Source organism: Monodelphis domestica, chromosome 3 (assembly GCF_027887165.1).
Source record: "Monodelphis domestica isolate mMonDom1 chromosome 3, mMonDom1.pri, whole genome shotgun sequence".
In the NCBI taxonomy this organism is placed as follows: Eukaryota; Metazoa; Chordata; class Mammalia; order Didelphimorphia; family Didelphidae; genus Monodelphis; species Monodelphis domestica.
This window is the reverse complement of record NC_077229.1, coordinates 463,347,554-463,419,642: the sequence shown is the minus strand read 5'-3', so window position 1 is coordinate 463,419,642 and position 72,089 is coordinate 463,347,554.

Genomic DNA, 72,089 nt, shown 5'->3' with positions numbered 1-72,089 from the left:
GCCTCAGATACTTTCCAGCTGTGTGACCCTGGGCAAGTCACTTAACCCCCATTGCCTAGCCCTTACCAATCTTCTGCCTTGGAACCAATACACAGTATTGATTCTAAGATGGAAGGTAAGGGTTTTTAAAAAAAGAAAAGAAAAGGGAGGAAAAACCAGTTTCGTTTTGGCAAACAATGCCCAGAAAATACAACTTCCAATACTAAGAAGATAAAGAAGAAGACTTTGACCCTTGATAAATTTTATGGAGAAAAAATCCAGACTACAGAGGAAACAGCAGAGGACAACAAACAATTAAATGCATTCAAACCTCCCCCCCCCCCAAAATGGAAAATGGCCACAAACTCTTGAAGAATTTAAGTCTGAGATTTAGAGATAAATGGAGGAGTTTTGGCAAGAAAAGTTGGAAATAGCTCAAAAAGAAAATAACAGTCTAAAAGACAGGAACTGCCAAAGGGAAAAAGAAGCCCAGAAACCAAATTAAATGATAAATAAATTGGAGAACAGAATTAAACAGCTGGAAGACATGAAAAGCAGGATACACCAAGCCAAAAAGGAAAATCAAAAGATTATAGTAGAAAAACCAAAAGCATTTAGTGGAAAACCATCTTTAAAGAACAGAATTGGGTAATTGGAAGTCAATGATATTTCAAAACAGCAAGAATTAATAAAGCAAAGTCAAAAGACTGACAAAAATAGAAGGAATCATTTAATATCTCACTGAAAAGATAATTGATCATGAAAAATGATCATGATCATTTTGAGAATCATTGGTCTACCTGAAAACCCAGAAATAAACAGAAATCTTGACACATTACAAGACATTATCCAAGAAAATTGCCCTGATATTCTTGAACAAGAGGGCAAAATAGACATTGAAAGAGTTCATAAAATGCCCTCTACAATAAATCCTCAAAAGACAACCTCCAGCAATGTAATAGTCAAATTGAAGAACTTTAAGCTAAGGATAAAATTTTACAAGAAGCCAGAAAGAGACAATTTATATATCAAGGAGCACCGATCAGGATTACACAAGATCTGGCAGCTTCCACACTAAAAGACCACAAGGCTTGGAATATGATGTTCAGAAAGGCAAAACAATTGGGTCTTCAACTAAGGATCATCTGATACTAATCAAAACTGACTATATACTTCTAGGGGAACTTATAGGCATTCAACAAAATAGAAAATTTCCAAGTATTTGTAAAGAAAGACCAGAACAAAGTGGAAAGTTGGATATCCAAATACAAAAATCAAGAGAAACATGAAAAGGTAAATAACAAAGAGAGAGGAAATAAAAAAAATTGTTTTATTTAAATATTCTTCTTTATGGGGTTTAATAAGATCAAATTGCTTATAAAATATATGGAAAATACTATATATAACTCTCAAAAATTATATTCATTATTATAGTAATTAAAAGAATTATTAATAGATAGAGATCTGAGTAATAAGTGGTGTAAGATGATATGTAAAAAAAAGAAAAAGGAGAGGAGGGGAATAGAAGAAGGCACCAAGAGAAACTTGAAGGGATAAGATAAATAGGACAATATATATCACAAAAAGAAGTGCATGAGAAGGGGAGGGGAAGAATACTATTATAAGAAAGAAAGGAAGAAAGAGTTAATATTAAATACTTAAACCTTAATCTCAGTGGAATCAATTCTGAGAGGGAAAGCATCTAGATGTCTTGGGGTATTCAATTTTATATTACCCTACAGGGAAAGTCTAGAGGAAAACTCAGGAGGAGGGAGTGGGACAGGGAGTACAAAAAGGGAAAGAAAGAGAAGGGGGTAAGGAATTTAATAGACCCTTAAAATAATAAGAAGCAAAGAAAAAGGGATAGGGAAGAAAGGGAAGTAAAATAAGGGTGGGGATTAGGGGTACTGGTTAAAAGCAAACCACTGATTTAAAAGGAAATAGTGAAAGAAGAAAGGACAGAACTAAGAGACGATATCAAAATATTGGGGAATAAAAAGGTGGCAATCATCATTCTGAATGTGAATAAACTCATTCAATGTTAGTAAACTCACCCCTAAAATGCAAGCAAATAGCAGAGTGCATTAGAAACCAAAAACCTATCATATGTTGCCTACAAGAAACACACATGAGGCAGGTAGACTCACACAGAGTGAATGTCAACGGCTGAAGCAAAATCTGTTGGGCTTCAAATGAGAAAAAGAAGGCAGGAGTTGCAATCATGATACCTGACAAAGCCAAACTAAAAATAGATCTAGTTAAAAGAGATAGGAAAGATAATTAAATTCTGATAAAAGGCAGTATAGACAATGAGTACAAGACAATGAGTATAGACAATATCAGTACTCATCATGTATGCACCAAATGGTATAGCATCTAAATTTCTAAAGGAGAAACTAGTGGAATTGAAGAAGTAAATAAATAGGAAAACTATACTAGTGGGAGACCTGAACTTTCCTATATCAGTTCTAGATAAATCAAACCAAAAAATAAATAAGAAAGAGGTAAGAGAAGTGAATGAAATCTTAGAAAAATTAGAGTTAGTAGATATGTGGAGAAAAATAAACAGGGACAAAAAGGAATACACCTCAGCAGCACATGCTACATTCACAAAGATTGACCATGTTCTAGGGCATAAAAACATTGCAAACAAGTGCAAAAGAGCAGAAATAATAAATGTAAACTTTTCAGATCCTAATGTAATAAAATAATAATTAGTAAGGGTACATGGAAAGCCAAATAAAAAATTAATTGGAAATTAATTAATAGGATTCTCCAAAATTGCTTAGTTAAAGAACAAATCATAGAAACAATTAATAATTTCATTGAAGAAAATGACAATGATGAGACATCTTTTCAAATTTATGGGATGCAGCCAAAGTGTACTCAGGGGGAAATTTACATCCTTGAGTTCATATATCAACAAATTAGGGAGGGTATAGATCAATTAATTGGTCATGCAAATTAAAAAAAAAAAACTTGAAAGTGAACAAATTAAAAATCGCCAGATAAAAACTCAATTAGAGATCCTAAAAATTAAAGGAGATATTAATGAAATAAAATCTAAAAGAACTATTGAATAATAAATAAGACTAGAAGCTGATTCTTTGAATAAAAAAATAAAAAGACAAAGTACTGGTCAATCTAATTAAAAACAGGAAAGAAGAAAATCAAATTAAAAGTATCCAAGATAAAAAGGGAGACCTCGCCATTAATGAAGGGGAAATTAAGGAAATCATTAACAACTATTTTGCCCAATTATATGGCAATAAATACAACAATCTAGGTGATATTGCTGAATATTTACAAAATATAAATTCTCTAGATTAACAGAGGAAGAAATAGAATACTTAAAAATATTCCCATATCAGAAAAAGGAATTGAATCAACGAACTTCCTAAGTAAAATTCCCCAGCACCTGAAAGATTCACAAGTGAATTCTATCAAACATTCAAAGAACAACTAATCCCAATACTATGCAAACAATTTGACATAAAAAGCAAGGAAGAAGTTCTAGCAAATTCCTTTTATGACCCAAATATGGTACTGATTCCAAAGCCAGGAAGGTCAAAAACAGAGAAAGAAAACTACAGACCAATCTCCTTAATGAACAAAGATGCAAAAATCTTAAATAGAATACTAGCAAAAAGACCACAGCTGGGAAAATTGGAAGACAGTATGGGAGAGATTAGGTTTGGATTAACATCTCACACCCTACACCAAGATAAATTCAGAATGGATGAATGACTTGAATATAAAGAAGGAAAGAGTAAAAAAAATAGGTGAACACAGAATAGTATACATGTCAGATTTTGGGGAAAGAAAAGACTTTAAAACCAAGCAAGAGCTAGAAAAAAATCACAAAATATAAATTAAATAATTTTGATTACATCAAATTAAAAAAGTTTCGTACAAACAAAACCAATGCAAACAAAATTAGAAGGAAGGCAACAAATTGAGAAACAATCTTCATAACAAAAACCTCTGACAAAGGTCTAATTACTCAAATTTATAAAGAATTAAATGAATTGTACAAAAAAAAACAAGCCATTTTCCAATTGATAATTGGGCAAGGGAAATGAATAGACAATTTTCAATTAAAGAAATCATAACTATTAATAAGCACATGAAAAAGTGTTCTAAATCTCTTATAATTAGAGAGATGCAAATCAAAACTACTCTGTGGTATCACCTCACACCTAGCTGATTGGCTAACATGACAGTAAAGAAAAGTAATGAATGCTGGAGGGGATGTGGCAAAATCAGGACATTAATGCATTGCTAGTAGAGTTGTGAATTGATCCAACCATTCTGGAGGGCAATTTGGAACTATGCCCAAAGGGCACTAAAAGACTGTATGCCCTTTTCTTTAGTTTATTTTTTTAAAGGAAAGTTTACTCTCTCAAATTCCATTCTTTCTTTTATTCCTTGCAATGTTGCTTCTACTCTAAAACTCTTCCCATAAAATATTTTCTCACAAATTTCCCATCACCCAATAATTCTCACATCCTATGATCTTTTTTCACTTCTTGTCCTCCTTGATTTCTTTGCCAAAAAATAATATAGTTTGCCCATTTGAACTTCCTTAAACTTTCTTTGCCTTTCAAGGCATTTCACTCACCTCCTAGCTCTCTAACACATCCTGTCAAGTAAAAGCAAGCATTGCCCAAGTGGGAAGAAGAAGAAAACCTTTCCTCAGTACACTTTCCACCAGGATTTTGTTTTTTAATTTGTCTCCTAGAAAAAAATACATATTTGTAAGTATATAAAATATCTCTCTTTCATATGCTTGAATCCTCCCTGTTCTTGGCTAAACTCCTTCAAAGCAATGGAAGGAGGAAGGCAGGGAGAAGGGAGAGAAAAGAAGGAAGAAAGGAAAGAATGAAAGAAAGAAGGAATGAGGAAAGAGAATCCTAATTAGAAAAAAGTATAAGAAGAAATGTATATGAGAGAGTGGATAAATTTTGAGTTTAAGTGGGAAGCAAGGGCTTCACCAAACATCTTATGGTCATTGTAAACTAAAATGGTATGCTTAGTGAGAATACTAGATATAGGATACAGTGGCAAGATTAGAGTAGCCAGTGTTTTTGTTGGTGGGTTTTTTTTTTTTTAGTTTTTAAAAAATTATTTTATTTGTTCATTTTCATACATTATTCATTGGAAACAGATCATTTTCTTTTATTTGTCTGGGTATCACATGTGTCCTTGCTCTGAACCCATTTCCTTGTTGTTGGTATTTGCATTAGGGTGCTCATTTAGCGTCTCTCCTTGATCATGTCCCCTCAACCTCTGTAGTCAAGCAGTTGCTTTCCCTCGGTGTTTTGGTGTTTTTACTCCCTCAGTTTGTCCTCTGCTTGAGGATAGTGTTTTTTTTTTTCCTTTCTCTTAGATCCCTGCAGATTGTTCAGGGACATTGTAAAGCCATTAATGGAGAAGTCCATTACGTTCTCTTGTACCACAGTGTGTCAGTCTCTATGTACAATGTTCTCCTGGTTCTGCTCCTCTCACTCTGCATCACTTCCTGGAGGTTGTTTAAGTCTCCATGGAATTCCTCCACTTCATTATTCCTTTTAGCACAATAGTATTCCATCACCAACATATACCACAATTTGTTCAGTCATTCTCCAATTGAAGGGCATCCCCTCATTTTCCAATTTTTGGCCACCACAAAGAGCACAGCTATGAATATTCTTGTACAAGTCTTTTTCCTTATTATATCTTTGGGGTACAAACCCAGCAGTGCTATGGCTGGATCAAAGGGCAGACAGTCTTTTATCGCCCTTTGGGCATAGTTCCAAATTGCCCTCCAGAATGGTTGGATCAATTCACATCTCCACCAGCAATGCATTAATGTCCCTACTTTGCCACATCCCCTCCAGCATTCATTACTTTCCTTTGCTGTCATGTTGACCAATCTGCTAGGTGTGAGGTGATACCTCAGAGTTGTTTTGATTTGCATCTCTCTGATTATAAGAGATATAGAACATTTTTTCATGTGCTTATTAATAGTTTTGATTTCTTTAACTGAAAATTGCCTATTCATGTCCCTTGCCCATTTTTCAATTAGAGAATGGCTTGATTTTTTGTACAACTGGTTTAGCTCTTTATAAATTTGAGTAATTAGACCTTTGTCAGAGGTTTTTGTTATGAAGATTGTTTCCCAATTTGTTGCTTTCCTTCTAATTTTAGTTACGTTGGTTTTGTTTGTACAAAACAGAGACTTGCCTAGAGAATAATTTCAGTATGAGTCTGGATTTTTTGCCAAGAGAATCAGGAAAATGTCTACAGCTTTCTAAAGAAGGAGGTATTGAGAAAAATATCTTTAAAATGAAGCTAATAACAATTTCAGTACCTATCCCACATTGTTACTCTGAGGATCAAATGAAATATCATATAATACAGCATTTTTCAAAATTTATAGTATTATATTAGCTATAGGAATATTAATTTTATTTGTAATATTATTCAGTTTTTCTTACTTTTTCTAACTTCTTATAATTTGCTTATTATTTATAATTGTAGTACTAGTACTAGTAGTTGTAGTTGTAGTCATAGTAGTAGACTTCATTTTTTTCATGAAGAAAAAAACTGCAAAATACAGCTATCCCTTCCACATAGAGACTTTCCCTATCACAGTTTCCATATATTGTAGGCCAGTATAAGAAATAAAAGGGAATCTTTGGGGAGTTTTGTAAAAGGTGCAGATGACACATGAAAGCTAGAAATGTTAACACTGATCTACGTATAGCCAAAGATCAAATACAAGCCATTTTTAAAAATCATAAAGTACTATAAACATCCCATAAAAGAAAAACAAAAAAAAGTCAGACTTTTCTCATTTGAAGGAATAACCAAAAAATTTTACACAGATTTTCCAGATTGCTAGGGTGCTACATAGTTAACTCCCATGATCTGGAAAGAATGCATGTATTGTTGTGCAACAAACAAGTTTTCTATAAATAGTGTTACATTGAGGAATGCCACTGTCATCTGAAATACATTATCTGTAAAAATTATACTTTATTAAGACAAGATAAGAAGGATGAATTGAATTTATTTGCTTTTATGGATAGAGAACTAGCAAAACAAACAAAATGAGTTCAAGTTCCACCTGGGACATGCTATTGATTGTATGATGACTGGACAAATCATTTCTCTACCTACTTTCCCCCAAATAAATCATTGAAATGATAATTTGGAAAGCAAATGGCAATCTTTAATATTTTTTATTCATACTATTTTCCATGGTTACATGATTCATGAATTTTCCCACCCCTCTCGTCTCCCCCATTGTGGAGTTCACAAATAATTCCACTGGGTTATCCTGTTCATCAATATTTTGTTTGTTTGTCACCCTCCACTTCACCCTTCCCTTAGTTGCTTCCCTCTTCCCTTGTCTTATTCCTCTTCTACTTCTCTGTGGGGGAACGCAATCTTTAAGGGCAAAGGAAGTTTCCTCAAATAGAGTGCCCAATATAAATAACATTAACAGGTCACTACACCAAATTAGGAAGTGCTGCAGAAGAGGTACTTATTCACACTTCCATCTATCTCAAGGTTCCTGAGAGGTACCAAATAGAACTCTTGGTTAATTAGACTATTATTATGCTATAGCAGATTTTCTCTGCCCTGGGTCCCTCTGATCCCAGTGAACCACACTTTACAACTTTCTTTGCATCTTCCTGCTGTCTATATACAACCAAGAAAAGAGAGAAGTCCATTCAGGCAAAATCTTTAGGTTACTTTGTCAAGGTTACAGATTTTATACCTTCAGGAAAAAAGGCAATAAAATAAAGAAAATCAGCACTCTTTACCACTTTCTCAGCATGAAACATTTCTACCAGTAGACAAATGACTTTTGGCAAGACTGATGCTAAGTCTGTCTAGATAAAAGGTTTCCCAAAAGACTGGAAGTATATTCTGCCACAAGGTTTCAGGTTTCTTATCAGAGAGTCCAGGTTCGAAGCAAAAAGTGGTTTAAGGAAGTGACAACTATTCTGTCACTTGTGAAGCAAGCAATGAACAAATAAAGCTGCTATATTGTGAACATAGCTCAGTTTACTGTTGTAGAAGTCAAACATTTATTAAGCACTTTTCATGTGCTAGACACTATGTTAAGTAAGCATTGGTGATATAAATGGAACCGATAAGAAATGTAGTCCTTGCCCTAGAGGAGCTTATATTATATATTATATATTATATATATATATTATATATATATATTATATATATAATTATATATTATATTAATGGAAGAAAACAGAACTGAAAGTTTGGGAAGTGAAAAGAGAATCCTGATATGGATGTGGGACAAGGTACTACTTGGAGTCCAAAGGGCCAGGAGCAGGGCCCAGAGATGAGTAAAGATATGGTTTACCTACTCATTTTTATTAAAATGGAGGCTCCAAGAAAGAAGCAACCATTCATAGGAAGGAACCATGGAATGGAGGCCTACTCCAAGAAAAGGCTTCAGGAACAGAGGGATCTTCTTTGATGAGAAACCTTCTGGGAAAATTCTTGGTGGCAGACAGCTTCTAAGGTTAAAAGATTCCTGCAATATGATGGCAAAATGAACTTTCAGGAAGAGAAAGATACTGGAGAAGGGTGATGAAAGTAACTTCAGGGGTGCTGGGAAATGTTGGAGAAAAAAGGCCAAGAATCAAATTAGGGGTGTAAAGGAGAATTAATGAGAAAAATAAAAATATTTAAAATATTTTGAAAATTAAAATATATTTTGAATGTTAGAGATTTTAGAAATCTATTGTTTTAATTGTCATTAAATCATAGAACTACCAAGAGGATCTTCAATTTAGATGTGCCTTAGAGTTGGAGGTGGGATTAAAGATCTAGATTCTAGCTATATCCTATGAGAATGCTAAATACTTAAATTAATAAAGTAGAGTGTTTTGTAGAGTGTTTCACATTCATAAATTTACACTCCTTCAAAAGGGAAGCTATTACATTATAATACATCTCTCAGTGTGAAGCTGGAAAATTAAAATTTCACAATATTCACTTCTTTCTTTCCCTCTTTTTTCTTTTTCCTTCTTTCCTTCTTTCTTTCTTCTTTATCCTTTCATTTTCTCCTCCTCCCTCTTCTGTTTTTCTACATTCTCTAATTAATTGCAGTTACATTCTTTTCCCAAAATTTGCTTAGTCTTTCTTCAATCTATGTATAATTTCTTTGGTACTATGCAAAAAGTACTATGTACTTCATCTATTACTAGTCAGGCAGATTTGTTCAAGTCTTTGGGAATCTAAGGAAGAAGTTATGTAGTGTGCAGCAAGCTAACAGTTGCCCCTAAGGCTGCCTCAGTGTGGCTCAATTCCTCCTAGGTTTTAGAAGCAAAGGTCAATGATTTTCCTTATATATCCACATCATTCTTTTTAGATTAGGTAAGTTCACCTTTTCTATCTTGTCAGAATAACTTGTCAAAATATGATGAATTGTCATAGTTAGAAGGAACATTAGAGACTGCCTAGTCCAAATATTAACTGAATAAGATTGCCCTCTAAACATCTCCTATAGGTGATCATAAGGGAGTTGAGGGATGAGGATCATTTCTGTATGTCTAAAGTGAGCTACACAATGATCCTCTTCCACCCTCTTTATACATGATAAATCTCACACCAATAAGAGGTGCAACATATTGCTGGGCTGAAATAAAAGTTTCTCTTTAATATAAGTCCTTAAAATTAAAAACCCTTTAAAATTATTAAAAGGTCATGATCCGCATATTGAGTTTTGGAAAAACTCTAACTATTCTTTTCTAGTCTTGTCTAGTTTTGATTCTAATAAAGTCACACTATGTGGGGGATAAAGTTGAGTTATTAATATTTTTTGAATTTTTTGTTAGTTGTTACTGCTATTGTTCGCAATGTTGTCATTGTGCATTATATCTGTGATAACTTTTCTTCCCCCAGGGAATTAGAAAATAAGTATGCCAAGTTAGATGGATAGAATAATGGATTTTGTTTTTTCATTTTCACTATATCCCAATGGGTCACTTCTATACAAGAATGGATTATGTATATTTCAATTACTTCCTGACATATGCTACTGAAATTTTAAAACAAACTATTCAGCTCCAACTATTAATGACTTTAAATTAGTTTCTTCTTTCTATTATAAATATGTGTCTATCTATTGCTCTATCTATCTATCTATCTATCTATCTATCTATCTAACTAACTATCTCAAAATCTGGCCCTTCATTATAGTTTAAGCACAAAGCCATATACACATAGATTCTAAGAATTGAAAGGACCTTAAGGGAGTATATCAAAACATTTAAAACACATTTTCTTCTTTTCTTTAGAATAATCCTATTCTAACATAATCATTTCCTTTAATATCAAATTAATTAATTAATTGATAAAATCAAAATAATATCAAATTATTTCAATTCAAGGATAAATTGAAGCAAATATGACTGTTCCAATCCCATTTGCTATATTATATTCATTAAGCCTATAAAATTAAAATTAATATACACTAGTTTCAATATTATATTTCATAAGATTTATTCATAATCACTAAAAGTAACAAAATAAAAAGGTATAAAAATAAAACCACATGCCCGTGGCTAATTTACCTGCTCAAACAGCCCACTCCACAACTGTCTTGATCCAGGAAGGAAAAAGGGCTAGACAGGGAACACCATCCTATTTATCCCATCTAAATCAGCACATAAGGACAGGAAGTCAGTGGACTCCTGGGAAATGTAGTTCAAAAGCACATGATTTACAATTACACAAGCCTAACCCTTACCACCTCAAGATATCAAGAAATGAACCAACTTAAGTATTTAGCAAAGTTAAAAAAAAAAAGAAAATATTTTTGGAGGTAGAACCCAAGATGGAGAAAAAATGCTCACCTGAGAACTCCTGACAACTTTTAAAAAATAGGTCAAATCAAATTCTGAAGTGACAGAACTTTAAAAAGGCCAGAATGAATAGGAGATTAGAAAGAAAGATCTGTGACACAAGGGCAGAGGGTAGCCCAGAGCCCAGGGCAGAGAAACACCACTCATGGGACTAGGTGCTGGTAACAAAAGCAGTAGGAGCTTCAGGAACTCATAATCCAGAGACAGTAAGAAGTCTGGCAAATAGTCACAAAGAGATTAAAAGGAACAACCATGGATGAAGGGCCAGACTTGGCTCAACAATTCCAGAATTTAGAGTTCAAAAGAAGAAAGGAGTATTTTCAGGCTAGAGAGAGTAGAATCCCAGAGGGACAGGACCACACTCAAGCCCAAGAGATCAGAGAGCCTGAGGAACAGTACAAATTGCTATCCCAAAGGATCAGGAGTTCGTCCTGAGTAAGGACTATAATGTAGATTAAGAAAGAAGTAATCATACTTCTCAAATCACATCCCATCAGAAGCACTGAAAACTTCCAAACCCCCAGAATCAGCTCTGAAAAAGGCAGTGTGAAAATGTTTGAAGCTCACCCCTCATGCCAGTAACAGAGACTGACATTGATAAAAAGTTCCAAAGCAAGAAATAAAATAGAGAAACGAGTTAACAACAAAATCAAAAATAATCTGAGCATCAAAAGTTTATGTGGTGACAGAGAAAATCAAGACATAAATGCAGAAGACAATAAAGTCAAAATACATACAAGCAAAAAGCCTCTAGGCAAAAATGAGAATTGGATACATGCTCAACACAAATTCATGTAAAGCCTAAAAAATGATTTTTAAAATCAAAATAGTAAAGCAGAAATTAGGCCAATCATTAATTAGGCAAATAATTGTTCACTGAATCTTTTCTTATAGTCTTCCACTGAATGGAAAACATTTGAGTCAGTGGGAACCTCCTGAGGCAATCTATTACAAGTTTGGATACTTCCAGTGATTAAAAAGGTTTTCCAAATTGTAAGACTTAAAAATTTTTGAGACTGGCTATAGAGTAATAATTTTATTAAATCTAAAGTAGGAGGAGGAAGAAGATGGAAAAATAGGAGAAAAGTATTTAGTTTCTAATCTGTGGCTGCCAGTTTTGACTCCCAACCACATAGACATTGAGGTAAGTAGTCACCAGGAAACAAGGAAGTCCAGAGGCCCTGAGTTCTCCACCTGTCTCAGTTTATCCAGTTTACTCTCCACCCACTAACACGTGATGTCCTAGGAGCCAATCATGGTTTTATTTTGCCTGGGACACCCAGGGGCCAGTCCAGGGAGTGTTGCAGGGAAGATCATTCTGCCCTCCAGGTCTTCCAATATTCTTGACTCCATTTTTTTTTAGCTACAATGTTCTGAAGAATTGATATATTCTGCCTAATTCTCTAACCATAGTTTTAGATTAGAATGGGTTAAAGAAACTCTTCACAGTTTTAAAAGTAGGGGTTTGACAATTCTTCATGATTAGAAAACCCTATGCCTGATTTATTCTTACTTATATTAAGTTGATGAAGACATTAAATTTACTGGCAAGACTTTATTTCATATGTTTATTTAAAGGTTAAAATTTTACAATAGAAAATTGAGGGAATGTCTCATAGGTAATTATCATCTTGTTATATGCTATACAGGCAGTGACTTAACACTTTTGTGGAAATGTCATGAACCAGAACACTTTACAAACTATATTTCTTTTTAATTGCTTTTGTTATAGAAACAAAAACTTTCTATTATGATCATTTTGTTATAAGTTCAAAGACATATGAGAACTAGAATATTTCAGGTAGAAATGATGCAAATGATTATGTAGGCCATACCTGACATTTTGCAGCAGAAAAATCAGGCCTATGAGATTCATACTTACTAAAAACTTGCATGGTTGATCCTTGGGAAAGCTAGGAAAATACATATTTTCATAGGCAATTCAAGATATATATATATATTTATATATATATATATATATATATATATATATATATATGTGTGTGTGTGTGTGTGTGTGTGTATGTATATATGTATGTATTCATGTATCCCTTCCATATCATGACACTCCCCATCATGGTTTTGATATATTAGTGGTCAACAAAAGAGATAAAATTGGAATTTTGAGAGCAATTTTTAAAATATTATTTTATTTGATCATTTCCAAGCATTATTCATTAAAGACATAGATCATTTTCCTTTCCTCCCCCCCAACCCCATAGCCAACGCGTGATTCCACTGGGTATCACAAGTGTTCTTGATTCGAACCCATTGCCATGTTGTTAGTATTTACATTAGAGTGTTCATTTAGAGTCTCTCCTCTGACATGTCCCCTCAACAGCTGTAGTCAGGCAGTTGCTTTTCCTCGGTGTTTCTACTCCCACAGTTTGTCCTCTGCTTATGGATAGTGTTTTTCTCCTAGATCGCTGCAGATTGTTCAGGGACATTACACCGCCCCTAATGGAGAGGTCCATTACATTCGATTGTACCACAGTGTATCAGTCTCTGTGTACAATGTTCTCCTGGTTCTGCTCCTCTCGCTCTGCATCACCTCCTGGAGGTTGTTCCAGTCTCCGTGGAATTCCTCCACTTTATTATTCCTTTGAGCACAATAGTATTCCATCACCAACATATACCACAGTTTGTTCAGCCATTCCCCAATTGATGGGCATCCCCTCGTTTTCCAGTTTTTGGATCAGTTCACAACTCCACCAGCAATGAATTAATGTCCCTACTTTGCCACATCCCCTCCAGCATTCATTACTTTCCTTTGCTTTTATGTTAGCCAATCTGCTAGTGTGAGGTGATACCTCAGAGTTGTTTTTATTTGCATCTCTCTGATTATAAGAGATTTAGAACACCTCTTCATGTGCTTGTGAATAGTTTTGATTTCTTTATCTGAGAACTGCCTATCCATGTCCCTTGCCCATTTATCAATTGGAGAATGGCTTGATTTTTTGTACAATTGATTTAGCTCTTTATAAATATGAGTAATTAAACCTTTGTCAGAGGTTTCTATGAAGATTTTTTCCCAATTTGTTGTTTTCCTTCTGATTTTGGTTACAATGGTTTTGTTTGTACAAAAGCTTTTTAATTTGATGTAGTCAAGATACTTATTTTACAATTTGTGATTCTTTCTATGTCTTGTTTGGTTTTAAAGTCTTTCCCCTCCCAAAGGTCTGACATATATACTATTCTGTGATTACCCAATTTACTTATGGTTTCCTTCTTTATGTTTAAGTCATTCACCCATTTTGAATTTATCTTGGTATAGGGTGTGAGGTGTTGATCTATTCCTAGTCTCTCCCACACTGTCTTCCAATTTTCCCAGCAGTTTTTATCGAATAGTAGATTTTTGTCCCCAAACCTGGGATCTTTGGGTTTATCGTATACTGTCTTGCTGAGGTTGCTTGCCCCCAGTCTATTCCACTGATCCTCCTTTCTGTCTCTTAGCCAGTAACAAATTGTTTTGATGACTGCTGCTTTATAATATAGTTTGAGGTCTGGGACTACAAGGCCCCCCTCATTTGTGTTTTTTCTTTCATTATTTCCCTGGATATCCTTGATCTTTTGTTCTTCCAAATGAACTTTGTTATGTTTTTTTCTAAATCAGTAAAGAAAATTTTGGGGAGTTCCATGGGTATGACACTAAATAGATAAATAAGTTTGGGTAGGATGGTCATTTTTATTATACTGGCTAGTCCAATCCATGAGCAGTTAATGTTTTTTTCCAATTGCTCAATTCTAGTTTTAGTTGTGTGGAGAGTGTTTTGTAGTTGTGTTCATATAGTTCCTGTGTTTGTCTCGGGAGATAGATTCCTAGGGATTTTATTTTGTCTAAGGTAATTTTAATGGGATTTCTCTTTCTAGTTTTTGCTGCTGAGCTGTGTTGGAGATGTATAGTAATGCTGATGACTTATGTGGGTTTATTTTGTATCCTGCAACTTTGCTAAAAATGTTGTTTATTTCAATTAGCTTTTTGGTTGAATCTCTAGGATCCTTTAAGTAGACCATCATGTCATCTGCAAAGAGTGATAACTTGTTCTCCTCCTTGCCTATTTTAATGTCTTCAATTTCTTTTTCTTCTCTAATTGCTACTGCTAGTGTTTCTAGTACAATGTCGAATAGTAGAGGTGATAATGGGCATCCTTGTTTCACTCCTGATCTTATTGGGAATGCACCTAGTTTATCCCCATTGCAGATGATAGTAGTTTATGGTTTTAGATATATACTGTTTATTATTTTTAGGAACAACCCTTCTATTCCTATGCTTTCTAGTGTTTTTAATAGGAATGGGTGTTACATTTTATCAAAGGCTTTTTCTGAGTCTATTGAGATAATCATGTGATTCTTGTTGGTTTGCTTGTTGATATGGTCGATTATGTGGATGGTTTTCCTAATATTGAACCAGCCCTGCAGACCTGGTATAAATCCTACTTGATCACGGTGGATGAACCTTCTGATCACTTGCTGGAGTCTTTTTGCTAGAATCCTATTTAAGATTTTTGCATCTATATTCATTAGGGAGATTGGTCTATAGTTTTCTTTCTCTGTTTTTGACCTGCCTGGTTTTGGAATCAGTACCATATTTGTGTCATACAAGGAGTTTGGTAGAACTCCCTCTTTGCTTATTATGTCAAATAGTTTGTATAGTATTGGGATTAACTCTTCTCTGAATGTTTGATAGAATTCACTTGTGAATCCATTGGGCCCTGGGGATTTTTTCTTAAGGAGTTCTTTGATGGCCTGTTGGATTTCATTTTCTGATATGGGATTATTTAAGAAATCTATTTCTTCTTCTGATAGTCTAGGCAGTTTGTATTTTTGTATATATTCATCCATATCGCCTAGATTGCTATATTTATTGCCATATAATTGAGCAAAGTAATTTTTAATGATTGCCTCAATTCCTCTTCATCAGAGGTGATGTCCCCCTTTTCATCTTTGATGCTGTTAATTTGATTTTCTTCTTTCCTTTTTTTAAGTTATTTTTTTAAGTTTGACCATTATTTGTCTATTTTGTTTGTTTTTTCAAAGTACCAGCTTCTAGTCTTATTTATTAAATCAATAGTTCTATCACTTTCTATTTTATTGATTTCTCCCTTAATTTTTATGATCTCTAGTTTGGTTTTCTGCTGGGGGTTTTTAATTTGGTTGCTTTCGAGTTTTTTTATTTGCATTTCCAATTGATTGATCTCTGCTCTCCCTAGTTTGTTAATATATGCACTCAGGGATATGAATTTACCTCTGATTACTGCTTTGGCTGCATCCCAAAATGTTTGAAAGGATGTCTCGCCATTTTCATTTTTCTTGATGAAATTATTAATTGTTTCTGTGATTTCTTTTCAAACTAAACAATTTTGGAGTATCATATTGTTTACTTTCCAATTAATTTTTAATTTGGTTTTCCACATACCATTACTGATCATTATTTTTATTGCCTTGTGATCTGAAAAGGCTGCATTTATTATTTCTGCTTTTCTGCATTTGTATGCCATGTTTCTGTGACCTAGTGTATGGTCAATCTTTGTGAATATGTCATGTGGTGCTGAGAAGAAGGTGTATTCCTTTTTGTCCCTATTTATTTTTCTCCATATGCCTATTAATTCTAATTTTTCTAAGATTTCATTCACTTCTTTTACCTCTTATTTATTTTTTTATTTGATTTATCTAAATTTCATAATGGTTGGTTCAAGTCTCCCATTAATATGGTTTTACTGTCTATTTCTTCCTTCAATTCTCCTAGTTTCTCCATTAGAAATTTGGGTGCTATTAGTTGGTGCATACATGTTGAGTAGTGATATTTCCTCATTATCTAAAGTCCCTTTTAACAAAATATAATTAACTCCCCTATCCCTTTTAATCAGGTCTATTTTTGCTTTGGCTTTATCAGATATCATGATTGCAACTCCTGCCTTCTTTCTATCAATTGAGGCCCAGAAGGTCTTACTCCATCCTTTAATTCTAACCTTGTGCATATCAACCCTCCTCATGTGTGTTTCTTGAAGACAATATATGGTAGGGTCTGGGATTCTAACCCATTCTGGTATTCATCTACGTTTTATGGGTGAGTTCATCCCATTCACATTTAAAGTTATAATTGTCACTTGTGGATTCCCTGGCATTTTGATATCCTTCCCTAATTCTAACCTTTCTTCTTTAGCTCTAACCTTTTAATCCAGTGATTTACTTATATCAGTCCCCCTTGTCCCCTCCCTTGATATGTTTCCCTTTTTAGTCCCTCCCTTTTACATTCCCTCCCCCTCTCCCCTCTCCATCCCTCCCTTTTTGTGTTCCCTCACTCCCCTAACCCCCTTGGTTTTCCCTACTCCCTATCCTTGTTGGGTAAGATAGAATTCAAGATCCCAATGGATCTGGATGTTTTTCCCTCTCAGAGTTGATTTCCCTGAGGGTAAGGTTTAAGCAAAACTTATTTTCCTCTCCTTCTTATAGGAGTTTTTTCCCCTCCCCTTCCCATGTGAATCTTTGTTTGAGAATGGTTATTCTATTTTGTCTTTCTTTTCCCCCTATTTACACATTACATTTCCCCCACATATTAATATACATAGATTGATATAAATGTAGTCCTTTTAGAAGAGAGTTTGAATAAAATAAAAGATAACAATTTTCTCCTTTTCCCTTTCCTTCATATTTCCCTTCTTAGGTATTCCATGCTCTTTGTTTTTCGATATTGAACTTTCCACAGAGCTCTGGTCTTTTCTTTGCCAAAACTTGGAAATCTTTTATTTTGTTGAATGCCCATACTTTCCTTTGGAAGTATATTGTCAGTTTTGCTGAATAGCTGATTCTTGGTTGAAGACCCAGCTCTCTTGCCTTTCTGAAAATCATGTTCCATGCCTTACGATCATTCAGAGTGGAACTTGCAAGGTCTTGTGTGACCCTGATTGGTATTCCTTTATATCTAAATTGTCTTTTTCTGGCTTTTTGTAGGATTTTTTCTTTTGTTTGAAAGCTTTGGAATTTGGCAATTACATTCCTGGGAGTTGTCTTTTGGGGATTTAGTGTAGAGGGTGTTCTGTGAGCTCTGTAAGTGGCTGTATTTCCCCCTTGTTCTAGAATCTCTGGGCAGTTTTCTTTGATTATATCTTGTATCATCATGTCGAGTTTGGTGTTTATTTCTGGCTTTTCTGGAAGTCCAATTATTCTTAAATTATCTCTTCTTCCTCTATTTTCCAAGTCTGTCACCTTGTCAGTGAGATATTTTATGTTCTCTTCTAATTTTTTGATCTTTTGGCTTTGCTTTATTGATTCTTGCTCTTTTCCCTGCTTATTGCCTTCCAGTTGCCTAATTCTGACCTTTAAAGCCTGGTTTTCCTTTTCAGTTTGGTCAAACCTGTTTTGTAGTTGTGTGAAATTCTTTTGCATTAATTTCCACTTTTCATGCCAGAAGGCTTCCATCTTTTTTATCATTCCTGATTCAAATTCTTCCTGATTTTGTGGAGTGTTTCCATTTCCTTTGGAAGGTGTCAGAGGATTTGCTTGTGTTTCCTCTTCTATCTCCTCTGTATTTTGTATTTTTGGTCCATAAAATGTGTCCAACGTTGCTGCCTTCTTCTTGTTTTTCTTTTTGTTTTGAGGCTTTTCTGTGCTGTTTTCCATCTATATCTGATTGAGGGGGCACTGACTCTTCTTTAATCTGTCTGGTGTTCAGTGGCTTTAGCCCCAGGCAAATTATCTGTCTTCCCCAGGAATCCAGGAATTGCTGGTGTTTAGCTGTTTTGGTATTACTGCCCTCCTCCGTTCCCTCCCGATGCTTCTCCCTTGCCTTACTTCTACACTCGGAGCCTGGCTTGGCACTCTCCACGAGGTGTTTCACTGTCTTTGTTGGTCAGCTGAGGCTGCACCCTGAGGGGGAGGGGCCATAGCTTCCAGGAGCTCTGAGGGCTGGTGATAGGATTAACTTCAACTTTTTTGGATTGAGTGTGCCCTGAGGCAGTGACCTTCCTTGAGAGTCAGATGAAAGGATCCAGCCAGGGGCTACTCCTATCTCTCTCTGTTTCACTGTTGTCTGTGTTGGGTGCCCCTGTGTCTGGGTCAGGTTGTTTTCAGGGTGTGGCCTTCAGAATAGCTGGCCCTTTTGCCAGCTCTGATGTTCCCCTTGCGGCCTTGGATTCAGCCCTCTGGGTTGGGTATGAAGGGTCCTGGGACCTTCCTTCTGCCTACCCCGAATGATCTCAGGTTCTGGCTTTTGGGAGGCCATACCTTTTGATCCAGGTCCAGGTCCAGGAGGAGGAGGGTTCCCGGGGTCTATTCTGTTGTTTGTTTTGAATTTCGGTGCCCTAGGAGCATTCAATTTGAGATCCGTTTTGAAGGGTTTCTGGAGGTCTGAACTTTAGCTTTCTCTAAGCCACCATCTTGACCAGAAGTCCTTTGAGGGTATTTTTGCAGAAGCCACAAATAACAAGTGAAGACCAATAATTGATGCCTAAAAAGTTTAAAAATTCAGAAATATATAAATTATGTGCATAATATTATATAATATCAACATATTTTGTCTAATAATACTATAAATATACATGAATTCTTTTTTAAATTTAAAAATAAATGAAAAGTTAAAGTTTAGGAAAGCCAGCAGACAGCACAGACAGACAAGAAATGTAGGGATATCTTAAGAAGTTTAGTAACTCATAAATGCATGGAAAATACCATAAAGATTCCAAAAGCAAAAAATTCAGACCTCTTGTAGGAAGAAAGGGCAAGAAATTTTATAGGCTTTCTAGATTATAGGGTCACTGAGCCCCTAATACCCATGATATGGAAGTGGAAGTCATAACTCTAGATAGACAGACAGACAGACAGACAGACATATATATATATAATATATATATATATATATATATATATAGAGAGAGAGAGAGAGAGAGAGAGAGAGACAGACAGACAGACAGACAGACAGACAGGCAAAAAGATATAGAGAGAAATGTATGTATATATATATATTTTCCCTTATCATACTGATTCCTTATAAAAGACCTTTTCATACATTGCACCCCCCAAATAGCTAATTCAAGTTCAAGGTAATCTTCAGTCTTAAATCAACTTATAACCTTAACTCATTAACTCCCATCAATGTGTCTAGTTTTTTTCTTTATTCACTTTGAGAACTTAATTTGTTCAAAACAAAAGCATTTAGTGATGAAGCATAAAAAGCAAAGTAGTAATTAAATATTCTCCTCCCTTAACCCTAGATCACCCATAAGCAATAGGATGAGTGAACACATTACCTTCATGGATGAGGGACCTACACTGATGGATAATGTCCAGTCAGGGCACGTATATTTAAGAGTAATTCAGACCACCAACTCGGTAGAACCATTGATGTATTTAGATGTTGCCATTATAATATTTATAGTAAGTTCTCTAATGTAAATGGTGAATTTTCTGGGCATATTGCTTGTCTGTTTTTATTTGCCCTTCAGGATATGGTTTTCAAAGTTGTCTTGTCTTAACATTCCTTCTCTGATCTAGTGAAGTCTCTTTTGGCACATTACTCTGCTAGTTCCAGCTGGTTTCAACATTAGCTGAGTGGTGTTGTAGCAGGTGCAGGGAATTTATTTGCTGCTGTGTTTTAGTCCTTAAAATTATACAGACGTATCTTTTCAGGGTCATACAAGTCCAATCAGCTTCGAGTTCCTATAACATAGTGGCTAGAACCTTTCTCTTTTAAGAAAGAATGATAGCTCTTTGGTTTTAGGCATCAGAACCATCTAACATAAGTAAGACAGGGTACCTTTTCTTTGTCTGGGCAGTTGAGGAGATTCAAAGCTATTCCTAAAATCCTTTCTATTTCAATATTCATATCAGAGCCAGGAAAAAAGATGGGGCAAGCTTAGGTCACAGCTCTCTACCAAAATAACATTCTTTTCTTTCTAAGTAAATTATTATTTCCAGTAATTTCTTTACTTCCTTCCTTTATTATGTATATCTATCAGATGCAAAGTCTGGATGTTTTGATATAGCCAGGGAAAATCCCCAGTCTCATTATAACTTTTAAGTATATATCCAACTTATCTATTGAATAAATCCAGTTATTCAAGAAAATGAGGATATCAAATTTCATTATCCAACACATCTAATTTGAAGATATGGGATTTTTTTTCAATTATACCTCTTCGATACTACAATTTTTAAACAGTTTTAGAGAAAAAAGAAATATGTCTTTCTTAACAGAAAATTTACTATTAATAATAAACTGATCAAATCGAAAGTCAATCTATTTATAAAGAAATATTTTGTTATCCAAATGATATTATTTCAGTGTTATCTTTGCTAGGATAACATGGATAAACTGTCCAGAAACTAATACTAAATGTAGGATCCATTCACAATAAAGTTCAAGTTAAGACTGACTATCAAGAAGGTTTTGAATCAGTTCCTATCACAGGAATGTGTTTCAGGGTATAGATATCTAACTGCCAGTAAATGGCTTGAGATAATCGATTTCTTTCAGTTAGACCACTATATAGATGTCAGATGACCAGTTTAGAACATGTAAAAAAAGAAAAGAGAAAAAAAAGGAAGATTTGTCCTTGAATGAAAAGAGAGAGAGAGAGAAAGGGAGATTCTATAGCTCTATATGACTATTCCCCAAGTATAACCTCCATTATATTTTGCTGATAGACTCTCTTACAGATTTTTCCCTCAAGACTGATTGCCCACATCATCTATAGTAACTGTCAAGATAAATTGAAAATTCTAGAACATATGACATCTAAATACAATGGAAGCTATATTTATGCCAGCTATTTCAGCATGTCAGATTATAAATTTCTTCTCTGAAAAAAAATTGGGGTTCTTTGTTAGTAAAAAACAGATAAATGTCAGCATCATGCTGTGAGGAAATCTTTAAGACTGGACCTTATTTTAATCATTAATTTAGAAAATTGGGAATAATAGTAAGTACATAAGTTCTGGGTATTAGAGCTAAGGATATGATGTTTTTTTTTTTAAACTATAAGAATTAAATTTAACTAAATCATATATCTGCATAATTGGATGTTTGAAAGGAAGGAAATGTTTGTACTAATTTGTCTTGGGAGCATTTATTTATTCTTTGCTTAAGATGTCCTTTTAATAGTTTACAAAAACTGCATATTCCAATAATACAAATTTGACTCAGACATTTGACATCAAATATAAAATTACCTTAAATATGGCTAATTTAAGTCTTGCTAACTGCTACAGAGCTAACTTAGTAGGGGCTCTTCCCCTAAGAGAATTGTTAAATGGATTAAATGTGAAAAATTTTCTCATATTATGCAACCTATAATATATTATTTAATGATTAGAGAACTTACGTTCAGAGGAATTAAATCAAATATATATTTATTTATTCATTCATAATTCAGTCAATATTTATGAGATATGTACAAAGCTCTAGGTTAGGTGTAATGTCAGAGTCTAAAGTTCATATCTAGCTAAAGTGAAAAAAGAGGATAAAACAAACCAATCCTAGAAAAGAAGTTATTTTACCATGAATGAGGCTGTGAAAATCCAAGGTATATTCAAAGACCAAAACTGAAGGGCAGACTGATACATGAAGGAGACAAGATAAATTAGAAAGAATCTGCATGTTTTAAAAAGGTAATCTATCTGATTCATACATAGAATATGAATTGAGAATGATTCTTTAAATACATTCATAAATGTTATATATCTAGATGTGGGAGGATTTATAGGAAATTAAAGGCTTTAAAAAAAAACACACCTCTTTCCCCCCCTTCTAAAACTCTTTTATTCTCACAATTCTTTAGAAATAATTGTATCTAGAATTTCTTTCTTTCCACATCCTCAAGTTTGTGTTTAGAGTTAGGACTAGGTAGAAAAGAGAGAAGAAGCATCTGAATTATGATAATTATTTCATCATACATAACAAGTATTTCCTGAAAGAATCCAGGTAGTGAAATTATATTTTTACTATAGGGTTAAGTGGCTTATGTTTTTCAGGTGCATGCAATAGTTGAATTTCTGTTTTACACAGGCCTTTAAGGATGGATTTTGGACAAAAAAAATGGAAGAGTTTATTATAGATTTTTTAAAATATTGAGCCAGAGGTTCTTGAGATTCATGACAATTGACAGCTATCTTTGATTGGGAGAAATCAAACCTTCAGGTTGAGGTTTAGCTTTCTGTAAGATTCAAACCAACAGCATATCTTTACAAAGACTCAAATTTTGTCAGAACATTTTGCACACTTGCATGTATGATATTGAAGAGGTGCAATTTTTTCCAAATAAATACCCCTCTGTTTCATGGTAGGTATATACATATACACATATATATATATTATATATATATATATATATGTTTATTATATATGCATTTGCAAGTGTCCTAGGGTACTTTATGCATTGAAAGAGTATAAACCCTCCCTCCATTCATCCAAAGATTGTTCAATGCACTACAATGGAGATTAGTTTCATAAAAAAAAATTATGTGATATTTCATGGTAAAAAGTGGTCCCATGTTGAAAGCATTGCGTTGGCAACAACACCACACCATATTGCAGAGTGTGTCACATGAGAAGCACTGAAATTTCCCATTGCCAGCAAGCTGACATCTGGTTCATAACTTTGAGCATGGTTAGTGTGTCTCTTGGTAAAGCATAAATACATTAAATCAAGTAGCAGGGAAGCCCATACTTGGAAATCCAAGAAGGAAGCACTCAAATGTCAAATCTATTTTCTGTGTCATTAATTTCTAATTGTGTATTTAAAATATATATATATATATATATATATATATATATATATATATATATATGTTTTTACAACAGGAGCCAAATTCAAATGGAGAAGAGAGGTAAAGAGTAAAACTTTTAAGCAGTAAAAATATTATTCCCAAGTGGGCTATTTATTTGTTGAGTTGTTGCCTTTTTTTTCCTTTCCCTTAAGATCATGTATAGATATTTGGGTATTTCCAGAATGCTAAGAACCAGGGCAAATTTCATAAACCTATACAGGATGTGAGCTGAATCTTAATTAAAGCAAATCCTGCCTCTCTGCGACAGTATGCAAACTTACTGGGTGAAATGGTGCTTGAAAATGCCCAGCAGGTATTTATGTTCTACATAGTATTAGCCTGACAGACTAATGCTTACCTATCACAATGTATCCTGGATCTTTCTAGTCAATGGTCAGGAGCATGCTGATACTAAAGGTAGAATACCACATGGGCCTGGAACCACATAGCCATAAAACTAATTGCATTGCACTGCGATGGATGGTTTGTTACTGTCTTGCCAGGACACCATAGACATCTAGTAAGGCTAGAAGGTCAGAATATTAAATATAAAAAGCAACGGAATTTTTTGACTACAACTTAGTCTTATCTAAATTGATTCTGGTGTTCAAAAACATATGGGGGAAAAGGATTTGACTTGTTTCCAGTTTTTAAGTCCTCTGAGTTCCCTGATGTCAGTACTGAGATATGGAAAAGAAAACTTTTCTTTTTGATTCTAGCTCAACTTGAATAATGAGATAAAATATAATAGAACTACAGAAACATAGAATGTGAGAGCTAGACATACCAAATTCAGTCAGGTTAATTTTATTTCAGTTGAATAATCTGAGGCCAAAGTTATGAAATTAATTGCTCTATGTCATACATGGTAGGGAGAAATATAAGAAAGATCTTACTTTAGTAGACATTAGTAGCTGAAGTGCTAAACTCAAAGGTTTTTAATAATGAAAGTAATGACATATAGACAAAACAGTGTGGAAACTTTATTATGAAATATTCATTAGAATTCTCTAAGCATGCGGCATGAGTGCCTTTAATGTCTATATGAAAAAAGAATCACTGGGACTTTGAAAATTATTTACAGAGGAAGCTAGGAGGTACAGTAGTAGAGAGCCAGACCTAGAGTTGGGAGGACCTGGATGCAAATCTGGCCTTAGACATTTCCTAGCTATGTCCTTAAGCCCAGGAAGTCACTTAACTTTGTTTGTCTAGCCCTTGTCCTTTTGCCTAAGAGTTATTACTAGGGCAAAGGTAAAAGTTACAAAGATAGGAAGGAAGGAAGGAAGGAAGGAAGGAAGGAAGGAAGGAAGGAAGGAAGGGAGGGAGGGAGGGAGGGAGGGAGGGAGGGAGAGAGAGAGAGAGAGAGAGAGAGAGAGAGAGAGAAAGAAAGAAAGAAAGAAAGAAAGAAAGAAAGAAAGAAAGAAAGAAAGAAAGAAAGAAAGAAAGAAAGAAAGAAAGAAAGAAAAGAAGGAAGGAAGGAAGGAAGGAAGGAAGGAAGAAAAATAGAAAGAGAGAGAGAAAGTAAAAAAAAATGATAGCTGACCTACTTATCATCAAAAAATTAACAAGCAGATAATAAGAAAAAGAACATCCTACTCTATTCATTTTTGTTGTTTTTGTATCTGTAGAATAGAACATATGTGGAAGCCAAACACAAACTAGATTCACTATAAATACTTAGGCTTTCCAGATACTGTTCTATGAAACTGATATTAGAATTTAAGCTCCATGAAGGTAGAGACTACCTAATCAACCTAAATTTTATTTTTTCAAACATAGCACAGTGGTTAGCACACAGTAAGTATGGAATAATTGCTCTCTGTATTAATTATCATCTCTTTACTGAACTAGCTACACTCTGCTCAACCTCTTGAATGTTTTAAGAGCTATATCATTTTGCCACAAAGGAGATTATTATCAATTCTTACAAGAAAAATCATATGGTTAAAGAATATCTATTATCTAAATGACAACAAAGTTGAATTAATTTAGTCTATCAGTACAGATATTGTAGACAAGATTCAAATGTAAATAATTATCTGAGCCAATAATGGAATTAGAGGAAGAAAGTGGACTGAAATGAATTTGGAAAATTATGTAACACTTAATAATGCTAAGTTGTTCCTCAACAGAAAGAACCTCTCACCTCTCACTACCCAGTACACATATCACTCTTACTTATTTTCAGTGTGGCCAAAAAGCATGGCATTCATTAGTCTTTGATGAATAAAAGTAATGCATGTTAATCAACAATGGAAAGATGTATGTAGGAATTAGTAGATTTTAGTATAGTGCTAACAAATGTTTCTGTGTAATAAGTGGCATTGAAAATATACATGAAATGTGTGACTGGTGAAGAAATTGGATTGCTCATGCATAGAGAACAAAGAATAATGACTGGATTGATGGTGTTAGTACTTATGTAATGTAATTGTTATTGTTGTTTACTTCTACACTCTTTTTCTCTATTCCCATAGTTTTGATGATCACTTCTACATGTGTGTGTGTGTGTGTGTGTGTGTGTATATATATATATATATATATATATATATATATATATATGTACACATATATATACACACACAAAATTCCACCCTACTCAGACCTTACTTTAGAAGATCTGATTTAGCTATTTCCTGATTAGTAACAATGGAGATACTTGGTCTAACAGAGTCAATTCTTGGAAACTCTACATTTCTCCTCCCTACTTAATTTAACAAGATCGGGAATGTCTGCACCATACTCAAGGATTAAGTATCTGAGAAAATGGCCTTCAACAGACATGTGCAGAAACGGCGGACAGACCCCTGGGCTGTCCTAATTCAAGCTAAGCTATCATTGGTACAGATGAGATGCAGGAAAGTGACGTAAAACCTTCTATATAAAGCACGTGACTTCCTCTCTTCACCCTCTTTTCCCCGAGAGGCGTCTCTGGCTGGGAAGCGTGCTAAGCATTCTGACATCTTGGCGTGGTGGCAGCTATTTGTCTTGGGTTTTGGCGGTGAGTGTGACCTTGAGCTAATTCAGGTTCAGGCGTCTTGGCTGAGCCCTCTTGGTGTTCAGGCTGATTCCTTCCTCTTTTACTCTCCAAACCTTACCTTCTAGAGACTCTAATCTTCCTGCCAGGCACAAGTCAAGTGAGAGAAATCCTATACCCTTTCCTTCTCCCTTCTTCTTAAATGTCTTTCCACTATATTAATTAAATCACCATAAATTTCCAGACTGACTTGGTTAAATTTTTTTGTTATTTGGGATATCAATGGGGACCAATAATTAATATAGTTTAGGCCACCGCTAAAATTATCCTTTATATCCTCTATCTTAATCTTCTGAGTAGACTTGATCTTTTAATATGACATTTTCATCAGAGTCTTTCTGAATCAACATTTTGTGGTCTAAGGGGTAGGGAGATGGGGGGATGGGGAGTAGATTTGTGATTTCATTGATATTGGGAACTCAGTAGAAAATTCCTTTAACTAATTTAGAAACATTTCTTCTGTAACTTAAACTGCCTAGAACATTGATAAATTAAGTGATTTGCTTGTAATCATGGAGCTAATAAATATTTGAAGGAGTACTGAATTCAAATCTTCTTGAATCCACAAGCAGGCCTCTCTATGATAAACATTTTTCATATTTCCATATTATGCATTTTTGTAAGCAAAGAATCACAGAGAACCAAAACACCAAAATATATACAAAAATAAACAAATGATAAATCATATGATTTCATCTGCATTTCTACTCCAATAATTCTTTCTCTGCTGGTGGATGGCATTCTTTAATAAGTCCTCAGAATTGTCCCAGATCATTATATTGCAATTAGTAGCAACAGCTATCACATTTAATAGTTACACAGAATTTCAGTAGCTATGTATAATGATGTCCTGGTTCTGCTTACTTCACTCTGCATCAGTTCATGTAGATCTTTCCAGGTCTTTCTGAAATCATCCTGTTCATCATTCCTTATAGCAAAATATTATTCCATCACCATCATATACTACAATTTGTTCAGCCATTACAAATTACTTTAGTTTCTAATTACTTTAGTTTCTAATTCTTTGCCACCACAAAAAGAATAGCTATAAATATTTTTGTGCAAATAGGTCCTTTCCCACTTTTTTGTTTTGGGGATACAGAAGCAATAGTGTTATTACTGTATTAAAAAGTATACATTCCTTTATAAGTCCTTAAAGTATAATTTCAAATGTCCTCCAGAATGGTTGAATCAGTTTACAACTCTACAAGAAATGATTGGTGTCCCAATTTTGCCATATTTCCTCCATTTATCTTTTTCCTCTATTGTCTTATTGGCTAATCTAATATGTGTAAGGTGATATCTCTAATTTGCTTTAATTTACATTTCTATAATCAAAGGGGATTTAGAACATTTTCACATTATTACTGATAGCTTTGATTTCTTCATCTGAAAACTGCCTATTCAAATCCTTTGACCATTTATCAAATGCAGAATAACTTGTATTCTTACAAATTTAACCAAGTTTTATGTATATATATGTATATATATATATATGTATATGAGAAATTAGACTTTTATCTGAGAAATCTATTGTAAAAAAATTCCCCGCATTTATTGTTTCCCTTCTAATATTGGTTGCACTGGTTTCATTAGTACAAACCCTTTTTAATTTAAAATAATTTAAATTATTCATTTTACATCTTTTAATGTTCTCTATCTCTTGTGTGGTCAATAATTCTTCTCCATAGATCTGATAGGCAAACTATTCTGTTTTCCCGTAATTTATTTATAATACCACTTTTTATGTTTAGATCAAATACCCATTTTTAGCTTATCTTGGTATAGGGTATAATTTAAAAATGATCTAAACCTAATTTTTGCCACGCTATTTTCTAATTTTCCCAGCAGTTTTTGTCAAATAGTGAGTTATGATCCCAAAAGCTGAGATATTTGAATTTATCAAATACTAGCCTGTTGAGGTCATTTATACCTAATCTTCTCCATTGATCCACTCTTCTTTTTCTTAGCCAGTACCAGATTGTTTTGATGCTTTACTGCTTTACAATACTGATCTGATACTTCTAGGCCATATTTTTTAGTTCCTTTGATATTGTTGACCTTTTGTTCTTCCAGATGAATTTTGTTATTATTTTTTCAAATTATATAAAATTATATAAAATAGTTTTTTGGTCATTTGATTTGTATGGCATTGAACAAGTGAATTAATTTAAGTAGGATTGTCATTTTTATTATATTAGCTTGTCTTACCCATAAGAAAGTAATTTTTATTCCAGTGGTTCAAATCTAATTTAAATGTGTGAAAAAGTGTTTGGTGATTGTGTTCATATGAGTCCTATGTTTGTTTTTGTCAAAAAGATTCTCAAGTATTTTATATTGCCTAGACTAATTTTAATGGAGTTACTCTTTCTAACTCTTGCTGCTGAGTTTTGTTGGAAATACATAGACATGCTGATGATTTTTATGTGTTTATTTTGTGTCCTGCCATTTTGCTAAATGTATTCACTATTTCAAATAGTTTTTTTTTTTCTAGGATTCTGTAAGTATACCAACATATTATCCACAAAGAGTGAAAATTTAGTTTCCTTCTGGTCAACTTTAATTCCTTCAATAACTTTTTCTTCTGTAATTGCTATAGCTAGCATTTCTAGTACAATAATAAATATTAGTGTTGATTACGGACATCCTTGCTTTACTTCTGGTATTATTGGGAAGGCATGTAACTTAACCCCATTGTAGATGATACTTGCTGATGGTTTTAAATAAATGCTAATCATTTTAAGGAAAGATCCTTATTCCAGGAGGCCAAAATTTTTTGAAAGCTCTTTTCTTCATTGTTTTTTGTGACTTTTACCAAATGGTCAATTTTGTTTTTTAAGCTATTTTTTTGCATGACTTTTATTTTTTCTCATTTTCTTCCTATTTTTCTTCAACCTGTATTATTTGATTTTTTATTTCTTTTTTACTCCTTCTAATGCTTGAGGCTTAATTCCATTTTTCTTTGATGTGTTTATTGCATGTGCATCTCACAGGCCCCTATTGACTCTCTGTTTCACTCTATTTCTACAGAGAAATGTTCTAGATTTTCATGTTTCTTTTGCTGTCTGCTCATTTCCACAGTCTTTTTTTTGCCTGTGGACATTTGCCTGAGAATTCAGAAAGCTAATGATTCTGTCTCCTCTGCTGCTGGTTTGCAAAGCTGAATTCTGTTAGCTATATTTTCTTGGGGCTCAATCTTTCCCTCAGTGCAGGCTTGAAAGGGCCAAGAGCTATGGATTTTGCATATCCCTGTTGACTGGTGCCAGGGCCTGGGACCTCAAGGGTTGAGTCTGGGATGCTCTATTTTTGGTGTAGCTTGGGTCCTAGAATCCTGAAGTTCCTGTCATTTTGAGGTGCTATTTAAAGATTAGTTTGGAAGGATTGTCAGAGTGGTTTCAGCTTTCCAGGCTGCTAAGTCACCCTCATGGCTCCTGCTATTTCCCTTTAAATCTAGATTAACATCTTTCAAAGCAAATTCATTACCTTTTTCCCTTTTACTCCATAGGTTGTCCTACTGGTTCTTCTTAGAATTTCTCACATCTGTTCCCTCCTTATCATGCTTCCAATCAACACCCTAATTAAGAGCCTTATCATCTTTCTTTTGCATACATGCAACCTCCAAATACCAAACAGTACCTATATCAGTATTCTCATTCTCTCTAGAATCCATCATTCATAACACTTTTAGATTAAAGCTACTTAAACCCAATTCTAATCATTTTCTTTCATTCATCAAAAAATCCAGTGGCTTCTCCATGTTTTTTTTCTCTAGTATCTATTAAATAAATATTACACTATTGACAAGTTCATATTCCTTAATGTGGTATTGATGACTCTCTCCACAATCACAGTCAATCATCAGATTTATAACATACTACTCCATCTTACAGTTTCTTTATTTGTGACTTTATCTATGCAAGGATATAACCAGTGAGGAAACTCTCTGTGAACACATATTGAATTCAGCTCTCTACCTTATTTCATTAAAAATTTACTGTTAAATGGGTAAGTGGTCAGCCCAGAGTCACATAGCCTCTATATGTCAGAAATGTAATTGAATACAGATCTTGACTCCAGGTGTGTGTGTGTGTATGTGTGTGAACATATGCACACACTCTTTTATTGTGGGCATATCAGAGCTCTGAGAATCTATATTCTCATCTGTAAAGCAGTTCTTGAAGTCCATACATCATACTAATGCTGTGAGGCTCAAGTGAAATCTTTCATGCAAAAAACTGCATCCCTAAAGAGCTATTTGAATAGCAGTTAGGATTAGGATTCATACTAGGAATGCAAGGATGGTCAAATATTAGGAAAACCATCCACTTAATTGATCATATTAACAAGCATACTGACAAAAATCTCATGATTATTTCAATAGATGCAGAAAAAGCTCTGGACAAAATACAACACTTATTCCTATCAAAAACACTAGAAAGCATAGGAATAGAAAGGCCTTTCCTAAAAATAATAAACAGTATATATCTAAAACCATCAGCAAACATTATCTGCAATGGGGATAAAGTAGAAGCCTTCCCAATAAGATCAGGAGTGAAAAAAGGATGCCCATTTTCACTTCTATTATTTAATATTGTAGTAGAAACACTAGTTGTAGCAATTAGAGAAGAAAAAGAAATTGAAGGTATTAAAATAGGCAATGAGGAGACCAAGCTATCACTCTTTGCAGATGATATGTAGGTCTACTTAAAGAATACTAGCAAATCAAACAAAAAGCTATTCGACATAATCAACAACTTTAGCAAAGTTGCAGGAAACAAAATAAACCCACATAAGTCATCAGCATTTCTATATATTTCCAACACATCTCAGCAGCAAAAATTAGAAAGAGAAATTCCATTTAAAATCACTCTAGACACTATAAAATACCTACTCATCTATCTGGCGAGACAAACACAGGAACTATATAAACACAACTACAAAACACTCTCCACACAATAAAATTAGATTTAAACAATTGGAAAAACATTGATTGCTCATGGGTAGGATGTGCTAACATAATAAAAATGACCATCCTACCCATATTAATTAACTTATTTAGTGTCATACTCACTGAGCTACAAAAAAAATTTTACAGAATTAGAAAAAAAAATCATAAAAAAGTTCATTTGGAAGAAAAAAAGATCTAGGATATCCATGAAAATCAAGAAAAAAAATGGGAAGGAAGGAGGCCTTATAGTCCCAGATCTCAAACTATTCTATAAAGCAGTAGACATCAAAACAATATGGTTCTGGCTAAGAGACAGAAACAAGGATCTGTGGAAAAGACTTGGGGTAAGTGATCTCAGCAAGACAGTGTATGATAAGTCCAAAGTTCCCAGCATTTGGGGCCAAAATCCACTATTTGATAAAAACTGCTGGGAAAATTGGAAGACAGTGTGGGAGAGATTAGGTGTAGATCAACATCTTATACCCTACACCAAGATAAACTCAGAATGGGTGAATGACTTAAATATAAAGAAGGAAACTATAAGTAAATTCAGTGAACACAGAATAGTATACATGTCAGATCTTTGGGAAGCAAAAGATTGTAAAATCAAGCAAGCACTAGAAAAAATTTTATAAAATATAAAATAATTATGATTACATCAAATTAAAAAGTTTTTGTACAAACACAAAGAATGTAACCAAAATATGAAGATAAATGTTAAATTGGGAAACAATCCTCATAACAAAAACCTTTGACAAAGGTCTAATTACTCAAATTTATAAAGAGCTAAATCAATTATACAAAAAAATCAAGCCATTCGCCAATTGATAAATGGGCAAGGGACATGAATAGGAAATCAAAACTATTAATAAGCACATGAAAAGTGTTCTAAATCTCTTATAATCAGAAAGATGCAAAATAAAAATAACTCTGACGTATCTCCTCAAACTACCTAGCAGATTGGCTAACATGACAGCAAAGGAAAGTAATGAATGTTGGAGGGGATGTGGCAAAGTCAGGACATTAATGCATTGCTGGTAGAGTTGTGAATTGATCCAACCATTCTGGAGGGCAATTTGGAACTATGCCCAAAGGGCACTAAAAGACTGTTTGCCCTTTGATCCAGCCATAACACTCCTGGGTTTGTACCCCAAAGAGATAATAAGGGAAAAGACTTGTACAAGAATATTCATAGCTGCACTCTTTGTGGCGGCAAAAAATTGGAAAATGAGAGGATGCCCTTCAATTGGGGAATGGCTGAACAAATTGAGGTATATGTTGGTGATGGAATACTATTGTGCTAAAAGGAATAATAAAGTGGAGGAATTCCATGGGAACTGGAATGATCTCCAGGAACTGATGCAGAGCGAAAGGAGTAGAACCAAGAGAATATTGTAAACAGAGACAAATACACTTTGGTACAACTAAATTTAATGGACTTCTCCATTAGTGGGAATGCAATGATCCTGAACAACTTGGAGGGATTTTTGAGAAAAAAAAATACTATCCACATTTAGAGGGAAAATTCTGAGAGTAGAAACATCGAAGAAAAACAACTGCTTGATTACATGGATTGAGGGGTGATGTGGTTGGGTATGTAGACTCTAAATGAATATCCTAATTCAAACACGAACAACATGGAAATAGGCATTGATCAAGGTCGCATGTGAAATTGCACATCAGGTATGGGAAGGGTGGAGGAACGGGAGGGAAGGAAATAATATGCTTCTCATAACCAAGGAATAATGTTCTAAATTGACTAAATAAATTAATTAAAAAAAAAGAAATGAAAATCTGTTACCCTAAATAATAACCACATTTCCCAGGAGCCCACTGACTTTTTGTCGTTATATACTTCCTATAGACATAGGATATTAGCAAATGGGCAATCCTCTTGGGGGTCTTCTTGGGCTTGCAGTCAGCATGATGGCGGTGGTGTAAAGACTAAAATTTAGGGGAAACGGGGAGACTGAGGCAGGTAGAAATTAGTTTCTCTCTGCAAGGAGTATTATATTTTTTAGAGGTTTATTAAAGGCTAAAGATTAAAGAATATACAAGTAAGAAACATGTGCCTAGGCCAGAGGCCTAGACAAAATAACCTCACATCACGCAAGAGACGCGACTGCTCCAAAACGGAAGTCCAAAAAGAGCCAAGAGAGCGAGAGAGACTCAAAAGCCTTTGAATCAGATTAAATACCTTCTCGATCTTGGCCCAGGTGAGATTACAAGGCATTCTGGGGAAGTGGAGCAAAGGCTTGTGGGGATTGTAGTCCTGTATTCGAGTCTATTTTTTACATTCCCTCGTGTGATCATTTGTGGAAAAATTAATTTTTCCCCAAAAGGATCATAAAAACATAATAAACTTAAAAGATTACAATAGTGTGAGGATAAGAGAAAAAAGAATAAAACCAATAATTGCTGAACACATTGATAAAAAGCCGTTAGGGGGCAGTCCCCTTTGGCATAAAAGTATACATACAAATAAATGTTCAATCAACCACACCCAAAGTTCAATTTTGTGCAACTTGTGGACTGGAGGCTTCTTCATGGTGGCTTCTCCAACAGTTCAGTTCTGGATTCAGAGAGGTAGCATCTTCTTTACCTAAAATTCTTCTCAAAAGGAATTTAAACTTTGCAATTTAAATAATGATTTTTTTTTTATATTTCCCCATGTTGTGGGTGATTGAAAGATTCAGAATCAGTTAGGGATGCATGGCTGAGTTATGAGGTATATGAATCAATTGGCAAGAGATATTAAAAAGACATCAGAAAATCCAAAAGAAAAATTTCTGGATGAAAATATAGACTATCAAAGTCTTATGTGTAAAAATTCCAAGTAGAGAAAAATAAATCTATAACAGGTCCTTCAATTGGGGCCCAATCAAAATGATCTAAGTAATGATGCATTTACCCAATCAGTGCCAGGACTACAGAAAGGTACCACACTATGAGAGGCAGAAAAGGGGACCAGATTATAGGAGCCAAGGTTTTGGGGATACTCGTCTGTGAGTATCTTCAGGGTGAGTGTGGATACAAGGAAAGCCTATGTCTTAACACATGTTAAACATAGTAACCTCGAGTCTTCACACTAGGTTCAAGACCTTTGTATTGGCCTAGAAGTGCATCAATCCATCCTAGATTGGCCTTTCTTTGGCCCTATGAAATGGCTCTTGTGTGTATCTCTTGTCCTGGAATCAGACAGAATCATTAAGCAAAGTCCCATAATTTATTTAAATAATTAGTGGCATCATTTTTATAGTCACAAGCCTTTTAGGGCATGTATTAGCAAATGTATCTTAAACTTAAAAATCAAAAGGTTAAAGAAAATCTTAATACTGGTGACATGTGCTTCAAATATAAAAAGGAGAGAAAAAATAATAATAAAAAACCTGAAAAAGTGTATTGCACATGCAAGAAAAATATAATAATAAAAGAGCTTTAAAAAATTCAAAAATATAGCTTATAACCATTGACACTCTGTGTCAGTTAAGAAAATATAAAATACAAGGCTTTCTCACCAAAAAATGAGATCCATTTCCTCTTTGTATCTGGCCATGCTCCACTGTGAGGAGAAGGCAAATGAATTGAACAAGGTTAACAATTTTTTCATCTTTAAAAATACAGTAGTACAAATATGTAGATATCAAAATCCCCAAAATTCTCAATAGCCCAATTAATTACAATAGCAAACAAACACACTTTCATATTTCACATAAGTTGCTGTATGACATTTTTAAAACCTATGAATTGATGGACATTTGTCACAATTTTTACAAACATATCAATCCTTCAACCTTGGTATTTAAACATAATTATTAAAACAAAGTAAAACTCATCATGGGTTTAGAACATAATCAAAAAATCTATATATCATTCTGGTAGAAGTAAAATAGTGAGCTGAAGAGCATAAATAAAGGGGTGCTCCTTTTTCTTGGAGGCTTATAGGGATACAAGTGCCCTGAGATTAACTGCCCAACTTCCATTCACATGTGGGAAGGTTGGGGGTTTATAAAATGTATTTCACTTCAGCTAATGGGCCTTACCTCGTGGTAGAGGCAGGCAAAAATAACCAGATTGTTAAAAAAAATTCCAAAAATCATATTTAAAAAACCCTTAAAATCAAATCATTTGAGGTATTTAGCACATTAAATTTTCCAAGGTTGTTAATACAATTATAACCAGTTCTGAAGTCCATCTATCCTCGGCAAAATAGAAAAAAGCTGTTTTTTCATATATGGGCTTATTCACAATAATATTTGTTCAACACAGTTATAGGGGAAAAACAACAGAATTTTAAAACTCAGTACATTCAAAATAAATTCAATCAACCTTCAGTTCACAGAATAATATTCAATCCAGTAATATAAGAACTTAAAATCACAAAGTTATATCTTAAACAAAACAATGCAATAGAATACAGAGATTTTTATATAAACCATTGGAGTCTGAAATGCCTTAGAATATAGCCTTTAGTCTCTTCAAAGTTCCTTGTGTTTTTTTGTTTGTTTGTTTGTTTGTTTGTTTCTTTTTAATTATCCATTTAAATGTCTATTGTCTGAAGGTAGAGTAGTAAAGGCTAGGCTATGGGGTTCAAGGGATCCGTCCAAGGCCCCATAGCTGGGAAGCATCGGAGGCCAGATTTTAGCTAGAGACCTCCTGTCTCTGGGCCTGGCTTCCAGTTAGCTGGGCCACCCATTTTCCTCCCCAAAGTTAAAGTTGAATCTTTGGGCTGAGTCTGCTCCCTGACAGGCAGGTAAAATCAATGAAATTGCCAGAAGAGTAAAAAATCCTTTTAAACCCATTGCTTTTTAGGTTTCTGTTTGAAAAGTCTGTTTCTTCTCTCTAGTCTTTTCTCTCTTTCCCCTCTCTGATACCCCTGTGGCCAATATCCCCATCCACGTGGAGGCTTAGCCTAAGGGAAAATTGCCCGGTCTCCTTTCCCTCTCTTCTCTCCCCTCCACCCACGTGGCCAATACTGTTACCAGCTGGTCGCAATGAGTCCTGAGCGATCTGCTCCAAGGATCTGGGTGATGAGCCAATTGGGGTTGTGCTCGAGGGTCTGGGGCACAGAAATAGGCAGGCAGCGGGCTGGTGAGAGGCCAGGAGCAGGAGCTGGAGCGGCTGCGGGGGTGGGCAAGGCCGGGACCAGGTACCAGGTGAGGACGATCAGGGCTGCAGGCTGCAGGCAGGAAGCGAAGGGCCGAGCCAGGTGGGGCGGGCAGCAGGTCCGGAGCCTGTAGCAGCTTTGCAAGGGTAGAAAACCTTGGCCAGAGAGATATGGCTCAAAAAAAAATTTTTTTTCTAGGTACTAGATATTAAAAGTTGAACTAAAGATCAGAAAAGAATTCAGAAGATTGAGGTTTTTGTTTCTTTTCCCCATTAGGTCGCCAAACTGTAAAGATTAAAATTTAGGGGAAACAGGGAGACTGAGGCAGGTAGAAATTAGTTTCTCTCTGCAAGGAGTATTATATTTTTTAGAGGTTTATTAAAGGCTAAAGATTAAAGTATATACAAGTAAGAAACATGTGCCTAGGCCAGAGGCCTAGACAAAATAACCTCACATCACGCAAGAGACACGCCTGCTCCAAAACGGAAGTCCAAAAAGAGCCAAGAGAGCGAGAGAGACTCAAAAGCCTTTGAATCAGATTAAATACCTTCTCGATCTTGGCCCAGGTGAGATTACAAGGCATTCTGGGGAAGTGGAGCAAAGGCTCATGGGGATTGTAGTCCTGTATTCGAGTCTATTTTTTACAGTGGTAAGCTAAGCTCAGGAATTTTGAAATGGCTAATCAGCCATGGACATATGGTCTTTATTTTGTATCCTCTTTATTCCTTGATTTCTAATGATCATTAATAAATCCCTTAAAATCTAACATTTTATTATTTGAAATATAATTTTAACTTTTACAAGGACTAGAGGGAATAATGTTTACAATAACAATATTGCAAAAAAAAAATACTTTGAAAGACTTAAGAACTCTGAACAACCAAAAATTCAGTAGACATAGGATAAAACTTATTCAGTTCCTGATCAGATACACACACATGTATATTCATATATAATTCAATATATCATATGTATATATAATCTGCTATTAATATTACTATATTATTATAACATCAATCTTAGAAATTTGTTTTATTTGAATGAATGAATATTTATAATGAAGACTTTGTTGTTGTTATTGGAGGTCCAGGAGGGAATAACAGAAAATAGGCGATTAATAAAAAAATATATTTTTATTAAAATACCTGAAGTATCTTATTTTGTCCCACCAATATAACTTTGATGATACCATTTCACTTGTTTGCATATCCTTTCATCTTCTTCAGGTACTGATATCTGGCCCATCTTCAGTGCTTTTCTTAACTACTTGCTACATAAAATTGTCCTTAATCCTTACCCAAGCTCTACATAGAAGTTATTCCTCTCCAATTTAATCTCTCCTGGCCTCATTTATTAATTTTCTTACTGTACTTCCTTCATTTTTTATTTGTTTCACTAGATTGTAAGAACTTTTGTAGGACTTGTCTTTTAATAAAATTCTCTTAATTTAATAGTGCCTTATGTGAATGCAATATATAATAATGTCTAATGTAATATATGTATATAATGTGGATAATATATGTGTAAAATATCTGTTGAATATTATATTTGAGTCTCAGTATTGAAGTCCTAGGTATCTGGACATTACCAGCAGCTTTGTGGAAATGTCTTCTGCAGCTCTACTATTGTCATTTTGTATTTTATATTATCAAAGGTAATAAATATCTATTGGATATATCCCATAGGAATTGAATTAGAGACTTTGAAACTTGAACGGAGTTTGTGGGTAAAGTGGAACTTTATCATGAATCTGCCCAAGTTGTGCAGAACATATTGGCAAAGGAATAGGACGAACTACAAAACATACATTTCTTCAAAGTTCCAAATTATTTTTTTCTCTTTTTTAGTATAAGCATGATTTCATTAAAAATAGAGGTACAGCTTCCAGCATAAAGATATACTATCTTCCAGCTACTGATCTCTAACAGGATCAGATGCATCATTGTTATGACTCTGGTTAAGTATAGAGAAAGGCTGATGAAAATGTTGTGTGTGTGGAAATATTGAATTTTGGGAGTTGTTTTGAAGGAGAAATTACACATATGCTCCAAGCCCTTTCCAACCCAAAGATGTTATGTGAAACATTGAAAACAAATTCATTACCAAATAGTATACTTTTTCCCCCATTCTCTTAGAAATAATCATCTACCTGCTTAAATGCAATAATTTTTTTCCTAGCTCCAACACATGATATTTCCAGGTTATATTTTAAAGTATTACAGGAAAAAGAGATTGTATATTACAAAAAGTAAAATTTCCTCTTTTATATATGGATCATATGCTCCATTGTACCAAATGAATCTTATTAAGGTCAGGATCAGATATACATTAGGCTTCATTTTCCTATTATGATTTAAAATACACCTTCATGCTTTAATTCCCTTCTAGTATTCATTTAGAAACTCTCAAGGGACAAGGAATACTTGTTAAGACTGATTATTCAATGTCATTTCATACTTCTTCATGCAGTGGACAGGGTAAATAGACCTTTCATTGAACAATTCAACTAACAAAATAGCTACTCATATTTTACCCAAGTAACTAACAAAAATCCTGGGCAGACTATTCATTATTATAATGTTCGTGTTTCCTGTACTGCAATGCCCCTGGCCTTGGAATATTTCTTGAGAGCTACTGCCGGAAAATTCTCTGTGCTTGGCAGAAGTCAAGAATTTATGATGTGCCTCTGAGCAGTACTGAGGCAAATAGCAAAAACTGTTATCCTTAGTGCACTTTGCAAGGTGACCAGTTAAAAGGTATATCTGATCTAAAAATCTGTTTTCTGGTGCAGTTCAACAATTATACTTCTTCACTTGAAAAACCTGTTTCACATCAAGTTCAGAATTACATGGTTCTGAGAAACCAATTATTTGTCATAAAGAAGGATTTCTAAAGGGAAGCATAAATATTGAAATACATTACCATAATTATACTAATCCAGATAGAGTTATAGGGTGAGAGCATCAACTACTCTGAGATAGCTGAGAGATTTTGAATAACGATTGTAACATTAGTAGGTATACTGATGGACTTTGGGATAAGAAAACTTTGTTTCAAATCTCTCCTATGATACATATTATCTACAATGCAATGGCAACAAAAAGGACAAGGATCATAAAAATATAATAGCTCCTCCCTCATAGATTTGACATAAAAATTAAAGCATTATCTGTAAAATGTTTTGCAAACTTTTAAGCTTATCGAAATGAAAATTATTCTAGAAATCCACTGCTGGGATTTGGTAGCCACAAAGCCTATGGGATAAAATAAGAGGCTAAACTTGAAGTAACTTGATGGGAAATTCTTGTCAAGGCAAATAGGGACCACTTCACCCAACTTCACAGAAACAGAAAATTCTTTACTCAGAGTGGCATGTACAAAATTCAGGTGTCTCTTGGTGCTATGCTGCAGCTTTTGAGGTTAACCTTTAAATTTGGAATGGTTTTTAAAACACACAATTTTAGAAATGTATACAATCTTAGTGATCATCTTGGAAAATTCTATAATTCTACAGAAATGGAAACTGAGGCCACAGAAGAATGATTAGCTTGTCTAAATCATAGAAGTAGTAATAAGAAAATGTTTAGGATTAATTCTAACTCCAAATCTGAGGCTTTTCCGTGCACTAACATATGTAAAATGGTATAAAGCCTAGGCATATTCTTATGATTTTCAGATGCTGGTTTAGTAAGCAATCCGAAATAGTTCTCTGGACTTTGACATCTTCCCCACCCCACACCCAGGGTTGGCCACACTATTGTGTGGTTTGAGATTACTCTATCCAAAAATATCTTCCTTGTTGAAGTGCTTAAAACTGCTCTGTCTATTAGTGTCCTATTCCTTTGGTACTATATTAAAATGAAACAATCTTGAGATAGGAAATACATGAAAACAATATAATTTGTTTATATTTTAATGACAATTTTTATTAGCTTCTTTTCTTACACAGCAAATGGATGAGAGTGGGGCACTGAAGTAAATGAGACATAGAATAAGTAGGCAATAATAGGAGAAAACCCATGATTATTGATGTCCTTCTAAAGGACAGCATTCCAGGAGACCTGAAAATGCCACACATATAGAGATGTAGTTTGGAGAAACAAGTGACTTGTTTCTGTTTGCTGTGTTAAGAAAAAGAAGATTGAAGCAATTTCACAACAAATGCATGGATGAGCCAGTCATGACAGATGATGGGAAAAAGGGGGGGGGAAAGTTGTTTAACTCTTATTTTAACAGTTTCCTCTGTTCTTGTTCTTGCTTTAATCTATAGAAAAAATGCTCTTTGTTTTGGAAAAGAACAGACAAAAATACCTAATAGGAATTTGATACCAATTTAAGCTAAGGGAGAATAAGAAACTAAATAGCTCTGCTTAATGAATTTGTCATTATTTGTCAAGTACATTCTTCAATACTGAAACATAGTGAATATAATTTCTGTTTTATTAGAGATCTTTGAAATATTTTGGAGAAGAGGGGTTTGACTCCAACATTTGAAAAGAGCAAATGTTGACATAATAAAAACAAAAAAGGAGAATGATGGAACATACAAAATATATTACTGAGTCCCTCTTTTTAATTTATAGCTAAATTCTAGAATATATTATCAAAGGAGTGAATAGTACATGTCTAAAAAGTAATGAAAATAATAGTCAACTTGATTTATTCAAGAGCAAGTCATGTTGGATTACTCAATTCCTTTATTTCCAAAGCTCTAAACCAGGAAATTTTATGTGATATAATTTAATTTAGTTTTAGCAAAGTGTTTTAAAAACATGATATTTTGTGGATAATATAGCAAGTTGTCAAAGTCACAGCTGGATTTAGAACTGGTTCAAAGATAGATATAAAAAATTAATACCAATATTTGAGTGAGAATTTGAAAAGAGTACAATAGCATGTCTCTGGGGACCAAGGTTGGTTCTGGGCTTTTCCACAATTTTATCAATGGCTTAGGTGGCCAGAAAATATAGTTGACTGGCTTATTATACATTTGTAAATGATACAGTTCATAAAGAATTTCTAACAGGTTGAGAAGAATAATCAAACTATTTCCATAAACTAAAGCAAGGAGCCAAATATATTGAGATGGAACTTGAAGCTGCATATGCTCTTATGGATCACTAATCTTTTTGATTCAGTGGTTCCCTTCAATGTTGCAGGGAACCTGCAAAAGTCTACTCTTGGCTCATCATCCTATGCTACTGTAGTTCATGTCCTCCTAAAAGTTTACCATAAGAATGCAGCTATCTTGATGGAAAGTCTTCCTTATTCCCTTGTTTAGGACATTGGCAGTTTATCACTGGAGCAGTCTGGTTGTACACTTGTCATTTCTCATTTGTAGCATATAATCAGCCCATCTTCTCATTCCATCAGTCTGTTCTTTGATGGCATCCTTTTTTTCCTATTTTATGTTAGTTAGGCAATGTTTCCTGTTCACACCCAATCCATAATATATGTTTCAATAGAGATTTTAAAAAATCTGCAAGTTCAGTGGAACTCAGAGGAAAAGGAATAGCCCAAAAAAAAAACAAACAAATAGTAAAATCTACCTTGAACTATGTGACAAGAGATAGTATATCAGCCTAGGGAAAAGAAAACAGTAGTGAGTAATAGTTGAAATAAATAATAATAGTAAGAAATAACTTTTATGTATTATTTACTACATATCAGACACTGTGCTAAGTATTGTAGAATTATTATCTCATTATCCCCATGTTATAGATAAGGAAATTACCCTAGATTACTTATCTTTACTGTTTCTCAGCAAGGATTCAAATTCAGGTCTTCCTTGTTCAAAAGTCTCATATTACAGCCATAGCATACTACCTGTCTTAGCTAATTAGGTACCACAATGGGGTTCCCATCATCATAGTGTAATTCAAATGACTTGGCTGAAATAGCAGACAAGAAATAAAAACCTTCCTTTTATTTATTTGTTTCATTTATTCATATAATTTATGCATCTGTAGGTAATTTCTTTCCTTCAAATTCTCAGTTTAGCTAGCTTATTAAGCAATTGGAGGGTGCCATAACTTATAGAGAAACAGACTCAAAAACTGGATGACCAAAGTTGAAATTCCTCCTCTGATACTTTTATTCTGTGTGCATATAATCTAATCTCTTGGTGTTCTGGGCTAATACTTTTTTTTTTTTAGAAATCATGTCCATTTCTTAATTTTTCTTCTTTTCTTCAACTTAGAGAATTGTCCATGTAACAGAGATAGAGACAAAAAGAGAGTGGGGAGAATAAAGTTAGATAAGCAAAACTCCTCAGTATATCAAATAATTGTGTCAGAATTTGAAGTTTTCCACTCCCAAACCCCTCCCTCCCACCATCATTTGCAAAGGGAGGAAGTACATTCTCATCTATTTTTTTCATGATAAACTAATGTTTCTTCTTCAGTGGCAAACTCATAATAATTATAAATTATTAAATTTTAATTTATGCTGCTGCTCTTCTTTCCACTTACATCATTGAATTTATTTTGTATATTAAATTTCTGATTCTACTTACTTCACGTTTTTGTCAACTCATATTGGAGTTCCCAAGCCTCCTCATAGTTTTCATATTTCTTGTTTCTTGTGGTCCAGTAATATTCCATTACATTTATGAACCACAATTTGTTTAGCCATGCAACAATTAATGACATCTCCTTTATTTACAATATATTGCTATTATAAAATGTTCTACAATAAACATTCAAGAGTTTATGGGACTTGGTTGCCATTGATCATCATGGAGTATAAACCCAGCAATGATACCTCTGGATCAAATAGTATTGATATTTCAATAACTTTCCCAAGTTGGGAAAGGAAGACACTAAGCTCCTTCAGATCTTTCCTTAGGACAGAGAGAGAAGCAAACATGTTACCTCCTCCAGGCCTGAGAGAGAAAGAAAATCTCTGAGAGTGTCTGTGGCAAATGCCAGAGACCAAGTCCCAACTTCTAGAGAGTAATTGACATAGAAAGACAGGCATAACTGTCACATCTGAAATTAACACACTCTCTCAGCTCTGCTTAAAACTCCAGTTCCTTTCTGAAGCAGCCACTTTACTTCTTATCCCTAAAGTATTAAAATAATATCTATTTTCTAATATCATCCTTACAGCATAAAATCAATAGTTTCTTCTTCTATTTGTGTAGAGACCTGCTCCACATAAAATTCTTTTGTGGGTTTGAATCACTTACAGAGGGAAGCTGAAGACTGGAAATTAATGGGTTAAATTTAAAGGCTAGAGACAGTGAGCCAAAGAAGGATGAGAGAGAGAGAGAGAGAGAGAGAGAGAGAGAGAGAGAGAGAGAGAGAGAGAGAGAGAGAGAGAGAGAAGGAACCTGGATAAAACTTTAGTGTGGTCTCAGCATGTCTGTAGGTCAGAACTTCCTCAGATGGTCAGAGAGAGTGACTGAGCTGAACTGATTTTTATTGAGGATTATAGGAATGGGGAGGGGTGTACAGGATGACAGAAAGCAGTCAACATATCAGAAGTTATAACATGGTACTGATGAACAAAAGGAACAACAGATGGCCAAAATAGTATAGCCAGGTACTCAGGTAAGAAGCACTGGTGAAATCCTCTCCTTTCTGATGCATTGGCTCCAGTTTATGCAAATACAATTCTTTGATATTACAAAGGACCTGCAGAACCTGTCTCCTAGCTTTCAGACTACAGATCATAATAAAGGCTTGATTTCTAAGTTCCACAAAATTTAAGACCTAACCAATTTAAGGATTCAGAAGTCAATCATGTGAAATATTAGAAATATATCCATAAGTCTGGTACATGAGAACTTTGCTTGTTAGAGTCAGCTTTTGAATACATCTTTAATACCTTCATGATTCATTATACTTAAAATCCTAAATTTGTAGAATCATATTTTTTCTTTCCGTCTTGATTTGTTATCTAGACTTTTATTTTAAAATTTTATTCATTTTTTTATCTTTAGGGTTGTTTTTATTCCCCAGATTACAAGTTGGTACAACTTTTTTTTTTATTTTGAGGGTAGATTATTATTTTTTAATTTTCAAATTTAATTTAATTATTTTTAATCAATTTCCACATAAGCTTTATGAAATAATATTATACAAACTGTCTCCTTCCTTTCTTCCTTCCCCCTTCCCAGAGCTGTCAAGTATTCAATCTGTTATACATATATTTCATGCAAAACATATTTCCATATTATTTGTTTTTGGAAGTGATCAATAAAAAAAAAAACTTATGTCCAAATAAACAAATGATAAATCATATGTTTTCATCTGCATTCTAATTCCAGTAGTTCTTTCTCTGGAGTTTCTTTTTCATGAATCCCTCAGAATTGTTCTGAATCATTGTATTGCTGTTAGTGAAATCTTTTACATTTAATCATTCCACAGTATTGCAGTTATTTTGTATAATGATCTCCTGGTTCTGCTTATTTCACATTGCATCACTTCATGTAGCTCTTTCCAGTTGTTTCTAAAATCATCCTGTTCATCATTCCTTCTAGAACAATAGTATTCTAGCACCATCATATACCATAATTAGCTTAGCCATGCCCGAATTGAGAAACATCCCTTTAGTTTCCAATTCTATGCTACCACAAAAATCGAGCAGCTATAAATATATTTGTACAAACAGATCCTTTCCCATTTTTTTTTGTTTCTCTTTATGATATAGACCTAGTAGCAGTATTATTGTATCAAAGACAATGTATTCTTTTAAAGCTCTTTGGACATAATTCCAAACTGTCTTCCATTCAGGTGAGATTATAGGGAATTCTAGGAAATACAAAGGACTTCTGGGGATTAAAGTCTAGGGTTCAAAATCTCCATTTTTACAATGGGGATATGATTGGGCATATAGACTCTAAATGATCACCCTGGTGCAAAATACACATGTAAAACCCAGTGGAATTGTGCATCAACTATGGGAGGGATTAGGGAAGGGGAGGGAAAGAACATGAATCTTGTAACCATGGGAAAATATTCTAAATTAATTAAATACAATTTTCCAAATAATAAAAAAGAAAATATATAGAATGTTTGATGATTTATATGGGTTTATTTTGTATCCTGTGTCAATGTGGAATCTAAGAGATACCTAAGTCTGAAGCAGCAAATTTTATCTTGTCAAATGAGAATTTATTCCAGAGGGAAATCTCATACTCAGTTTTAGAATAACAATAAACATTAAAGTATTTTAGGTGGAGGTAGAAGACTCAATCTGGTGTTAAGTACCCTTTTTTTGTCCTAGTAGTTTTTTCCCTTTGTGTCAAAGTCCTTTCTCAGGTAGCCCAGGCCTTGACTGTATCTTTCTCTTTTGTGTCCATTGTAAAGCATTCACCTCTCCCTGATAATCCTGTCTAGGACTCTTTATGTCTTTATGGCCATTATAAAGTCAATCAACCAGTAGCCATTGTAAAGCCAATCAACCATACTCTCCCATCCTCAATTCCCCAAGAGGTATATAAGTTCCTAAAATTCTTTTGTTCCTTGGAGCTGTCATCCCACATGATGATTTCTCCCAGGGGTCAGTAACCAGAGTAGCCAGAGCCTAGGGCTCTGTGTGGATTTTGAGCTCCTGACTCTGTGTGGAGGCCCAAGAATTATACCTTACTACTCTCCTGATGAAAGGTATGGTTTTGTCTTACTACTTAATAATTCTCTGTTTTTTCCAGTTTAACACCTGCAACTTTTCAAAAGTTATTAATTATTTCAGCTAGTCTTTCATTTTATTTTATTTTTAAAATTTGATCATTTCCAAACATTATTCATTGGAGACAAAGATCAATTTCTTCCCCCCCCCCACCTCTCCCATAGCTGACGCACAATTCCACTGGGTATCACATGTGTTCTTGATTCGAACCCATTTCCATGTTGTTGGTATTTGCATTAGGGTGTTCATTTAGAGTCTCTCCTCAGACATGTCCCCTCAACCCCTGTAGTCAAGCATTTACTTTTCCTTGGTGTTTTTACTCCCACAGTTTGTCTTCTGCTTGTGGATAGTGTTTTTCTCCTAGATCCCTGAAGATTGTTCAGGGACATTACACGGCCACTAATGGAGAAGTCCATTACGTTCAATTATACCACAGTGTATCAATCTCTGTGTACAGTGTTTTCCTGGTTCTGCTCCTTTCGCTCTGCATCACTTCCTGGAGGTCGTTCCAGTCCCCATGGAATTCCTCCACTTTATCATTCCTTTTAGCACAATAATATCCCATCACCAACATATACCACAATTTGTTCAGCCATTCCCCAATTGATGGGCATCCCCTCATTTTCCAATTTTTGGCCACCACAAAGAGCACAGCTATGAATATTCTTGTACAAGTCTTTTTCCTTATTATCTCTTTGGGGTACAAACCCAGCAGTGGCTAGATCAAAGGGCAGACAGTCTTTTATCGCCCTTTGGGCATAGTTCCAAATTGCCCTCCAGAATGGTTGGATCAATTCACAACTCTACCAACAATGAATTAATGTCCCTACTTTGCCACATCCCCTCCAGTATTCACTATTTTCCTCTGCTGTCATGTTAGCCAATCTGCTAGGGAAGCTTGGAAAGGGATTGTAGGAGAAAGGAATGATTTATATAAAGACTCAGAGATAAAGAATAAACTGTAAAGATATACATGATGTCCTACCACTATTAAACAAAATTATCTCCAGAATTCCAGGAGGATAAAGTAACCAGGCCCAGCATCATTAATGAAGTTTATTCTGCCTATGGACTTTTTAGTGCTTACAATCCTTTAGAACATAATCTCTCTTAGGATAAGGCCTTCTTCTTTATCTTTGTGCCTCCAGCACCTAGCAGTGACTCACATAGGAAACATGCATATTAAATATTTGTTGATTTATTACAGGTTTTGATCTGATAGGATACAGCCCACAGGATGTTATTCTTCCTTTCCATATCAAATCCTTGGTCCCTGGATAGATAGATACATGACTGCTGCCTTATGGTCCATTGTGCAATCATTTAACTCACTTATGAAGAAAAGAAAGTAAAAATTCTAAAATAATAGTAAAGACAATAATGACCTTTTATATGCATTTAATTCATTTATTCATAAAAAAGAGACCAGTAATGTCTGGATTTTATCACATAATTAATAATCAAGATAGTTTCAAACAATGAGATCTAAGATTGACAGAGTAAAGGGATATCTTGCAAGTTCAGATATATTAGTAAAAGAGAAAGGAAAAACAAAACAAAATCAGTTAACCAATGTATCACCGTCATGAGAAAGCACAAGTATTACAATTTGTGATTTAGTGGCATTGAATGTTTCAATGATTTTAATTTTTAGCCTCAAAATTATAAAGATTCTTGTGATCTTATAATTTTATTAAGTGAGATATTCACACAAAGGCAAAGGTCTATTAATAAGACCCATAATATCTGGAGAAATAGAGAGAGAGAGAGAGAGAGAGAGAGAGAGAGAGAGAGAGAGAGAGAGAGAGAGAGAGAGATGGAGAGAGAAAGCAGAGATAAATTCAATCAAATTCAGCAAATATTTCTCAAACCAGTTTTTTGTGTGAGACTACTGGATGGAAATTAAGTAGATCTATAGGCAAGAAATTCAAACCACAGGATTTACTAAAATTATTTAAGCAAACATCTAAACTATTACCTGAAGGATTTTAGTCTTGAAAGGTAGAAATAACCACTCAATACAATACTATGACTTATCAAAGTCAATGCCTCCCATGACAATCATTTCATATTGAACATGCTTCCCTGTCATTCATACAAAGGTATACTCTTTCCCAAAATTGAACAGAGATCTTATAACTTATCAACTGAGAGAGTTCCACTTGGGCAACATCAATAGAGAAATATTTCTTCTCACATATAAAATCATCATTCTAATCAGAATCTTGGACAGATTTAGGACTGACAGCATATAAACTTGCCATACTTGATCCTTCCCTGTCTTATTATGGGGGAAAAAAGCATAACTACTATTCCTCTAATCCTTGTGATTTAGAACCCCCATTCTCTAGAAAAAATATCATATACTTTACTACTTTTTCTTTAATTCTTGTCTTTAAGCATATAACTTAGCTGCCCCTATCTTGTCCACTGTTATTCCCTCAGCCTTCCACTATTCTCCCAAGAACCCCTAGTATAATGTTCCATGAACTATGCTTTAACCTATTTTTTTTTCCTTTCATGCTGTTTCTATCTTCTGGCATTCATTAAAATAAGTTTTCCTCTGAAGTTACCTAATCCCTGCTACCTTTCAAGTGCTGTCAATTTATCCTCCCATAACCTAAGCTCAGTAATGGTCATAATGTTACATTTCAATTTTTCTTTTTATTGTTATTTTCTTCACTTAAATTCTTAGTTATTTCATATGTTCTTTTCATTGTTCTATTTACTTAGTATTATATCAATTCACATAAATATTTTGGGTCTCTCATCTTAATAGTCATCATTTATTATGACAAAGTAATAGGGCATCTAGATGGCTCAGTGGAGAGAGTACTGGGCTTGGAATCAGGAAGACCTCAGTTCAAAGCTGACCTCAGATTTTTACTTGTTGTATGACTGTGGGAGAATCACTTAACCTTATTTGTGTCAGTTACTCATGTGTAAAATGAGCTTGAGGAAGGTTATGGCAAACTACTCCAATATCTTTCCCAAGAATACCCAAAATGGGGTCATGAAGAATCAGATGAAAACTACTGACTAACAAAAATAGTTCCTCATGTTAATGCACAAGTTACTTATTCATTCTCTAGTGCATAGGTAGCTACTTTGATTCTATATGTCTGATACTAGAAAAAATTATTCTATTTATTTGCTTATTTATTTATTTATTTATTTATTTATTTATTTATTTATTTATTGTAGATGAGATTTTTCTCCCCTACCAATCTTTAACATTTTTAGTCAAAGGGGAATCTTTTCTAGGCAGAGCTACTTCAGTCATTTTAAAAAATATAATCTTCATACACACACACACACACACACACACACACACACACACACACACACACAGAATGTCTGGGACAATTCAAAGGTCCAGGAATAGTGCACTGGTATGCCTATCTTTCTACAGCCCTTCTAACATAGACGATTTTCAATTTTTGTCATTTTCGTCAATTTTCTGGATATAAGGTGAAACTCAAAGTTATATTAAATTGTATTTCTCAAATGATTAGTGATTTGGAGCAAGAATTTTTTTTTGCTTTGGGGTGAAATATTTTTTTAATCTACAAACAGCAGAAAGGAAGAATTTAACATGAACTCAAACCTAGTACTTAAGAGAAATTTTGCTTGGTCTTAACACAGACTTGAAATGAAAAAGAAAGGTTAGTAATATTAGTAATGAAGAAAAAAAGGAAATTGTTTCAAGGGAATAATAAACAAGATTATAAATTGTTGGAATTTAAAGTAAATTAATATCTCCCTTCAAGATCAAATGGTTAGCCAGGTCTCCCATTCCTAAACAGTAGAATTTCAAACTTAAAAAACTGGCAAAGTAGGACTTAAGCTTTGGGAAGTAGCAGAGAGGTAATGTGGTATATTGACAAGATAACAGATTGTTTTAGAGAGTCCGTGTTCTGACCCTAACACTGACACTTATTCCTTGGTTTACCTTGGGAGAATGATTTTACCCATGTTGGCATTCCATGACCTCACCTATAAAGTAAAGAGTTTGTACTACATGGCTCCTCAGTTCTCTTCCTGACCCCAAAGATACTACCCTTTGACCTGTAGGTTGAAATTAGAAAAACAATACAAACAACAACAAAAAAAAACACTAGAAAGTATTCCTCATCTCACCAAAATGAATTAGGGCCAAATGGCTTCAAAGTACTTGCAAAATGTAACACATCGACCAATTCCAAATAGTTTTCTAAGATCTTGCATCTCTCAAAGTTGCTTGCTGTTGTTAACTTTAATTGGATAGAGATTATTCCTTGCTAGTGCCATACCTGATTATGAGGTAGCTATCTTTCCCTCTATTTTTCTCCTCACTCTCACTTTTCACCTCAAAGTCAAGTTTAGGGGACAATAGAAAAAAAAAAATAAAATAGATGTTTCATTATTTTTCTTGTAAGAAAATGCTGTTACTTTTAAGTCATAAAATGACTTTCTCTGGGTTGCAGTATGACTGCTTTAATTCTGCGAGACTTTGAGCATGCAGTCCCATGTCAACTTGTATAGATGGTTTATTTCAAGATTTCTCATTACATTTAATTTCTGCAGTAGTTTTGAATGCGATTTTTGTGACCTGGCTATTATGGGAATAGAAGCAGTCATTCATCAAGCAGTATTTTAAGCCTATTGCAACTCTAAAAGGAGACATTTGATAATGATGATATGCTGATAAATAAAGGAAAGTTAATGTAGTCCAGCTGAGAACCACTTTTGTAATGAAAAGCCTAGTTATTACTCTGGCCAAATGTCTTCAATAGATAAAACTGAAAGCAATTATTTAAGCTAAAAAGTTTATGTGAATAGTTACCATTTGTTACTACTAATTTAAAAATGAATTTTCCTACTATCTTTTTGACTATAGTTTTGGAAAGCAACCATTTCCCTTGAGTTGAGTAGCAATGTAAAATTTTATGTTACTGAATGGTTAATTAAAATCAAACATGTATTGGCTTTGATACTTGTATTCATGCCCAAACCTAATCCATTAGGAAATTATCCTTCTATTATACCCCATGTTAACTATGTATGAATCGGAAGGGAAGTAGCACAAAATAGTATTTTTTGTATAAATAGAAAATACTTGAATATTAAATATTTGTTTGTAAATGTAAATTTTCTAACATCTCTCATGTGATTAATGGCATGACAATAATTACTTATATTTATTTGGGGAAAATAAATATAAAAAGTACTAATTTCCATTTTTATAGAATTTTAGATTCTGAGAGAGGGCAGGAATCTCAGAGTTTGCCTTTTCTAAACCATATCTGAGGAAGATTTCTCTCTTTCACATTTCCAGCAAATTGTCACTCACCTTTCACTTAAAGACTGAGAAGTGGAATCAACTTCATTTTAGTGCAGCTCATTTCATTTTTGGGTGACCAATCTTTAGCATGCTTTACTTTCTGTCAAGAATAATTATACTCTCCATAATGTCTTAATTATTCTGCCTATTGTTGCTTCTTGCAGTCATACAAATACTTAGATGTGGTTGCAAAGTCTTCTTCTTCAGGTATTATAATAATTATCGAAATTTCCCTCAAACAAGTTTAATATATCAAAAATTTGAAGCCTTTTCACTAGCTTATTATCTTTTATCTCCAAATATTATCCAATTAGGTAAATATCTTTTCTAAAATATGGTATCCAGAACTGAATGAAGCACTCCCAATATGATCTGGAGAGATATGACTCAGCAAAACAACCATATCCCTACTGTTTGGATGCCATATTTTTCTTACTGTGGTCTGAATAGATCAACCATTTTGACTTGGTTGAAGTATATTAACCATTTGGACTGTTAATGTCACATTGTTTATCCACATAGAGTAGCATTTTTACACTCCATCATTTTCATGTGAACTTTTAATCAAGCAATATTTCTTCCATTCTATATTTGGGAAGTTGCTTTTCAGGGTGCATCTCTTACTTAGATAAGGAATCACCTCTAGCTTTGTTCTTCTATTTTTCTCATTTCACAACCAAATTTCTAGGGGGAATGAGGGAAAGAAAGTCAAGTGAGAAGATGCCAACATTTATTTTCCTCTCATTTTCTTGACATTATTTGCTTTTCTGTTGTACCATAAGAACTTTCCACCTGAATTGCAACAGAAACATGTTATATATGGATATATATGTGTGTGTCTTCTCTTTCACATTAGAATGTGAGTTCCTTGAAAACAGTGAATGTCTTTATTTTCCATTTATATCACACCAATGATTAGTATATTACTTTCCATATGCATTCAACATATGATATAGATTCTGACCTCATTATTCAAATGAAATTGTTCTCTCATAAAGACACCAATGATCTTTCAATTTGCAAAATCCAATGGCTTCTTCTCAGTCCTCATCCTTCTAGTCTTCTCTATAACATTTTACACTATTAATCTCCGTCTCTTGGAGGATACTCTATCTCCTCAGTATTGTATAATATAGCTATTTTGCTGCTCTCCTCTTAACCTCCTGTCTGATCACCCTTTCTCAACCTTATTTGCTGGATTCTCATTTATATCACATCTTTTAACATTCTATAAAGTCTCTCTCTCCTTCTCTCATATGCACACACACACACACACACACACACATACACACATATCATTCCTTATTGTGAATAGAATTGGCATTATAAGCTTCAAAAGTTGGAAGTGCCATAAGAGGTTGTGAACTTTGAGATTATATCAGCTGAACCCAGTGAGACACTCACCTTGAGAAGCATTTTGCTTAACTCAGCCCAGAAGGTAAGGGTACCCCACATTGCCAGAAAAAAATTGCCAAGGAATAAGTGTTGGTATAATAGGATAATGTATTGAAGAACAGACAGCCATGATGCTGTAATTCCAAGGAAAATGGCACATAAATTCAGGGTGGCTGTTCTAACTTTGATTAGAGGATTTACTTACACAACAAGAATCAGGGCATAAGTCTGTGCAAGGGCTTGTATAATTAAAAATCTGTTACCCTAAAAAAAAGAACTACATTTCCCAGGAGCCCACTGACTTACTTACTTCCTATAGACAGGGGATACTAGGCAAGGATGTGAAGGGTCCCAGCTTTTTACTTCCAGGACCATGCTTGGTGGTGGTAAGGCGGGTGTTTGAACTGGCTGATCAGCCATGGGCACGTGGTCTTTATTTTGTATCTTCCTTATTCCTTAATTTCTAATGATCATTAATAAATATCTTAAAATATAATATTTTTATTTTTAAGATTTAATTTTAACTTTTACATTGATGGCAACCACTAGTCGGAGAAGAACCTCTCAATTTTTTAAGATAGCCTAGATAAATTTTTTTTTAGCCACATTTCTCCTGCCAAGGCTTTTTTCCCACTCTATGCACCCTCGCAAACTACGAACTCTCTTTGGAGCTGCTACTTTTTTCTTCAATTCCTACGTTTTGCCTGATCACCCTCCCTATGGGCCTGGCTGTTTTAAGTTTGAGGACTCTTGCCCATCTGTTTGAGCCCCTGTTTGTGTTCCTAGTTCCTCTTTGCTGCCTCTGGAATTGCTGATACTGCTTCCTTCTGACCTTCTTAACCAAGATTGCTCATCCAGCCCTAGCTCCAGGTCCCAGGCTGATGGTTGCTGCCACTGTGTCTTCAGAATAACAAACCAACTGGTAAAAACTGGGGTGTTCTTTCCTTAGGCAACAATTAGCCTCCATGTGGCAGGGGACCTGGTGGGGGAAGGGAAGAAGGAATTTAGTCTTCTGAACAGGAAGTTGATTACAAGCATGGCATATTGTATGAAAGAGCAATGCATTACCTACTTCATACAGCTTCCAGCTTTAGGATGTTTTTTCATGAGTTCACTAATTCTTTCAATTATCTTGCATGAGAATCAGGGGGCAAATTCATATCCCTGAAACTCTTTGCCATTTGGGCCTACCCAGTTTGAGATTCTTAAAACCCATGTTCTCCCTCACTATGGGAGATTCCACAGTGCTGACAATAGGGATCTGAATTTTAGAAAAAGGAACTTTAAAGGATCTGGAGGTGGAATTTTAAGCCTTTTCAGACTCCATTTTTTAATGAAAGTCTCTGTATCATTATATTTTGCTGATTATTTTCTTTAAGATTTAATTTTGTTGTTTTAAATTCATATATTAAGGTATTCAATACTATTCTGGTACACTAAATCAGTTTAATTTACTATGTTTTAACTATTAGATATATTCTGTTACCTTTCCCATATAAGTATACTGAAAAAAATATTGTAAAGCCCATAAACAGCTTTTTCTTCCATTTTGCATTTGTTAAGTGTCACAAATATGATGGATGAATTCAACCTGGCTAACAATCTTTAGAGAATTTAATGAGCTAGGAATGTAAATGTTAATTCTAAGGGGTCTTCAGAACTAATTTTAATGAACTAGAGGCTTTGGAATGGATGATTTAAAAATATTTATATTATAAAGAATGTTGTATTAAAGGTAGAGAAACAAAGAAATGTTCATTCCAAGGTGTTTATATGAAGCAGCAAAATTCTTCAGGTTAATTTACTTCCAACAGAACAATCTAAATTTCTTGGTGATATTCTAGACCCAAATAAGTTTCACTTTGTTTAAAAATATATTTACCAAGGTTGAAAGATTTGCTACATCTGTAAAAATTGGGAAAAATATTCATCAATTCATAGGGTTTTTTGTGTCACACAAATTTAATTTTAACTATTTATAGGCTGAAGGGATTGATGTGTTCTACTGAAACTGTTAAAGGAGGGAATAGTTTGAAACGTGCAGATATGTTGGGATAGGAAGAGAAAGTAAGCAGGATATAAGTTTACTGTTGTAGGTCACAGGTTGTTTTTTATCTAATGTGAATTGGTTATATAGTTACCAGTTTTATGTTCTTAACCACAACCATGATCTATTTAACCAACAATATTTCTAACTGTAAATGGATTCATTAATAGAAGAAAAAAGTTTCAGAGGTACTTGAACTTCAAGATTTCCTCTACTTTCTCAGCAAATGTTCCTTTTTGAAAGTTAATTGATACTGAATACTTATCTGATATTGAGGAGAAATCAAGTGGTTCATCTAGTACCCTCTGCACTCAAAATAAATTGACCCTGTTCTCCTTCCAGGTTATACTGTCTTTCCATTATCTGCCCAATCCCAAATCCCTAAAGGTAGTGTCAAGAAGCTTTTTCTGTCTCTTTCTTCAAAAAAGGATTTTGTTTGGTAAAAGTGATTATTTGACAGAATTCACTAGTAAATCCACCTAGACCTGATGGTATTTTTTCATGTTTTTCTTCCAAGAGTTCTCTTCATTTGTCCTTGCTTGGAATATGAAATGTACTAGACCTTTATATGATATCCATACTTACAGTTTGTCCTTTTTCAATTGATCTCACATTGAAGATACTAACTTAAACTTTTTAGTCTTTAACCATATATCATTATCAAAAATCTTCAATGTTTCCTCATTTTCAATCTCCTTATCTTAACAATGAATTTTTTCCCCTATGTCTTCCCAAAGTATCTCACCTAACTGGTCTTGAAATATAATGTTTCAAAAAGAAACATACTACACATAAGTTGGAAATCTTTCATGTATTTGTCAAAAGTTTGTGATGCCTCATGAAAATCTGAAGATGTTCTTTTCATGATGTTCATTTTCACTGCTCTCCCCCATGTCTAGAATTGTCTCCCTCCTTGTCTCTACATTCTGGCTCCCTTGACTTTCTTCAAGTCTCAACTAAAATCCCACCTGCAAAAAGGGGTATCTTTGCTGATTCCCCCTGAATGTTAGTAGTTTTTCTTTGTCAATTATATTCAATTTACCCCATGTATATTTTGCCCAGCTGTGTGGCATAGTAGACAGATATGGAGTCTGGAATTCAAATATGACCTCAGATACTTATTAGCCAAGTGACCCCTGTGAAAGTTATTTAACTCTGTTTACCTCATTTTCCTCTTCTGTAAAATTAGCTGAAGGAGGAAATTGCAAATTGCTTCTTTATCTTTGTCAAGAAAACACCACATGGAATCACAAAATGTCACATAACTAAAAGCTACTGTATAACAAAAAACATTAAAGTTTAAACTACCCACCTTCTATATTCTGCCTACCTCTTCCTAACAATAGCTAAACCAGTACAGATACACTTTTGTCCATGGGAAAGTCAAGTTCCCCTAGCATACTCACAGTCACCAAAAATAGATATTAGACATTGTTATTCTCTTAGGGGCTTTCCACAAGCAGTGGACATATAATACACCTGGAGTACTGGCCTTGGTCATCTCATAATGTCTCAAAGCTTGTCTCTATTCTGGTTCTGTACTCCCTGTCTGACCTAATCCAAGAATGCCTGGTAGAGAGGGGAACAGAGTAAAGAGGAATTAACTCTTCATATTTTTACAATAAGGAATGATGAACTGCTTGATTTCTATAAGAACTGGAAAGAAGTCCATGAACTGATGCAGAGTGAAATGAGAAGAACCAAGAGAAAATTATACACAGAAATGGAAACATTGTGGAATGATCCAGTATAATGGACTTTGCTACTAGTAGCAATGCAATGATCCAGGACAATCCCATGGGATTTATCAGAAAGAATGCTATTCACTTTGAGAAAAAGAACTGTGGGGATAGAAACGCAGAAGAAAAACACAAGATTTATCACTTGTTTATATGGATATAGGCTGTGGGGTTTTGGTTTTAAGAGTAATCTATTATAAAAATGAATAATATGGAAATAACTCAATGAAATTGCTGGTTGACTCTGGGAGGGGGGAGAGAAGAGAGGAAGGAAAGAAAATGAATCATGTAAACATGAAAAAATATTTAAAAATTAAAAAAATAGAGGAAAAAATAAAGTTCAGGCTTGAAGTAGATGCTTATGTACCAATTTTATGTAAATCCTTGAACCCAATCCCTTACTTTACTTAAAGCCAAGAGGCCAAATAGAGCAGCCTGAAACTTGAATTTGCAATTCTCTGCTCCTCTTTTCCTAGAATTCTGTTCAGGATGAGCTTAATATTTTAGTTCCCCATTGACATTGCAGGAAAAGTGAGCTACCTGTTTACCTCCTGCCACTACACTGTTGGGAAAATGTTTTAGTAATCCAAATTGCATTCTCTACATTAAAAACAAACAAACAAAAAAATCAAACATAAAACAGTTTGTGACATTCAAATGTAGCATGTTGCAAAATGCAGTTTTGGTGCTTATCTCTCCTTTCTTTTCTTTTTTGAAAATCAATGCATAAACTACCTTATAAAATTATTTGAAGACATAGTAATCAATTTTATTCTATGCTTAATGGCAGGGCAATGTCTCCAATTCTTGAAGTATACACAACTAATAATTCGATTATGGGATCAATAATTTCTCCAAAGCTAATGCGACTCTGAAGGCCAACTACTTTCCAAAACAAAATCTTTTGGTTTTTTTTTTCCTTGCTGGTAACAAACAATAAAATGTAGAAATATCTTTCTTGAAATTTAGCTTTCATGACTATTATTTGCTAATGTTGTATTTTGAATAGATCCTTTTGATTAGTTCTTTGTTTTTATATATCTATGAATTAAGGGATTTCCTAGAAAATTCTCACATAGATTAGCTAAGGCCAAAATTTCGTTAGACATGTCTAGATTCACAGAAACCCATATATGCTAAAATTCTTATATTCTTTCTTTTCAAACATACAGTGAAGCTCAGAGCTGCAGTATTCCTGATATAAAAGGTAGAAATATGGTGAACAACTTAAATGTTTCATTTTAAACTAAATCAACATTACATTTCTAAGTAAGGGTTTAGAAATAAACTAGATTTTTGTTAGATCAAGTCTCTTTTATGTTTAATCCATAATTACATGACTCAAATCAAAGGCAGATAGGAATAGTCAAGGCTTACTCAAGCAGCTAAATTTTTTTGTTCTAGGCCTCGGGGTCATCAGGTCAGAAATGTTCACTCAGCTCTCTGCCATTAGAGAATGCAAGAGGCTTCCTATTTGTAGCAATGGTATGCTACAGTAAAGGTCTGGGAGTGAATTTAATTCTAGATAGAGGAAAAAATAATCTGTTTAGTCCCTTGGCTTTGTGTTCACGTGAATATCAAAATGACACCAGTAAAACATATTGATTTACTGATTTTGCACACTGCTGGGCTTCTTAAAAGGGCACAAGCCTGGGAAATAGTAATGATTTTAATTCCATTCATGTGTTACTTATTAGAGTATTGGATTAAATCCAAAAAATGTCAGGCACAGATTAACCTTCTTAAAATCACTTGTGCTCCCTTTCTTGTGGGTTTTGTTTTTTAATGACTTTAGAGATAGCTTTTCAATCCTTCCACTCACTGGGTCTCTCACTATTCTCTTCATACTAACCTTTCCATGGCTTAATAAGAAGGCCTCTTTTTCATTTCTTTAGACAATCAATCAAGAAGGCTTTGCAAGAAGCCTATTCTATGCTAGGGATTGTAGGTCATCAAGAAGTTTATCAAGGAGGTAACCCATAACTAAATATATACATTTTGTGGGGTGGGGAAAAAAGGAGGGGAATCCAGAGGGGATTAATATCAAAAGTAGAACTTAAAGCAGATATCTGAAGTAAAAAGCAATTTAAATAGGAGTTGGAGTATATTCCAGGTGTGGAGAGACAAGAGGTAACATTTAGTGAGGAATGATGAGTATTAGGGTCTGTAGTTTTATATGAAGCTTCATGAAAACTTAAATTCCAAATTATTTTTTCAGCACTCGTTCTAAATGAGAGATTGTATTATCCTCTTCTCCTTTCCACATTACCTCCCCACTGTCTATGACCAAAAGGCACTGATATGTAAAATACAGGATTAGGAATGATGAGAGCAAAGGAGAGGTCCATATAAAGTAGATATTGGCAAAAAGTAAGCGCATTATTATCTAGGATGGGGAAGAGAAAATTATGAGAAGAGCAGGTGTCAACATATCTAGCAATACAGTCTTTTTCCTGTTCAGAAACATTGAAAATTTATGTGAGTAGAAAAGATTGTAGTAAACTGTGAACAAATAAGAACTATAATTCACACAATGACAATTCTTATTTCCAGATTTGGCCAAGGTGTAAATTTCCTGTGTATAACTTTATTATCTGTCAGAGAGGAGTCTTTTATTTTTTTAACCAAGGGGATAAGGGAGATTAGAGGTAGAGTGGTTGGGTAAGAGTGAGTTGTAATAATAGATATAAAAATAGAAGAAAAAAATCAATGAATCATAAAAAAATGCATCAAAATGCACAAAAAAAACCCCTGAAGATTAAAAAGGAATATTTGTCTGTAGGAAATGTTGAAGTTGCCATTTTAAGTTGATAATATACTTTAAAAATCAAACAGCCTGTATGGAGGTTCATGGAAAATCAACCAGCCATTTAGAAATTTGCTTCAGTTACCTTAATAAGATCAACTCCTAGTTACCTAGTTGACACCAACCTGATTTAATTTGGTTTTAAAGGGACTTATAATTTCATTGGTATGATGACTTCCTGAAAAGGAAATACCTTCAAGAAATGAATTTGACATATCCTTTTTTATTCATAATCATGGATAGTTTCTTGAGAAAATGAGCTTCTCACTTGCTAAGAGCCACTATCAAGCTAGAACTTGAATCCAGATCTTTTGACTCTGAAATCACATTTTCTTTCTTGAGCTGTCTTAATAAATTAGAATGGGAGGACAGAAAGTATGATACTATGAGAGAATAAAAGAGGAAATGAGCAAGAAAGAAGTAAGTATAAAAGGAAGGAAAGAATAAAAGCATATGGGAGACTACTAAATATCCAAATGTATGCTTTTCTTAGTCTCTTTATATTTATTGTGGTTGCTCTACTTTTAAGGAAGCCTTTAGGACTTTTTTCTTAGTAAAGCTGAGGAAGGTCTCCTATATATTTGTTTTCATTTTCCACAAAGGCTTACTTTTCTACTACGCATATTTTAATCCTTATCTTTTGTCCTAGATTAATACTAAGTATTGATTTGAAGGCAGAACAATGCAAAAGGTTTAGTATTTGGGATTAAGTGACATATTCAGGATCAAAGGGCTAGGAAATGTCTGAGGTCAAATTTGAACTGAGGACCCCCCATCTCCAAGTTCTATCCATAAAGGCATCTAGTTGCCCTTCTATCAAATATGTTCTAACAACTGTATCTTTTGGCTTTCCTCAAATTTAGCATTTGTATCAAATTGCTATTTCAAGTGGTATAAAATATTTATATGCATGCATTTATAATGAAAAATAATAATATATTCATATTTGCCATAATACATTTTAAATTTCAATAGTTCTCATGAAAACAAGAAAAGTGGAAGCTCATTCCTTTATGGGGGGAGCCCACAGCCACAAAACATTGTGTATATCATCTATCTATCCATCTATCTAATATATATTAGTGTGTGTATGTGCATATATATTTAACAATTTGAAGGGATGTATTTTAAGAAAATAAGACAATAGGTGAAAGATAATCCTTTGGAAAATTTTCTATTATTTTCTGTGATTCCAAACTGGCTGTTATGGAAAAGCCCTCTTTCACAACAAGAATTTTCTGGTGATATTATATGAATAAGACCCATGGAATAATAGATCTTGTATGAATTAGAATAATCCATATCCAAAAAGGTAATTGATTTCTTATGGATAACATAAACAGATTGCTTTATGCTACCAAAAAAAAAGGCCTTTACATGAGAAGTGATACGAGACATTGCAAAGAGAATATATAACTGGAAAAGGATATGGACCAGTCACTTTGCAAGAATAATGTACAAATGATTGATAATTCTTAGGGTACATTTGGTAGCTATATTATGAAAAAAAGTTCTTTGGGGATAATTGTATAACTTTTTAATGGAAACGTTTTTGTTTTTTTTTTTAAAGAGCATGGAGAGAATTTTATAGTTTAAAATAATATCTTTGCTTTTGTATTTGTATCCTTAAAGTTTATCATAATCCTTACCTCAATATGAAAACTTAAAACTTCATTTTTAATTTATTTAAAAAATTATAAATGCAAAGCAATTAACACTGTTTTCTGTATTTATTTTATCTCATAATATTATAAAGAGTTGGGTGGAACTTATAGAGCTAATCAATTATTTCATCAATAATGGATCCATATTGTAAGTGGATCTGCTTACCAGAATTTAATAGGAGAATATACTAAATAATCTTCCAGAAATTGTACAGTATTTAAAGGACTCCAGCTTCTCCCTGAAACAGAGTCAATATTTGAATTTCAATATTCTACTGTTGATGGTGAATGTCTGTACCCATAACCAACTACTAGTGCCTCCCTTCTCCAAAATTGTCACTCTTTTTTTGTTTAAACTTGTGTTAATTTTGTGCATATTCAGTGTAGACTCATTTGTGTTTGTGCCTCCTGGGACAAAATATTAGCTGCTTGAGGATGACTTTCATTTTTGTCTTTCTACTTCTAAGCCCTCACATAGTGACTTATTCCTACTGAGTGTTTAATGTAAAGCTTGTTGGGATGAGAGGGAAAGGAATAGGCATTTACATAGCACCTACTATGTACTAAGCACTTTAGAAATATTTCATTTAATCCTTACTACAATCCTATGAGGCAAGTGCTTTTGTTATTCTCTTAAGGAAACTGAGCAGAGATTGTGCCTTGTTCAGAGTCAGCAGTGAGTACTTGTCTGATCTTGCTACCTAGTTGCCCCAGTTTGATTGATTATTAAAAGTTGCAGACCCCTAAATCTGCGAAGGAAAGATTTGGGATGGATTTGAGATGTTTGTAAATCTTATGCAAGGTTAGGATTATAACATACTATTGACAAGGAATTGTTAGAAAATATTATAAAAATTGTTCACATGAAGCAACATAAGGATCATGAATGTCTTGTAAAAATGATAGCCTTTTTATGTTATTCACACAATTTCAAGAAATCAAAGAAAGACCCATAGTATTTTCTTTGTGCCCACTGTGGAGAATTTATAGGATTATATGAGGAAGAGTTAGAAAGAATAAGAATTCACACATAAGTCATTATTTATATGAAGGGAGAGATACATGTATTTATAAAATAATAGACCCATGAAAGTATTAAAGTAGAAAAATGTAAAGTTCTATTGCAAAGGTTTTTAATCCAGGGTCTATGAACCCCCAAGAGGTCTGTGGATACATTTCAGAGTGTCTATGAATTTAGGTCGTATTTGTACTTATCTTTACAGATAGATGCATATATGTATGTATATTTAATATAATTGATTTCCTTTGCAATCTTAAGTAATTTATACATTTAAAAACCTCTTTCTGAGGAGGATCCAGTCAGCTTTCCTATACTGCTCATGAACTCCATGACACCCCCAAAATGAAAACTTTTTGCTCTCTAGGAATTGCAGCTATATCAACTTGATTAAACCTGAGTTAAAAGTTACTTAGATTCTACAAAATCTCCTTCTTCAAGGTCTACTGAATGTCAGCTCTCAGTTCTTTGATTGCTTAGCCCCTTTTCCTTAGCTATTTTATAGAGGATTAGAAATCACCAGACTGAACTGGGCTGAAGGGAGGAGATACCAGGCGAACAAATCTTCAAGAAAAAACACCAATTTTCACTGTATTAGACCTAGCAAACATAGCTGTCTCCAGGTAATTGTCCCCCCATGAAATATTCAGTCCTCATCCAGATTATTAGACTAAGTGTAGTTCTGGAAATAGTGATACAATGAATTAGTTTGGTATTCAATTTTCATGTAATCCCTAAGGTAAATATACTTTCATAACCCTGTTTCTATATTGCATTATCTCCATTTGTTGTATAGCAATTTGTGATCCTTTTATGCTATTAATGTTGATGTCACATTTTATATATTACAAGCTTCTAGAGGGCAGGACCAAGTGTGTTTTACTCACATATCAACAAAAGGCACTAGTTTCTTATAGAGAAGGCATTCTGGAACATATTAATTTAAATGACACTACTAAATTTAAGAAAAAAGAGCATTGTAGCTTATATTCTGAAGTCCCAGAAATAGACTAAATTAAAAAATTTCCCCCTGCCATTCCTTTGCATTCCTTCCAAGATATTTATATTTTTGCATGCTTTACTTCTAAATTTTGTCTATTGAAAGGAAAAGAAACTTCAGCAGAAGAAAACAGAAAGCATGATGATCCTGGAGTCAGAGGTCTTAGACTCAAATACTACCTCTTGCTTCTTCCCTGTGAAATTTTCGTTGCTTCTCTAGACCTCTTTTTCCTGATCTATAAAACAAGTAAATAGAATTAAGTGGCTTCAAAGTTCCCTTCCAACTGAATTATTGCACAATATTTTAATATTTCATTTTTGACATGAAAACAGTATTTAGTTTTCTCATGACTCATAATTCAAAATGAAGTGCAACTCCTATCAGAAAGACAAAAAAAAAGAATAAAATTTAAATAAAAAAACATTTTGTATAATAATGACCTTATCTCTCTCCAAATTTAATGGAAGTTACTCTCTTCCTGTTTTGTTCAAAGGAATCAAATAAAGTTTATTATGTGAACAACACCAATCTAGATAAAAAAAAGAATATTTAGCACAATAAATTTTGCTAAAAAAGGAAAACCTCTATAAATGCCCTTTTTTGCTTTAATTCCAGTGCATAATTTTTCCCTTGTGTCACAAAGTAAACTCAATCTTCTAATCCCTAAATTGAGAACATAAACCGAGTATCATCATTATTTACCCACGTGTTTCTTTTGCCTTAAACAATAATAGAATCTCATAATTTGAGATTTGGAACAGAACTACTTCCATGTATATCTAGATTAACTCACTATGAATACTAGCTTCTTAGTGAAAACATTTAAGTTGAGGGAAACTAATCCCTCTCAAGAAAGAACACTCCATTTCTTGACAGTTTCTAATTATTAGAAAGGTTTTGTTTTCACTGACAATAAGCTTAATCTTGAGTTTTCAAAATGTCCATCCATCACTCTGTGCTCTGTCTTCTAGAGCCAAATAACTAATTTTGTCCCTCTTCCATATACGTGTTGCCAATATTTGATGATAGCTAGCATTTTCCTGCCTCCCCCTTCTCTCTACCCTTCCCAATCTTCTCCAGATTAAACATGCCCAGTTCTTTCAGCTGAGTCTCCTACATCATGGACTCAAAGCTCTTTGCTCTACTTGTTCTTCTTTGGACAATTCCCAAGTCTGATTCCTGCTTAACTCTGGCACCCCAGAATGAGCACAGTACTACAGATAAGGTTCAACAAAGGCAAAGTATTGTGAGGGTTATCTGGGGTGATCAGGAATGACTAGAAACTCTGGTGTGAGGGCTTGCTGAGGCTTTTTAGGGGCTGCTCATATACTTTGGATATCCACCTTTCACCCGAGGCTCACCTGGGGCTCCAAGAAACTGTAGAATGCACAGTGGCCAAATCTTGACAAAAACATCTAAGCAAATGGTATAAACCAGGTTGAGGATAACTGTCAGGTATGAGGCAGCTGAATTAGGGGACTCTCTACCCCATCAGAATGGGAAGATGAGAACAATTTGTGCCAAAACCAGGAAAGGAGTTAAAGCAAGTTCTATTAGAATACTTAGAGCTTGGTCATACATCAAAGATGCCAAGGTCATCCACAGCCATCCTGGGCATCACCAAATGTTTTGACCTTTGTTTTGTCACTTGACTTAGGAAGGAAGAGTGAGGCTGACCACATCCAATTCTGCCTTACTTCAATACAGTTCTAGCAAGTCAAAAATCACCCCTTGATGTCCTCAAGTCCTCTTTGAAAATGGAGGACAAAGCAACAACTGTGAGGCAATTAAGCCCTTAATGCAATGTGAGATTGAATTAGCTTTCTGGGATTCTACCTAACACTCAATGTAATTTTATATTGAACTTCTATCTCACAAAAATTCATCTTCTTTTTTTAAGAATACTTTTTGTTTAATCATACATCCTCCATCTTATTTTTTAGCTCATTTCTTGTACCTAAGTGTAAGACTGTACATTTCTCCCTGTTGATTTTATTTTTATTAGATTCTTCCTTGTGTTTCATCTGACTAAGGCATTTTGGATACTGACTTCTTATTCAACGTGTTGGCTATGCCTCCCAGGTTTGTCTTATCTGCATTTGAAAAATAGATTTTACTAGAGGAAGATGAAAATAATTATTCTTACTTTTTTTAAATTATCTGCTTCAAATAGGGAACTTGCCTTAGTCTACTCTCCACAGTGTTTGATCACTTAAATAAGATTCATAGGATTATTTTTTTTTTTTCTGTTTGAGAGGGCCTTATTATTATCTAGGATAAAAACCTCATTGCAGAGTGCTTGGGTGCTTGGGAAGATGCAAAATTGAGAATTTGTGAGTATGTGTGTCACCTTTATCCAAAGATGAAAGAATGTAAGAATCCCATGCTTCTCAAACCAGTAGATAAATCACAACTTAATTCAATCTTTTCAGCAATTCATTGACCCTCTGCAGTATATATACATGCATACACATACATCCATATACATGTGTATGCTTATACATGTACCCCAGGATATTTATAGATATAAAGAGTGTGTGTATATATGTATACATGAGTATGTATATATATATATATATATATATATAAAACAAGCATATATATATCCATTATAGATAGGTATATATATATATATATATCCATTATAGATAGGTATATATATATATATATATATATATAGATAGATAGATAGATATAGATTACATACAGGTATGTCTTTGTATAAATTCAAAAATAAAAAGGGACAAAGATCCAATAATAATTTTCAACCAGTGGGGTGGCAAGGAAATTACATAATAACTTTTTTTACATGCCTGCAGATTTACCTATCTTGTTTCATAGTTGTAGAAACTTAAAAAATAATTATACTATAACCCACAGGTGAGTCATTTCCCCATTTTCTATACTGAAACCCAAATGAGTGGTTCCAAATAGACATTTAGAATTCCACATTTGAATTTATGGACAAAATAATAACAGCTAGTATTTATAAACTATCCTGCATATATAGTCTTTTAGATCCCCACAAAAACCCAGTAATACTGGTGATATTATTTTCTTTTTAGAGACAAGATAATTGAATATGAGAGTGGTTATATGATTTGCTAAAGTCAGTTATTAAGTATCTGAGACGGAATTCAAATTCAAGTTTTTCTCATCCTTATCTGGTATTCTGTCCCTGTGCTAACTGACTGCCTTACATAATGTGAACACCTTATTAAACCTATTGATGATGAATCTCAGATGTCCTAGATGTTTATTCTTCTCTTTGGTGAGTGTTCTTTGTGCATTAAATTAATTTACATGAAATAGCCCATTTGCCTACCACTGGAACCAGTCAGTCTAAAGTAATTTTTGGTATATACTAAGGAATATGGAAACATATTCTGTCCAGATTTATACATGATGTGTATTCTGAACCAAGTTCATCTTATAATTTATCAGTTACCAAGGACCCTAATAGCAAAGCAATTCTTTACTATGCCTAAGAAAGGCATTCAATTTGTTATAAGTGTCTGTTTCTCTTATGTATTCAAAATCCAGTCAAGGAATTGTAGTCAAAGGAATGCTCTAGGAATAGAAATGGGAAAATGTCTTGATTTACAAAAGAGAGAGAGAAAAAAAAAGAAACAAATGCCTTCTCCAAGCTAAAGGATGGTAATTCCTATCATTCATCAAAAAAGGGGAAGATTCATATTTCATATATATATATATAAAATATAAATTATTTAAAGGATGATAGGTGAGCATTTATGATGGAAAATGTTGATTACCAAGTGTAATGATTAGAATTTAGGAATATGGGGAGACTGAGGCAGGTAGAAATTAGTTTCTCTCAGCAAGGAGTATTATATTTTTTAGAGGTTTATTAAAGGTTAAAGATTAAAGAATATACAAGTAAGAAACATGTGTCTAGGCCAGAGGCCTAGACAAAATAACCTCACATCATGCAAGAGACCGCCTGCTCCAAAACGGAAGTCCAAAAAGAGCCAAGAGCCTCTCTAAAGCCTTTGAATCAGCTTAAATATCTTCTCGATCTCGGCCCAGGTGAGATTACAAGGCATTCTGGGGAAGTGGAGCAAAGGCTCATGGGGATTGTAGTCCTGTATTCGAGTCTATTTTTTACAGTCCCCCCCTTTGATCGTTTGCAAAAAAATTAATTTTTTTCCAAAGGATCATGAAAACATAATCAATTTAAAGATTACAATAATTTGAGGATAAGAGAAAGAAAAGAATAAAACCAATAATTACTGGACGCATTGACAGAAAGCCAGTTAGGGGGCAGTCCCCTTTGGCATGAAAGTATGCATACAAATAAATGTTCATTAACCACACCCAAAGTTCATTTTTGTGCATTTCGTGGTCTGGAGGCTTCTTCATGATGGCTTCTCCAACAGTTCATTTTCTGAATTCAGGGAAGTAGCATCTTCTTTACCTAAAATTCTTCTCAAAAGGAATTTAAACTGTGCAATTTAAATAATATTTTTTTTTTACATTCCCCCCGTTAAGAGGGTGATATAAAAAAAAGGGGATCACTTAGGGATGCATGGCTGAGGTATGAGGTATATGAATCAATTGGCAAGAGATATTAAAAAGACATCAGAAAAATCAAAAGGAAAGAAAAATTTCTGGATGAAAATATAGACTATCAAAGTCTTATGTGTAAAAATTTCAAGTAGAAGAAAAATAAATCTATAACAGGTCCTTCAATCAGGGCCCAATCAAAATGATCTAAGCAATGATGCATTTACCCAGTCATTGCCAGGACTACAGAAAGGTACCACACTATGAGAGGTAGAAAAGAAAGGGACCAGATTATAGAAGCCAAGTAGGAGCCAAGGTTTCGGGGATACTGGTCTGTGAGTATCTTCAGGGTGAGTGTGGATACAAGGAAAGCCTATGTCTTAACACATGTTAAACATAGTAACCTCGAGTCTTCACACTAGGTTCAAGGCCTTTGTATTGGCCTAGAAGTGCATCAATCCATCCTAGATTGGCCTTTCTTTGGCCCTATGAAATAGCTCTTGTGTGTATCTCTTGTCCTGGAATCAGACAGAATCATTAAGCAAAGTCCCATAATTTATTTAAATAATTAGTGCCATCATTTTTATAGTCACAAGCCTTTTAGGGCATGTATTAGCAAATGTATCTTAAACTTAAAAATCAAAAGGTTAAAGAAAATCTTAATGCTGGTGACATGTGCTTCAAATATAAAAAGGAGAGAAAAAATAATAAAAAAACTGAAAAAGTATATTGCACATGCAAGAAATATATATTAATAAAAGAGCTTTAAAAATTCAAAAATATAGCTTATAACCATTGACACTCTGTGTCAGTTAAGAAAATATAAAATACAAGGCTTTCTCACCAAAAAATGAGATCCATTTCCTCTTTGTATCTGGCCATGATCACTGTGAGTAGAAGGCAAATGAATTGAACAAGGTTAACAATTTTTTCATCTTTAAAAATATAGTAGTACAAATATGTAGATATCAAAATCCCCAAAATTCTCAATAGCCCAATTAATTACAATAGCAAACAAACACACTTTCATATTTCACATAAGTTGCTGTATGACATTTTTAAAACCTATGAATTGATGCACATTTGTCACAATTTTTACAAACATAGCAATCTTTCAACCTTGGTAATAAACATATATTTTTAAACAAAGTAAAACTCATCTAGGGTTAAGAACATAATCAAGAAATCTATATATCATTCTGGTAGAAGTAAAATAGTGAGCTGAAGAGCATAAATAAAGGGGTGCTCCTTTTTCTTGGAGGCTTATAGGGATACAAATGCCCTGAGATTAACTGCCCAACTTCCATTCACATATTTAGAAATGCGGGAAGGTTGGGGTTTATAAAATGTATTTCACTTCAGCTAATGGGCCTTACCTCGTGGAAGGGGCAGGCAAAAATAACCATACTGTTAAAAAAATTCCAAAAATCATATTTAAAAAACCCTTAAAATCAAATCATTTGAGGTATTTAGCACATTAAATTTTCCAAAGGTTGTTAATACAATTATAACCAGTTCTGAAGTCCATCTATCCTCAGCAAAATAAAAAAAGCTGTTTTTTCATATATGGTCTTATTCACAATAATATTTGTTCAACACAGTTATAGGGGAAAAACAACAGAATTTCAAAATTCAGTACATTCAAAATAACTTCAATCAACCTTCAGTTCACAGAATAATATTCAATCCAGTAATATATGAACTTAAAATCACAAAGTTATATCTTAAACAAAACAATGCAATAGAATACAGAGATTTTTTTTTTTATAAACCATTGGAGTCTGAAATGCCTTAGAATATAGCCTTTAGTCTCTTCAAAGTTCCTTGGGTTTTTTTTTTGTTTGTTTGTTTGTTTTTAATTATCCATTTAAATGTCTATTGTCCGAAAGTAGAGTAGTAAAGGCTAGGCTATGGGGTTCAAGGGATCCATCCAGGGCCCCATAGCTGGGGAGTATCTGAGGCCAGATTTTAACTAGAGACCTCCCGTCTCTGGGCCTGGCTTCCAGTTTGCTGGGCCACCCATTTTCCTCCCCAAAGTTAAAGTTGAATCTTTGGGCTGAGTCTGCTCCCTGACAGGCAGGTAAAATCAATGAAATTGCCAGAAGAGTCAAAAATCCTTTTAAACAGCCCATTGCTTTTTAGGTTTCTGTTTGAAAAGTCTGTTTCTTCTCTCTAGTCTTTTCTCTCTTTCCCCTCTGATACCCCTGTGGCCAATACCCCCATCCACGTGGAGGCTTAGCCTAAGGGAAAATTGCCCTGTCTCCTTTCCCTCTCTTCTCTCCCCTCCACCCATGTGGCCAATACTGTTACCAGCTGGTCGCAATGAGTCCTCAGCGATCTGCTCCAAGGATCTGGGTGATGAGCCAACTGGGGTTGTGCTCGAGGGTCTGGGGCACAGAAATAGGCAGGCAGCAGGCCAGTGAGAGGCCAGGAGCAGGAGCGGCTGCGGTGGGCAAGGCCGGGACCAGGTACCAGGTGAGGATGATCAGGGCTGCAGGCTGCAGGCAGGAAGCGGCGGGGCTGAGCCAGGTGGGGTGGGCAGCAGGTCCGGAGCCTGTAGCAGCTTTCTCGAGGGTAGAAAACCTTGGCCAGAGAGATATGGCTCAAAAAATTTTTTTTTCCTAGGTACTAGATATTAAAACTGAATTTAAGATCAAAAAAGAAATCAGAAGACTGAAAGTTCTTTTTTCCTCATTAGGTTGCCAACTGTATTGATTAGAATTTAGGAATATGGGGAGACTGAGGCAGGTAGAAATTAGTTTCTCTCAGCAAGGAGTATTATATTTTTTAGAGGTTTAGTAAAGGTTAAAGATTAAAGAATATACAAGTAAGAAACATGTGTCTAGGCCAGAGGCCTAGACAAAATAACCTCACATCATGCAAGAGACCGCCTGCTCCAAAACGGAAGTCCAAAAAGAGCCAAGAGCCTCTCTAAAGCCTTTGAATCAGCTTAAATATCTTCTCGATCTCAGCCCAGGTGAGATTACAAGGCATTCTGGGGAAGTGGAGCAAAGGCTCATGGGGATTGTAGTCCTGTATTCGAGTTTATTTTTTACACAAGTAGGTTTAAATCAAGTCACACCAACTTTATTATTTTCTTTTTAAAATGACTTTTTGAGTAAATAATTTAGGATTAGTTGATATCAATAATATATCTGCATTATAGTAGTTTTTGACAGTCTATTCCAGTATCTTTGTGAACAAAAGAGAGAGAAAATGAACTAATGATAGTACAGTAAGTTATGTGCAGAACAGTTGACTTACTAGACCAAATAGCATTATTTAATCAACAGATGATACCCTTGAGGAAATTACTTAGCTGTAGGCTGCTATCTTAACTCAGTCCTATTCAAAATTTTTATCAGCATGAAAAATGGATACCTTGCTTTAAATTATTTACAATTATAAGGACTCACATTCTATGGTGTTTTATAAATTTCAAACTGATTTATGTATATTACCTCTTCAGCTCCTCACTATAATCCTGAGGAGATAGTGCTATTGTGGGAAAAAAAAATAACAACCCCAGAGAACACTTGAGAAAATGTACCTTTCTCAACTCTTTTGAAAGTGGGGAAGGAACCCGGAATGGCTATGAATGTCACCTGTGTTGTCAGAATTGACTGATATTTAATTTTGGTCAGGCTTGGTCTGGTTTTATTGTACTGTTTTGTTTTCGTTGATTGATATTCATTGTTCTGAGAGATGGAGCAATTGGTTAGGAAGAAATGTATATAAAAGGAAATGAAAATGACAGAAAAAGAAATACTTTTGTTTTAATTGAATGTTACTTGAATTGGTAATTGGATTTTACTTTTTGCTACTCATGCTAGTGTTATGAGTTTATAATCTGCAGCAGCTATTTGAATATCCCTGGGAATTCTCTGAGAATTCTTAATTCTTTCAAATAAATTGTCAATCACTTAACTTAATAATTGATTATTCACTACCAAAAGCTCTGAAAATAGCTATTAATCTTAACTGGTTGAGTCACTGTGCCTTTGGGTAGGGTTTTAATATTTTAAGTTAATATTTTTAATGGTCTACCTTGAACAGAAACCTTTCAAACCTATTATTTTTAAATTCCTTCTAAGAAAAATTGCTAGCCTCTGAAATAGATCCATATTATTTTCATTATCCCACTATAATCAGACTAGGGAAATATTTTATATAGACTTTCTAATGAATTAAAATCCATTTTTTAAAATTTGTACTTAAACA